We start from the raw sequence: 58874 nt of genomic DNA on the forward strand, positions 1-58874 counted from the left end.
TCCCTTATAGGTTATTATAAAATATTGAGTATAGTTCCCTGTGCTATATAGTAGGTCCTTGTTGGTTATCTATTTTATATATAGTAGTGTGTACATGTTAATCCCAAACTCCTAATTTATCCCTCCCCCGCTTTGGTAACCATAAGTTTGTTTTCCATGTCTGTGGGTCTATTTCTGTTTTGTAAATAAGTTCATTTGTATCTCTCTCTCTTTTTTTTTTTTTTTTTAGATTTCACATATAAGCGATATCACATGATATTTGTCTTTCTCTGTCTGTCTTACTTCATTTAGTATGATAGTCTCTAGGTCTATCCATGTTGCTGCAAATGGCATTATTTCATTCTTTTTTGTGGCTGAGTAATATTCTGTTGTATACATATATACCACATTTTCTTTATCCATTCACTTGTCGATGGACATTTAGGTTACTTCCATGTCTTGGCTATTGTAAATAGTGCTGCAGTGAACACTGAGGTGCATGTATCTTTTTGAATTATAGTTTTCGGGACTTCCCTGGTGGCACAGTGGTTAAGAATCCGCCTGCCAATGCAGGGGACACGGGTTCGAGCCCTGGTCTGGGAAGATCCCACGTGCCGCGGAGCAACTAAGCCCGTGCGCCACAACTACTGAGCCCGCACGCCACAACTACTGAAGCCCGTGCACCTAGAGCCCGTGCTCCACAAGAGAAGCCCTGCTCGCCACAACTAGAGAAAGCCTGCATGCAGCAACAAAGACCCAACGCAGCCAAAAATAAAATATAAATGAATTATAGTTTTCTCCGGCTATATGCCCAGGAGTCTGTTTATTGACTATTTTTTTCCTGGTCACATTTACCTGCTTCTTTGCATGTCAAGCAGTTTTTTTTACTGAGTGCTTGGTATTGTGAAATTTACATTGTTAAAGGCTGGATTTTGTTGTCTTCTTTAAAATGTCTTGGAGTTTGTTCTGGCAGGCAGTCAGGGTGTCGTTTGTTTGTTTGTTTGTGAATCAGCTTGATCCTTTTAAGGTTCCTTTTTTTAAGATTAGTTATAGCCTATCTTGAGTAGCCTCTCTCTATGGCTAGTTTTAGCCCTACTGCTGAGGTGCAAGTTCAACAGGAATTCTAGCTGGTCAAACTCAAACATCTCGGGGACTTCCCTGTGGCACAGTGGTTAGGAGTCTGCCTGCCAATGCAGGGGTCACAGGTTCGATCCCTGGTCTGGGAGGATCTGCAGAGCAACTAAGCCCACAAACCACAACTGCTGAGCCCGCCAGCCACAACTACTGAAGCCCGCGCGCCTAGAGCCCGTGGTCCGCAACAAGAGAAGCCACCACAACGAGAAGCCCGCGCACCGCAACAAAGAGTAGCCCCCGCTCGCCACAACTAGAGAAAGCCCGCGTGCAGCAAGGAAAATGCAACGCAGCCAAAAATAAATAAATAAATAAATAGAATTACCAAAAAAAAAAAAAAACCTCAAACATCTCCTAGTCCTCTGCTTACAGCTTTGGGAATTATTCAGTTTACAGCTACCCAGTAGTTCTTTGCCTGGCTACATGGAGTTTCATTCTATTCATTTGCAGCTTAGTATTCAGCAACAGACTTAAGCATCCTCTAAGCAGAATTCAGAGCTTTCTCTCTGGTAATTCCCTCCTCTTTATGATAAAACTAGCAACACTTTGCTAAATATTCGCTAAAATCTGAGTAATGAGTTTAGGGCTGTTAACTGTAAAATTTCAGCTTTGCTGTATGTTTGAAAATTTAATAGATGTTTGAAAATGATCAGATTACATACAGCAAATATAATAGCACCATGTATATAGGTATTTGTGAGGATTATACATCACCGTGAAATGGGTTCTAAGTCAGAAATGGCTGGAAAATGCTGGCCATCCCTGTAGCTAGGACAATAGGTTGAAAGAGCTTCTAGGTTAAAGTGGACCTTTGCCCCATTTTTACAAACATAATCCTTCAGATTCTCAGATGCTCCATTGCCATGTTTGTCTATGAAGCCTCAGTCTTGCAGGCTATATTGAATATCAGTATGCTGATTACTTCTGAAGCACAAGGCACTCATTTCTGGCATGGCTCACTTTCTGTGTATGACTGTTTACATATAGGTCTTTCTCATGTGCAACCAGAGATTGCAAACTAGCGAGCCAAAGCCAGCCCATAGATGTATTTTATTTGGCCTAATGCTTTCAAAAAGTTGGTTGTCCACATTTAAAAATTGGGAGATTTCACATAAAACAACTGATCTGGCAACAGTGGCTGTGCATTTCCACATAGCAACAGTTGACTGCAGTGAAAAGGCAATTTTCCAATGTCTGCAGGGCCTGCTTCCCTCAGTTATCACTCAGGTAGTTGTTTGCAACTCCTAGTCCTCCGCTGTCTAATATGATAACCACTAGCCACACAAGACTATTGAATATAAATTAATTCAAATTTAATTATAATTAAATAAAATTTAAAACTCAGTACCTCAGTCTCATTAGCCACATTAGCATATTGGACAATACAGAATAGAACTTTGCCATCATTGCACACTGTTCTATTGGAGAGTGCTGACCTAGCCTGTCTCCCCAGTTAGAACAGGCAACATTTTTCCTATCCCTTGGGCAACATACCTTATTAGTGATACTTCGGAGCCTCATCACTATTTACTGTTTTTATGGGGAAATATGCCATGTCCTAACACTAGACATAAGCTTATGGATGGCTCACAGCACTAGCTGTTGCTTTAAGTCTGAAACTGGCCTCTGTTCTACACGTTTGGGACTTACTGTGGTTTATTTTTAATAATTTCAAACTTTAACATTGATACATCATTGACATCTTTTAGACCCCATTTAAGTTTTAGCCAATTGTCTCAATAATCCTTAACAACAAAAGGATCCAGTTTAGAATCACATGTTGCATGTCTTGTCTCCTTCTATCTGAAATAGTTCTGCAGTCTTTGACTGTCATGCCCTCGACACAAGTTAAGGATTATTTTGTACAGTGAACAATTTTATAGAATGTCCCTCAATTTGATTTATCTTGGTTGGATTCATCTTATCTATTTCTCGCAGAAATCCCGGTGATGCTGTGTTCTTCCTATATTATTTGTCCCATTATTGGTGACGCCAGCTTTCATCTAAGCTGTCTGCGTGTCTTCTACAGTGTACTTTCTTCTTTTGTAATTAATATGTATCCCCTTCTCACCGAACTTTCAGTTGATTCATTTATTAGTATGGCTCATGGATTTGTTTTATTCAATGAGTTATAATCCAGTACTTTCATTATATATTTTGATGCTCAAATCGTCCCAGATTTGGCTATACTCTTGGTATGTCCCTATCATTCTTTGAGCACTTCCTTCTTTCTGGAACAAATGTTCAGGCTCATCTTATACTTTCCCCATCCCAGCCCTGGAATCACCCATTTCTCCAAGAAGCCCTGGTTCCTTTTACTGGAGAATGAAGCCCTCTTTGTGGGCCAAGGTAGGGAATGTATATATTCCCTACATACACAAATTGGCATCTGTATTTACTAAAATTGAAACCTGTATTTATTTAGTTCATACAAATAACACTGCAGGCTTCATTCTGGTTTTATCCTTTCCTATATTTGTAACTCCATTCTCTGCTAGCTCTCATTATCTTCAATATATTTACTTATTGGATCAATTCCCCGTGTATGTATGTAACAAATCTTCCATTTTCAGCACCGCCTAGCCAGGCGCTCTTTTCTCACCCTGCTTTGACTCCAGTACCCCTCTCCCCTCCCCCTTTAAAAAAAATTTTTTTTTTTTTAATAAATTTATTTTGGCTGCGTTCGGTCTTCATTGCTGCGCGCAGGCTTTCTCTAGTTGTGGCGAGCGGGGGCTACTCTCCGTTGCGGCGTGTGGGCTTCTCATTGCCGTGGTTTCTCTTGTTGCAGAGCATGGACTCCAGGCACATGGGCTTCAGCAGCTGTGGCACACAGGCCCTAGAGCACAGGCTCAGTAGTTGAGGCGCACGGGCTTAGTTGCTCCACGGCATGTGGGATCTTCCCGGACCAGGGCTCGAACCTGTGTCCCCTGCAGGTGGATTCTTAACCACTGCGCCACCAGGGAAGCCCCCCAAAAAATATTTTTAAAGAAAAGCAATCTTGGGGATTTCCCTGGTGGTCCAGTGGTTAAGACTCTGCGCTCCCAATGCAGGGGGCACAGGTTCAATCCCTGGTAGGGGAACAAAGATCCCACATGCCTCATGGTGCAGCCAAAAAATGAAATGAAATGAACCATCTATAGATTTCAAATAATAAAAGAGAAAAAGGGGAAAGGGAGGGGAGGGGAGGGGAGAAAGAAGGAAGGAAGAAAAGCAATCTTGTTGGACACTGAGACCAAAAACTGTCAAAAGACACTTTTGAGATAAAAGAAACGTTCATATGAACTGAGTATTTAATGATATTAAGCAATTACTGTTAATTTAAAGTGTGATAATGGCATCAAGGTAAAATTTTTAAGTCCTTGTCATTAAGAGAGATATACTTGTTTGCTAGGTAATGGGTACATGGGGGTTAATTATTATTCTGTCTATTCTTATGCTTGAAAATTTTAAATTAAAAAAAAAGGACAGAAGGCAAGATTGTTGATCACTGGACTTTATTAAGATGGAATCATTGATAATTACACAGAAGCTACCAGCCTAAGCCAAAAATCCTTGAGGTTCACATGAACTTAGTTACACAAATAAGAAACAAATGGCATGTTCCAAACCATAAGGAAATATCCCGAAGCCTGGGTGATGAAGGCTGGGGTGAACGAATCTGCACACTTACTTCAAGCTGTTAAAGAGTTTGTGGGCCACCTAGATGGGGGAAAGAAAAGGATGTCATCAACTCGCATCTCTAATGTCATGAGTTCCAAGGGCCTTCATAACCTGGAACAGTACTGCCTCTCCTCCCACCACTTGCCTTCTGACACCCCCCCACTCTTCGTGAGCCCTAGTGAACTCCTTTCAATTACCTGAATCCTAGCTCCCTTCTAACCAGAACTCTCTTTCATCTTTTAATTTTCCTTCAAAATCTAAACTTACATGTTACTTCCTGCAAGCTGTCTCTAACAAGCTCCTGTCCCTCCTGTTTTCCCCACATAAACTTATGCCTCCCGTATCACAGTGCTTATTAATTCAACAAATATTTATAAAACATCTACTATATGCCAGATACTGTTCTAGGTGCTGAGTGAGTCACAACAGTAAACAAGACAATATCGCTGTCTCCTCTGGAACTTAGAGAACAATGAGAAATATAATATATATATACTTCCTGTAGTGATAAATGCTATGAGGAAAATAAAATAGGGGCAGGGGGAGGGAATAGCAACTTTAAATAGAAGGGTCAGTAAAGGCCATCCTGAGGTTACATCCAAGAGATTTACCAGATTACTAACCGTTCTACTTCTGTCTCTGCTGGTTTATAACTCAGTGTAGAACGGGACTATGCTTGTCTCATTCCCAGATCTTAACCTAGTGTTGCCTCATAAAAGTATTTAAATAACATAACATTTACCATTTTAGCCATTTTAAATTATCCATTTCTGTGGCATTAAGTAATTCACATTGTTCTGCAACCATCAACTTCCAGAACTTTTTCATTTTTCCCAACTGAAACTCCGTACCCATTAAATAATAATTCCCATTTCCCCCTCCCTCCAACCCCTGGCAACTACTATTCAATTTTCTGTCTCAATCAATCTGACTACTCTAGATGCCTCATATAAATGGAATGGTATTTGTTCTTTTGTGTTTGGTTTATTTCACTTAGCATGTTTTCAAGGTTCACCCATGTTATAGCATGTGTCAGTTTCCTTCCATTTTAAGGCTCAATAGTATTCCATTATATGTGTATACCACATTTTGTTTATCCAGCCCACCAATGGACACTTGGGTTGCACCCACCTTTTGGCTATTGTGAATGCTATGAATATGAACATGTATGCACAAATATCTATTCAAGTCCCTGAACAGAGTCTCAATTCTTTTGGGTGTAAACCAAGAAGTGGAATTGCTGGATCATATGGTACTATGTTTAATTTTTTGAGTAAAGTACTTATTTCTTTTTATTGCCAAATAATATTCCTTTATATGGATAAATCACATTTTATATATCCATTTATCAGTTGTTTTGTTTCCAATTATGGCTATTACGAATAATGCTTCTATGAATATCTGTATATAAGTTTGTGTAGAGATGTTTTCATTTCTCTTGGGTATGTAACTATGAGTGGAATTGCCGGGTCATATGTTAACTCTAAGTTTAACCTTTTGAAGAACTGCCAGACTTTTCCATAGGGCTGTACCAATTTACATTCCCATAAGCAGTGTATAGGAGGCTTCCAGTTTCTCCACATCACCAACACATTTTTTTTCATGATATGGAGAATTGTATATAAATGTTCCCTCTTTCCACTAAAATCATGTTGAAAAAAAAAGTTGTATGAATAATTGTATATAAACCAGAGGATGGATAAAATATGAATATACATCAATGGAAAGGAATATAATGCCTCTTCATAATATTTTACATGTAAATGTGTTTATTATGATTTCATTTTTGTTTAAAAATCTGATAGTATTATACCAGAAAACGTGGTAATCTCTAGACAGTATGATTTCAGTTGGATTTTTGTCTTTATAAAAAAAATTTTCCAGGGAATTCCCTGGTAGTCCAGTGGTTAGGACTCCGTGCTTCCACTGCAGGGGGCACAGGTTCAATTCCTGGTCGGAGAACTAAGATTCTGCAAGCCATGTGGTGCAGCCAGAAAAAAAACCAAACAAAAAAAATTTTTTCCTTAACTATCACAATGTGTTTAATATGAGCCTGTGTATGAGTATGTGTACATGTACATTTGTGTGTTTGCATTGTATATTATAGAATTAAAACAAAATACCTAAATTGGGATTGCTGAAGCATAAATTATGAAAGTTGCCTGAGTGGAGATCATTAACTATTTTAATAGTTATTTAAACTATTAAACTATAAACTAGTGGGGAGTTGTTTATTGATTTATTGACCCCCTTCACCCATTTCTCCCTATCTTTTTGATTATAGCCATTCTTGTGGTATGAAGTGGTATCTCATTGTAGTTTTGATTTGCATTTCCCTAAGAGCTAATGGTGTTAAGCATCTTTTCATATGCTTATTAGCCACCCAATCAGTTTTTTTTTTTTTTTTAAACCATAAAAATATCCATTTATTTAATAGTTATCTAGTGTTTTTTACATGCCAGACATCTCAGTGGGTGATGGTTACACGAAAGTAAATAAGACACATTTTCTGTCTTTACTGAACATATGGTCAACTTGAAGAGAGAGATATATAAGCAGATATTTTTTAAGGTAATATGACAGATGCAATGATAAAGACTAATAATCAATCAGTTTTAACATAAACAATCATATTGAACTTTGCCTACCCTGTAATTTATTAAAATACCTTACTGTTATATTTAAGGGAGTCAAACACAAGTTTACTTAAAAAAAAAAAAACAAACAACTTTTGTACCAACTATTATGTACAAGACACACCGGAGGATATAAATTATTTTAAAGAGTAGCCTTTTGTACTTAAAAATACAAAATCCAGTTTCCCCACTGTTTAGCAGTATAAATTAGAACATCACTTCTCTTCTCTGAGCCTGTTTCAGCACTGTCCTGCCTCTAGGATGAAAAGGTGGTCAGCACCAAGTCTTCCCTGGCCACTGTAAGCTTTCCCCTTCCTGACCTTAGGCTGACTTACGCAGTGGTCCCTTGCATGCAAAAAGTCAAAGAGCTCCTCTGTGCAATCCTCTGTCTGTGACCTGGAGGATACACGCTCATCACAGAGCTGTAGCTGCTCCCGAGCCTTTACACATTTCTCCAGCTGCTCGCATTGCTCTCTCACTGTTGTTAGGGGATCCTGAATGAGAAACACACACACACAGAAAACCAAAATGGGGGTTTTAGGAAACCCACAAACCATAAGCTTTGATTAATACAACCACCAAACCAAGGTGCTGCCTCTGAATTACCGTGCAGAAGGCCAGCTGGCAGAGCCACACTGCCGCCAGAAATGGCAGAATGGGGTCTCCCATTCAATTCTGATGCTAAGTAGTAGGGGAAAGTTTCACATTCCTGCCTTCCAGGGTTGCCAGTATGCACTGAAAGCCTCAGTCCTATCTGAAAAACAAGGTGGTAAAGGAAACCTGGCCAAACTTGAAGTAGATCTATAGGAGGCCTTACTTGTTAACACAGCATTTTGGGATATGTAATGTCTGTGAATTTCAATTCCCCTCGTCTGACAACCAGGCCTATGCACCCCAGCTGCCCAGCTAGAAAGGCAATGTTACATGGAGAAGGACAATCTGAGAAAGGTTCCTTCTAGAATTTTTATTAAACCACAAATAGCATATGATCGAGTACCAGGCCTTCAAGATGCTACTCTGCTCCCTGATACCATGACTGGAGAAGCCCCAAACACAGAAAAGACTCAGCTTCCCAGGCCCACACGCCCCCCAAACACTGAACAGGAGGTATTAAAGGATTTTTCCACTCCCATTCTCTCTAAGGTGTCAAGAATCCTTAAATTGCCCTTAGAGTTTCATGAAACTCAAACTTTCTTTTACTGAGAAGGTTCCAAACCTGAGACAGCTCTTACCACTAATTCCTCCTCCTCCTCTTCTTCCTACAAAACGAAAACAAAATTAATGTCAGCAGCAATTTTATAACACATATATTCCCAATCATATTGATGTTGTAATCACTGAGGATAGACATTATTAATCTTTTTAAATTTTCTGTATTTTATGATGATTTGATGTTTTAGGAGACTTGCTAATCCTGGAGACAGCCCCTCCCAGGACTGGCTAATTTCTAGAGTTAGCAAACAACTTGCCTGGGGGCACGCATTTCATATGCAAACCAACCAATCCAAAACCCTTCTCACCAACCACCTTTCTCTAACTCTCCTACACTAAACCAATTATTGCCCCTGCACTAATCACATCAGGGCTAAGTGTCAAACAAACAGGGACCAGCCCAAAGCCCAGAGCCCACCACGAAATTATCCAATCTTAAACTTGCTAGAGCACACCTATCCTGCCTCACTCATTCCTTTTTCCTTCTGCTCCTGATTGATCCAAGCACTTCCCCATGTGGCCCTGGGTGGTATGGCCGGCCCCCTTCTCTTGGGAACTGTAAGTAATAAACTCTTCTTTCAAAAACAGTTGTCTCATCTTAGTTATGCTTTGAAGAAGGGTGATAAATATCATTCTAGACAGGGCCACTTATATAAACAACTTTTTACCAATTTAAATTATTTTTTAATAAATTATAAAGTAGTTTAAATTAAAAAAAAAAAAGTTGTCTCCATGCTTGTAACCTTACCCTACCTGATTAAAACAAGTCCTGGGTATATTTCAACAAGGACACACAATTTCACGTTCATCAGCAACAAACTTAAGTGTGCATAACACTCTAACGTTTATAAGCACTTTCATATCTGTAATGATTTGATTAATCACAACAGTCCCTTAAGGGGCTCCCAGTTTAGGAATAACAAACACTAATTAAACATTTTCTGATATAGATTCAAGCTGTCATATTAAAACTGCCATATCAATTTTAATGTATAGATTTTGCAAATACTATGCTATATTTAATACCTAACTGTATCTGTAGTGTATATGTAATATATTAATGCCCATTAAATGTTTTAATTTTTTCTGAAAAAAAAAAAAGATTCAAGCTGTCAGATGTTCATATGGAATCTGCATAACTTAAGTATTTTATTCTAAATTCTGGTAGGTCCCAGTATTACCAGAAATAGCTAAATTTAATCCTCACACCCCAAACCAAGTTAGGAAGAAAGCTAACATTCTTTTTTTTTTTTCTAGGCTCTGAACCTGAATTGGGAACATGAAAATGGCCAAACCTAAACTCTACTTTAGCCAAAGCTTAACTAAAGATAGTTTCGGTCGCTGCTTTTTGGCTTGCTGAGCTCCCAGGACACTAAGTAGACTACCAACATAAGTGCACCAAAGGTCTACACAACTCCATTCACAAGCTTGAAAACATCAGGCCCTACCTGTTACTCCTGATTCAGGTGCACAACCTTCCAAGAGGAGCAGTGTAAAAAAAATTCCCCTTGGGAGCAACAGCAATAGGCCTAAATCTGTGGCTTAGCATAGTCTGATCAGTAACTCAACCTGTCAAAAGTAAGGCATTTGCCTGACCGTGCATGCATGTGTCCACATTTGGGGGAAGGGAAAGAAAAGGCATACATACAGAAAAAAAGAACTAGCTCAGAGATCCTTCACTGTGTTTTCAAAATTCCAATACAATCTGCCCCATTCTCTACCATGACCTTCAGTGAAGGGACCAAAGCTCATCAAAGCTGCGAGTGAGGGGTAGGGCAGGTTCAACTGTAACCCAGGCTATTTATTCTTACAATTAGCAAAGGTGTCTTCTAAACATGAAGATGTTACTTAGGAGGTAAAATTCTAGTTTTCCATTAAACAAGGTTTCTTAACCTTGCTCTTAAAAAAAATTCATCCTGAATAAAGTTTTTCCAGAAAACTGAAATCACATTCTGCCTGAGTTAGAAACCGGAAATTAGCATCCTAGAAGCAAGACCTTTATATCCTTTCCCTATTAGCAATGCTACTACACCGATCATTTCATGTCTTTGATAATTTTGTGTCAAAAGTATCATGGCATGTTTTGGGAAAACAAATCCAAATACAAGTCTGAATATGGACTACTTCATGTAAAACTTCATGTCAATGAGAAAAACCAAGGTCACACTACATAAAAAGATTCAATCTCCAAGAGGAACAGGTTCTTCATAACAAACTTCAGTTTTCTTATTTTAAAATTGACTACTTGTTTACTTTCTTTTCCCTCATCTACTGCTGTGGTGAGCCCTACTTAACTTTCTGGTATACTTCCAGCTGAACTTCCTGAGGCTGGCTCTGTTTCTTTCTGGTCCTCTTTCTGATAATAAGGCTAGAAAAAATTATGGGATAAACTAGTTTCCAACTATTCTGAACGCACAGCTGTCGGGAAGTGACCAGAGAACAAAGAAAAGACAGGAAATGTGATGGGAAACAAAAAACTAGCTGGTTTCTGTAAAACTGTGTAACACTGTGGCTAAGTCTTGGCTCTGGAACCATGCTGCTTGGGTTCAATTCCTGGCTCCAATATTTACTAGCTGTGTGTTCTCAGACAAGATATTTAACCTCTCTATGCTTGTTTCCTCATCTGTAAAATGGCAACACTGAGAGTACCTAATACTTACCTCACAGGACTATTGTGTGGCTTAAATGATTTAGTACATACAAAGCACTTGGAATCGTTAAGCAGCCAATAAATTATTATTACATTGGCATTCTCAGTCAGGGAAAGAGCTCCCTCTTTTATCACAGAATTATACCGCACATCCCCACACTGTCCCCAAAGACACCCTCCCTCCCTCCACCCAAAGAAAAAGAAAACACGTTTTCACAGAAACTAGCGTTAAGGCCAGCTGCCCGGAACCTCCACAGAAGATATGGCAGGATTCCCGACCCGAGCTGAGGCGAGGGCTGGGTTGGTCCGCTTGCTCCCCAAACCCGACAAAACTAGGGGCTCTGAACACCTGACTGACTAAAAATACAGGCACTGCTTTTACAAAAGTTTAGTCCACACAGCATTTTCGCTCTCGTTAAACCTTCACCACATTTACAGAATGGGGAAGCCAAGGCCCAGAGAAAGCCTAGTCATCTACTTGCCCAAGGTCACTCGACGAACTCCAGGGAAGGGTAAGGGGAACCAGCTCTCCCGACCCTGCAAACTCTATGGGGGAAACGTTTTTTGGCGGGCTAGGTCCTGAGCCTCAGGGCTACGAAGAGGGTCGAGTCGCTCGCCTGGTCTTACCTCATTGGGATCTCCGGACCCGGCCAGCATCCTCTGCTCTTCCTCCAGCACCATGTCCGACTGCTGTTGTGGATTCAACACGAGCAGCAACAGCGGCACCTATTCACTTCAGGATCAAGAAGGACTTGTAAGGGTCACTCAACGGATATCCGGCGATCTGGCCGGAAGTGCGGCAGACTAGTCGTGGTCGCGAACACACGCTCCGATTGGCATGTACTACTGCTCAGAGGCAGGGAATAGGGGTAGCTGGTATTTGCACCAGGGGAGGATTTGCGAAGGAATTATCCCCTTAGTCACGCCAGACCCAAACATATTGACCCTTGGAATTTACTTGAAATATTGGCTTCTAAGAGACTTGGAAAGTATGCAGAAGTATTCGATGTTCCTTTAGCTCAATTCCCAGTCTTCCCCACATCGCTGATGGAACTGTCCTAACTGCTGACCTTTTCAAGATGGTGGCCCGCGAATGCTACTCTCGGGCTCGCGCACCTCCCCAAGATGGCGGCGCCCGAGGCCTGGCGCGCCCGGAGTTGCTGGTTCTGTGAGGTAGCGGCGGCAACGACCATGGAGGCCACGTCCCGGGAGGCGGCGCCAGCGAAGAGCTCGGCCTCGGGCCCCAGCGCTCCCCCCGCCCTGTTCGAGCTGTGCGGGCGGGCGGTGAGCGCCCATATGGGGGTTCTGGAAAGCGGGGTGTGGGGTAAGTCGCGGGGTGAGGGGCTACCTCTGGCAACGAGCGGAGACGGCCCAGCGGCCGGGGGGCGCGGGGGGCGAGGCCGGGAGGCCTGGAGCAAGGCCCAGCCCGGGGCACTGGAAGCCAGACCGTTGGGTTGGAGCATGAATTCCGTGACTGACAGGACTGGGTACAGTAAAGGCGGAGACCAAACCGGCAGGTGGACCCGCACCGCGGCCTGGCCGGGGGGCGCGGGGGGCGAGGGGGGCGAGGCCAGGAGGCCCGGTCTGGGGCGAAGCGGGCCGGGCAACAGAGGCAGGACTGACTAGCCGGGCTGTGGGCACCGAAGTGACACTCGGGCTGGGCCGGGCTGCGGAGTCTCGGATGTCGAACGGACGGTCAGGGATGGCCCGTCTGCTTGGGGGCGGGGGCCGAGGTTGCGAGGCCCGGACGGAGGCCAGGAGGCCAGGCCCGGGGCCACCTAACCAGACTGACGGCGCGGGGCCTCCGGCGTCTGCCTGACAGACCGCGGGGGCCGAGACTCCGGAGGCCAAGCCGCTGGGCGAGGGCAGCCAGTGGACTGGACTGGAGAGCGAGGTGATGGGGCTGCCGGAGAGGCCGAAAGGCTCGGGGCGCCGAGGCCTGTCTGACGGCCCGGGGCTGGAGGGAGCCAACAGACGGCCAGGGCCTCGGATGCCAAACTGACTGAGCGACGGACTGACGGGCAGGGCACGGAGCGCCGGAGGCCGCTCGGATTGGCCGGAGCGGCGAGGAAGGGCCAGAGAGCGGGTGAAGGGAGGCCGGGAGAGGATCAGCAATCGACGGAGGCGCGAATGACGGACAGGCGGGAAGGGCCACGGAGGCCCCAGGCGGGGCGACGGCCCGGGGATCCCGAACTGGGAGGGGGCGCGGCGCCGCTAGGAGGCCTGGGTCCGAGTGGAGTGAAAGGAGGCCCGGGCCTGAGAGCGGCCGAGACCGCCAGGCCCGGCCTGGGTTGAGGGCGCCCAGGCTGAGGAGCAGAGGCGGGCGGCCTAGGGCGCTGGGATGAGGGCCTGGGAGGGTGAACCGACTAGCCCGGCTGGGGTGCCTGGGAGTACGGCGGCGGGATGGGCCGAGTAACGGAGGAGGGAGGTCTGCAGGCGGATTGGCACGAGGAGGCCGGGCCGTGGGGTGGGTACCACTGGTCGCAGTCTGGCAGCTGAGGAGGAAAGCGCGGGTGGGCGACCTGGGCACCGACGGTGAGAGTGAAAGAGAAGAAAGTGAGAGCTCTGGGGGTAGGCCTGGCCGCACGGGGCGGAGGGAGGCCTTGGGCCTGACTGACTGCTGGTGTGAGGGGGTGGGGCCCGGAGGCCAGGGCTGAAGTTGGGTGAGGAGATGGCAGGCCAGGCCGAGGGCCCGGGGAGGGGGAGGGGGTGGCAGGAGAGGAGGCCCTGGGCCTCCGGGGTGGGGGGGGTGTCTAGAGTAGGCCTCAGGAATGGTGGTGGTGGTGTCTTTGCGAGGAGGAAGGCCCGTGTAAGGTCAGGAGTGGGGGCTTGATGTCCTGGGATGGGGGGTTTGGGTTACACGCGTGAGGAGGCCGATGTGGAGAAAAGGCTCTGGCGTTTGGGGGGTTGGGCCTCCAGGAATGAGCCCCAAAGCTGTGGAGTGGTTAAGGAGGTCCAGGGATGGAGGAAGGCTCTTGGTGGTGGTGGTGGTGGTGGTGGGGACCGATCCTGAATAGGCCCAAGTGCCTTGTCTGCGGGGGGCAGACTGTTAGAAGTCCTCAGGCCTAGTGAGGGGGAGGGGATTGTGGAGGCCCTGGACCAACAGCTAAAAAGAGTAGGGTCAGGCTGACTCATGGGCAATGGGAGAAAAGTCTCAGTGGATCTGTGCAGGAGGCTCAGAAAAATCCTGGGGAATGTGGAAGAAGGTACAGTGGATCTGGCTGTGTCAGCCTGGACCTTCCAGAATGCTAAACCTGGCTACGAGGACAGAGGACTGGGGGTGGAGGCCCGAAGTTGGGAAGGGGAAGCATTGAAGATGTGGGCTGGAAAGAAGCAAGGAAGAGCCTGGCTTAAGAAGAATGGAGAAAGGTACAGAGGAGTTTGTGAATAACGGGATGAGAATCCCTGTAGCTGTGAGAGGGGATGGCTAAACAGGGGAGCATTATGGACAGAGGAGGAAGAGCTCCTATGGGCCTAGCCCAGGTGGACAGTCACACAGAATCAAGCTAGGTCTCTTAGAAGGGCCAAGTAAGAGGCCTGCTAAGCAATGCTATTTTGGAGGAAGGTCTCAGTGTGGGCTAACAGCCAGGAAAGCCTTCCTGGAAGTAGTGCACTAGCATTTCTTTGTGTAGAGAGAGAGGAGGGGAAAATGAGTAAAGGCAGCAGGAAAGGATATAATGAGGAATAGAATAGGTATGTTATACCTTGAATGCCGGGATATGGAACTTGGACTTTATCTTGAATGCAGTAGAGTGACTACATTAGTATAATAGCATAGGGAATTAATGCTTTTCTTCAACAGGTACACTGAGTACCTACTATGTAGAAAGAATTGTACTAGGCTCTTGGATATCTAGACTCAGTTATTGCATAAGTAAAGATAAAAGGAGATCCTGGAATGTAAGTTTTGAAAGAATTTTCTCAAGTATCAAGATCTTAAGACTTGTTCTTGGCAGGACAGAGATGCTTTTGACAGGATAAGAATAATAATCTTAAGAGGTAGTTATTATTATCTCAATTTTAAAATTGAGGAAACTGAGGCTCAAAGACATTAATTTGTCCATGAATTCGTAATTAAGTGGTACAATCAGGATTTCACCCAGTTTTGTCCAATCTAGAGACTAAACCATTTAGCCACAATACTGTAATGCCTCTCAGATCTAGGGAAGTTAGCAAGAGCAAGTTTTGTTTTTAAGATATATTGAATTAAGAGTATAGAGCCTAATTATTTCTATTCTTCATAGGAAAGTGCTAGTTCAGGGTATAGTGGGAGCCCAAAGGATGGAAGTGGCCAGTTTGGAAGAGTGGGAAGGGAATTCAGGAAAGGCTTAATAAAGGGCATGTGATACGTGAAAGATGAGTAATTGATATGCTGAAAATGGCAAGAACATTCCCAGTGGAGAGAACAGCATGACAAAGGCACAGGCAGAAAGCAGGGAGTTAGGTAACTGAAAGAAGTAGTTTAGTATGGCTGAAGTGTAGGAGGCAAAGCAGGGAGCTGGAGAAGTTAGTAGGGCCCAGATTATGAAGGACTTTTTTTTTAATCACACATATTCAAAAGAACCTTTTAAATGCGGAATGGTCCATTAGACTTGGGCAGAAGTGAACTGCCAGCTCCTAAATGAGCCTATCAGCTTGCTTTGTGGGATTATCTCACCCTTGAAGACATGCATGCCCCTGAAATTCCAGCTGCCAACTAAGTGGCTGAAGATAAGTGGACCAGAGTTTGAATTAAACTTAGGTTAGCTTCTATAAGTTCCACTTTGTCAAGTGAGAAGTCTGCCCTTCTGTTTTCCTTTCCAGTAGGATAAATAATGCTTGCAACTCTGGGAGAAAAAAGTAAATTTTATGTTTGGTTTTTGTAGCCCTCCCAGGCCCAATACTTCAAAGCATCTTACCTCTGCTCAATATATATTACTTGGAGAGGATTGAGGAAACTGCCCTCAAGAAAGGTGAGTGTTTTTCTGTCTTTTTTTCAGTCACTGATTGTAAGCAAGGCACCATGATGTTCTTCAGGTAAATATTACACCTGATACCTGCATAGAACTTCATGCTTTTCAAAAAGTACCCTCACACCTATTTTCTTATCTGATTTCTCAATGTCCTGTGAAACACAAAACAAGTATGTGATCCCTATTATACTAATAAAAAAGAAACCAAAGGCACACAGCAATTAATAGCAAAGCCAAATAGAACCCAGATCTTTTGTGGGATCTTAGTTCCCCGACCAGGGATTGAACCCAGGCCCCGGCAGTGAAAACACCAAGTCCTAACCACTGGACAGCCAGGGAATTCCTGAACACAGATCTTTTTTTTTTTAAGTTATTTTTTTAAATTAATTTATTTATTTTTGGCTGCATTGGGTCTTCGTTGCTGCACACGGGCTTTCTCTAGTTGCGGTGCGCGGGCTTCTCATTGCAGTGGCTTCTCTTGTTACAGAGCACGGGCTCTAGGCACATGGGCTTCAGTAGTTGTAGCTCACAGGCTCAGTAGTTGTGGCTCGTGGGCTCTAGAGCGTAGACTCAGTAGTTGTGGCACACGGACTTAATTGCTCTGCACCATGTGGGATCTTCCCAGACCAGGGCTCGAACCCTGTGTCCCCTGCATTGGCAGGCGGATTCTTAACCACTGTGCCACCAGGGAAGCCCCAGATCTTTTTTTTTTTAAATAAGCTTCAGTTACAATGTTTTTTTTTTTAATTCATTTTTTATTTATTTTATTTATTTTTGGCTGCATTGAGTCTTAGTTGCAGCACGCGGGATTTTCGTTGAGGCACGTAGAATCTTTCATTGCGGTGCCCGGGCTTCTCTCTAGTTGTGGCGTGTGGGTTTTCTCTTCTCTAGTTGTGGCATGCAGGCTCCAGGGCGCATGGGCTCCATAGTTGTGGCGTGCAGGTTCCAGAGTGCGTGGGCTCTGTAGTTTGCAGCACGTGGGCCCTCTAGTTGAGGCGCGCGAGCTCAGTAGTTGTGGCACGTGGGCTTAGTTGCCCCACGGCATGTGGGACCTTAGTTCCCTGAACAGGGATCGAACCTGGGTCCCTTGCATTGTAAGGAGGATTCTTTACCACTGGAGCACCAGGGAAGTCCCGAAGCCAGATCTTTTGAATCTTAGTTTTTCTAATTTTTCAAGCTGCCTCCCAAACCCCTCATTGGACACATCTGTTAACAGCTAACATTCATCTAACTAACCCTGTTCCAAGCACTGTCTTAGGCACTTTACCTGGAGAAACTCATTTAATATTTTCAACAACTCTGTGAAATTGCTATTATTAACTACATTTTATAGATAAGGAAACTGAGGTACAGAAAAATTAAGTAACTTGCCCAGGGTTACACTGCTAGACTATGGTTTGCTGATATTTAAAGCCAGGCAGTCTGTCGTTAGAGCCAGTGCTCTTTACCACTCTGCCGTGTTGCTCCTGTGAACCTAGAAAAGGACATTAAAAGGCTGATGTACTTCACTCATGGAGACCAAGGGGCAGCCAAGTAAATGTGATATTTCTCTCTACAGGCCTCTCCACTCAGGCCATTTGGCGCCGACTATGGGATGAGCTGATGAAGACAAGGCCTTCCAGTTTGGAAGTAAGTTAAGGCACCAGGTAGAACTCTGGCCTGACTTTGCACAGTGAAAGCAGGAATAGCACACAAACACAAGCTGGGTACTGGTAAAGTGCAGGGGCAGGCATGGAATGAATTTGGGAAGAGGTCTCTGATGGCTTGTCACAAAGTTCTTTTCATTTGACATTTGTCACTGACTTGCTTGTTCACCATGTTTGCAGGTGACACAAAACAGGGAAAGGTAGTGATCACAATGGATGGCAGAACCTGGATTCAGGTCTTGACAGGGCTGGAGCAATGGTCAAACCTAACGACGAAATTTAGCAGAATAAACCAACTCTCCACTTGAGTCTAAAAATTCTAATTGCATGACCTCAGGGTAGTGGGTGGAGGGGTCTGGCTTAGCAGCAGCTAGTATAAAAAAGATTAAGAGGGTTTAGTCTACATTGTGCTGAAGCCACTCATATAATGACTGTATCCTGAGCTGTGTGAACTAATGTAACTATAATGTAGACTGAAAGACAAGGGGGATGATAGACCTGCTTGACTCTTCAGTGGTCAGGCTATCCCTGGAGTATGGAGAAAGAAGTCAAAGCCACATCATGTGAGTCACATTTGGAAGACTGGAGATGTTTTTCCTGAGAAAGAGAAGACTTGGGGAACATGAACTGTCTTGAAATATTTGAAAGAGGGATTAACAGACTTGTTCTGGGTGGAAGCTAAAGGAGGATAAATTTTTGCTAAACTGTAGAATTTTTAAACTCTAAGGTTATTGGTGATGAAACAAGCTAATTCCAGAGGTAATAAGCTTCCCATCACTAAGTGTTTAATAGAGTCTGGATAACCACCTGACACAAGGGTACTGTATCAATAGAAGTAGTTTGGCATTGTTGGAGATACTGGACAAGATGACTTTTAGGGGTCCTCTTAGCCCTTAGAATAATAAGATTCTATTATTCATTGGTTCATATATAACTCACTGGAGCTCTCATTTAAACAGAATTCCTTTTGCTGCTCCATAATTAGGTGACAGGACAGATTGAGTTCAATAAACATTTACTCAAACTTACCACGTACCACGTCTTATGCTGAATATTAGAGGTATAGACACAATCCCTAATCTTGAGGAACTATCAGTTTAGTGGGGAAATCTGCAAACAAATACATCATGTATGGTAGGGCAAGTGGTATGATCGAGTGTAGCGAGGAGGTTGAAGGAAAAGGGAGTAAGAAAGTCTTTCCTAGGAAGTAGTATTTGAACTGGGCTTTATATAGTGAATGAGGCCAAATGACAAGAGAACACGCTCTTATCAGAAATTGGAGATTTATTTTGTGGGGATATACTGGGTTCAGTAACATTCAGCTCCATTTCCACTTCCAGATCTAGATGCAACCCCTGGAGCTCAGCATAATGACATTGAGGCCCAATGAAATTATCAGGCATTATGTACAGGAGTTAGGCCTCATGAGGAAGAGAAGTGGACACAAGAATGTTGAGAAACGGCAACAGCTTCCTGCAACCTTTAAAGAAACATGAGATTCACTTTGTCACAGTGTCTCCCAAGTAGCATGGTTGACTAGCAGGTGATGGAGACTGTAATATCTTTCTCTTTGAGAAAGCTTTTTCCACCATTATCTCAAGCTTCCTGGGAAGGAATGTCTATTTGTTATCTGTTTCCTTGTCTCAGAGTATTTCAGAATATATAGGATGCCCCAGGCCTGGTGGCCTAACAGTCACCTACACACAAGTCCTGACTTGGAGCATATCCATTCCAGAGGGTGTCTGCTTCCACTTCCCACTTTTGCATAACAGTAACCTTCACTTCATTCATAATTCAAACAGTTATTGAGTGACTATTCAGTTCCAGGCACTACGCTAGGTTCTAGGTATACAGTGGTGAGCAAGATAGACAGAGCACCTGATTGCTCATAGAGCAATAGTATTTCAAACTGTGTAGTACTAGTGTATATGTTTATTAAGAGATCTGCAGAATAAAATAGATATTCTGGAGACAAAGCAATGGGGAAATGAAGGATTATTCAGTCAATGATTCTCTAGTAACTGGTTAACCATTTGGAAAAAATAAAGTTAGTGCCTCACTTTACAGTATACTCAATTTCTATATAGATTAAAGATTACATTGTAAAAAGTAAAAGCACAAAACAATTTTAAAAAAGAATAAAGGTGACTGGTTATCTAATCTCAGGGTGGAGAGTGCTAGTAAATAGGCAGGACCAAAAAAGAAAATATGGCCACATCTGGCCACATAAAATGCCAACACTATAAATACAATTTAAAAGGTATGTAAAAAAAAAACCACTATAAATACAATTTAAAAGGTACATAAAAGAATGTTTGCAACAATATTTGCAAAATAAAAGGATACAGAAGATAAGACAGAGGCGAACAGTAGAATAAAATGAATATAGATTTGGACAAGTTTCAAAATATACAAAAATCTCCAATAAAGTAAAAAATGTTCAATCTCATTAATAATTAAAAAAATGGGAAAGTAAAATTATACCTCTTAAATTAGTGAAGTCTTGTTTTAATTTGGTTTTGTTTTAAAAGATAATTCCAGGGATGGGTAGGACTTGCATTTTAATATGCTGTTGGTGGGAGCAGAAATGTTACAACTTTCTTGGTGGGCAATCTGGTGATAATTGTCAAGAGTCTTTAAAATATTCAAATTCTTCAACTAGAAATTTTAAGAAGTATATATCTTATGGTATATAAAATTGAGATACTCATGAAGATTTATTTCCAGATGTTCATTACAGCAAATTTAATATAAAAAGCTAGAAACAATTTAAGTATTCAATAATATAGAAATTATTAAATATAGTACATCCATATTTTCAAAGTATTAATAAAGTCATTCTAAAAATATTTAAATACGTGGTGGTAAAAATGTTTAATGATGTGGTGATATGTAATGTTTAAAAAAAAAGCCCAGCATTTGAAACTGTTCAGAATTGTCTGTGTTAAAAACACAAATACTTATAGCTCATCACATATACATATACACTCCAAAAAGTTGGTTTACACATGATTTTTGATTTGCTTCCTTATAGTTCCACAAACAATATTTCTGTTATCAGAAAAACAGTGGACGATATATAGTTTATGAGCATTTGCAGGCTCTAACAGTTTAGTACAAGAAAATATTTAGCTCTCCCTAGTTTGTACACATTTCTTCCTTCCCTACGAGTACCTGAGCTGCCAGCCCGTTGTGGATGGGCCAAGGACTAATTGTGTTGGTAAGCAAATGTCATGTCACCTCTTTGGTGGCGCCTCATTTCCCCTACTCTCCCCCAAAAGAAAGTATTTAAATCACTTTGCATTGTCTGAACTATAGTGTACGAGTCCACAAAATGAGTGGCTTGGACTAGATCTCTCAGGTATTTTTCAGCTTTTAAGTTTTAGCATAGAATCTTCTATAAGGTGGTAATGGAATAAAATGCAGTGAATTGATATCTGCTTATGCATTAATTCATGAGAAAGAAGCCATCGCAATAGTCGTCAACTAATTTTACATACTCATTTAATTTTCACAACAACTCTGTCATGTAGGTATAGTTATCTTCCTCAGTTTACAGATGATGAAACTGAGGCAGAACGAGGAAAAGTGACTTACCTAAGGTGACAGTTCATGAATGGCAGACCTGAGATTCAAGTTGAGGCAGTCTGCCTCTGGAGTGCATGCTCTTAATCACTATGTCATGCTGCTTTCACTGTGGTTATCACAGGTCTGGGGTGTTCCAATTTCAAATATTCTCTCCTATTGTCTTTGTAAACCAATAAAATGTCTGAAAAACCCAAGTATTTAGTTATCTAAAGTTCATATTCCACATGCCTTATAGTTGGAAACAGCCACAATATCTTGGTTCATGTTCACATCTTTGTCCATATTTTAGGCCCAGATCTCATGGTAACCATCTATTTCACTTGTGAAGTTGAAGCCTTGCTAGGGATACCTGCAAGTATTTTTCAAGGCTGTGTGGGCCAGCAAATGTGTGAAAAAAGTGCTAGAATGAGGCAGGATTAAAGGATTCAGGAATACCCTCTTTGCTTCCACTTAAGGCTGAGTAGAGATTTGGTTGCCAGGTATTTTTTCCTGCTGCCCTCAGGCCCCCACACTGCTGCTAGAGGGGCCTTTCTCACTTGTTGCTGCTATGCAGTTAGCTTAAACATGAAGTCGTTCCTAATTATTACCACAGCAGGGTCTTGGGGAATAGCTAGGGCAAAGGGAATGACACTTTTGCCTGAGAATAGGGGCCCACTTCCTGCCAAGAACCTCATATAAACTGAGGGTCAATCTGGTATGAGGGAATGCACGGAGGCAGGGTAGATACCAAAGGAAGTATCTTATTTTTAGCCTTTGGGAACCTCAGGCCCCACTACCTTCAGGCTGAATAAGCACCCTGCTTAACAGGCTCTGCCTCCATCCAGCCCATTTCACACTTCCCATGTGGGGTAATTATTATCATTAACAACAGAAGTTACATTTTGTATTTTACAGTTTACAAGGTGCTTTAAACTTGCACTGTCTCATTTGATCTTCACAACAAACCGGTGAAGCAGGTGATATTATCCACATTTTACAGATGAAGAAAGAGGTTTAAAGAGGTCCGGAGTATAGTGGCAGAGCTGGCACTTTTATCAAAGTCATCAGACTTTCTATGCACCTTAGGAGAGAATGGGGACTTAGAGAAATATCAATATTTGTCTCAATGTGTCCTTTTGGGGTAGGTAGCAGTAATTCCTAATCTCTGATATATACATCAGAATCATCCAGGGAAGGTTTAAAAAATAAAGATGCCTGGACCTTACCTCAGATGTAACATAATCACCAAGTCTGGGTACACGGTATATGAATTTTGGGAAAAAGCTCCACAGTAAATTCTGATGTATATCAAAGCTTAAAAATCACTTGTGTTCAGTTCTTCTAAATGTATCAGAATAGCCTGATGAAATCTCATACCCATCAAAGCAAAGTATTGCCTTGGAGAAAACTAAGACTTGCTGCCTCCTCTCCAGGAATTTCTAATCTGGTTGGGATGAGATGTGTATACAGGCAGAGACTCAACACCATGAGACATATCTACCAACGTCTAAGACCTGAGTAGTCAGTATCAGAGTTCCAACAAGAGAGGTAGGGGGAGGGGTAGAAAGTGGGGCAGACAGTCAATGAGACGAACAGCCTCAAAGAGCAAAATGTTGGTAGGTCCTTTCATGAAGTCTACTTGATCTGGCAATGGAGAGCATTTCTGGCAGAGGTAGGAAAGGAAAAAGAAGGCACGTTTGGGTCAGTGAGGTGACCAGTTTCGCCAGAGCAAAGCATTCATGAGCAAGATGTGGCAGATAAAGCTTCTCAGGTAGGCAGAGGCTATATTGTGGACAGCTTTCCCTGCCAGCCTGAGGAACTTCAAATGTGCTGCAGCACTGATCCCCTAAGCAGTGGGGAGACATTAGGGGTTTTAAAGGAGAATAATGTAATCAGAGAGTTTTGTTTTTTAATACAAAGATGAACCCAGTGGACTTGTGCAAAAGTTTGGGAAGGGGAACAAGCAGAGGAATCAGGAAGCTAATGAAGTAGCCAGGTGTTAGGTGATAAGGGTCTGAACAAAGGTGGTAGTGTCAAGAATGGAAAGTTAGGATCAGGTTCTAAAAACAAGTGTGGAAGAACTTACAGGGTTGAGTGTTTCACTTGGGAGGCACTATAGCAGTAGTCTCTGGAACCAAATTTCCTGGGTTCAAATCTTTTTTTTTTTTTTGGCTACGCCGTGCAGCTTGTGGGATCTTAGTTCCCCGACCAGGGATTGAACCTGGGCCCTCAGAAGTGAGAGCTCAGAGTCCTAACCACTGGATCACCAGGGAATTCCCTCCTGGGTTCAGATCCTAATCCTGCCCCTTAACTGTGTAACCACAGGCAATAACATTTGTGCCTTGGTTTTCTTACCTGTAAAATGGATCTAATAGTAATATATACCTCAAAGATGTGAGGATTAAATGAATTTGCATACATTATTTAGAACATTACCTGGCTCAGTAAACAGCTAGCTATTGGAAGGAAGGAAACTGGGTTCCATGGGTAGCACTTAGTATCACAGCTGTCTGGAATGTTCTCTGCTTTCAGAGTGTGACCTGTTGGCGAGCCAAGTTTATGGAGGCCTTTTTTTCCCATGTTCTACGTGGGACCATTGATGTGTCTTCTGACAGGCGTCTTTGTGACCAGCGCTTCTCACCTCTCCTGCATAGCTCCCGCCATGTCCGGCAGCTCACCATCTGCAACATGCTGCAGGGTGCAACTGAGCTGGTGGCTGAGCCCAACCGCAGGGTTCTGGAGACCCTGGCCAGTTCCCTGCACACCCTCAAGTTCCGCCACCTGCTGTTCTCTGATGTGGCTGCTCAGCAGTCACTTCGGCAGCTGTTGCATCAGCTTATTCACCATGGGGCTGTCAGCCAGGTGTCGCTGTACTCCTGGCCTGTACCTGAGTCAGCCCTTTTCATTCTTATCCTCACCATGAGTGCTGGCTTCTGGCAGCCAGGCCCTGGTGGCCCACCCTGCCGCCTCTGTGGAGAGGCCTCCCGAGGCCGGGCCCCATCCCGAGATGAAGGGTCCCTCCTGCTGGGCTCACGCCGGCCTCGCCGGGATGCTGCTGAGCGATGTGCTGCAGCCCTGATGGCCTCCCGGCGGAAGAGTGAAGCCAAGCAGACGGCCAGAGCTGCACCTGCCGCTCGGGTAACACGCCGGAGCACACAGGAGAGCCTGACAGCAGGCGGGACAGACCCTAAGAGGGAGCCGCTCCCTCCAGCCACTTCCCATGAGGCTCCTGGCACCAAACGCCCACCCTCTGCTCCAGCCACCACCTCCTCTGCCTCTGCTTCCTCTTCTTCCACATCCTCATCTAAACGGGCTCCAGCTAGCTCAGCCCCACAGCCTAAGCCCCTAAAGCGTTTTAAGCGAGCTGCAGGGAAGAAGGGTGCTCGCACCCGTCAGGGGTCTGGTGCTGAATCTGAAGACCTATATGACTTTGTTTTCATTGTGGCGGGTGAGAAAGAGGATGGGGAAGAGATGGAGATCGGGGAAGTGGCTTGTGGAGCATTGGATGGATCAGATCCCAGTTGCCTGGGGCTTCCAGCACTGGAGGCCTCCCAAAGATTCCGCAGCATTTCCACCTTGGAGCTCTTCACAGTTCCACTCTCCACAGAGGCGGCTCTGACACTGTGCCACCTGCTGAGCTCCTGGGTGTCTCTGGAGAGCCTCACACTCTCCTATAATGGTGAGTGCCCTGGAGGGGCAGGGGTTGGGTCTCCCAGCAGCACCAGCTGTGTGCCCAACCCTGTGGAGGGGAATAGGGGGTATGATCAGGAAGCTGGAGATGTGGCCCTACCCACCTCACGGGAGGCAGAAGGCACACACATGAAATAGTGGCAGACTGTCGGTGCTCGAGAAGATGAACACAAGGTCTACAGGCTTGATCTAGTTGGAAGCAGGGGTTCCTGAGGGACAGTGAGAATCTGAAGAATGAGTCTACCTTAGATATGGTAGGCAAACCAAGGACAGGTGGGAGAATATAGTGTATACAGGGCCAACCAGGGCTGAGGTTGGATCTCAGTAGTCATATCAAAGCAGCTATACAAAAAGGTGTGGGACACCTTTTTTAAAAAAAATCAGACCAGCAACCTGCAAAACAGCCCTCAGTTCTTTCCTATCTGGTTGTGCCCAGCTAGCCAAATTTCAGTTCTGGCTAAATCCAGCAATCTGCCTAGGTTGCTGAACACTGCTAGAGAAAGTCACACAACTGCAGATTGGTGCTACTATATACATTCATGGTCATCAACCTCATATGAACCCTGTTTGCAACATCAGCTCCATTCCTACCCTACCACTTCAAACCCTACTTTTCCTTTCAGCAGATGACCACCTACTTTACAGAGAAAATAGAAGCCATCACACATAACTCCTTCAACTTATTGTTAACCAACCTATAAACTCCTACACCTGCACTCTTCCTTTCTTCCTCCATCACAATGGGAGAAATGGCTGCCCTATCTAAGGCTAACTTCTGCCTGTGCTCTGGATACATACCCTCTTACCGCCTGAGGAAAGCACATTTTTCAAATGCCTTAATAAGAGCTAACTTTTATATACTGCCTACTATGCATCTGGCATATTTTAAATATTCTTTAACTAATTTAATCCTTACAATTCTGAGGTCAAGTGACTTGCCCAGGATAAGTTAGTAAATTGTAGAGCTAGAATTCAAAGCCAGGTAACCTGGCTCCAGAACTCATACTTATAAACCACTTAATGCTGCCTCTCTTCTCTCAATCAGGTATCCACCAAAAACTACCACCACCACCTCCATCTATTCCATTTATTAACTACTGTCCTATTCTTTCATGCCCTTCAGAGACAACCTTAAGAGTCATCTGTGCCCTCTTCTCTCACAGCCACTCCAGCCTTGCTTACACCCCATCTACTGCATTGAGGACCTCGAGGTGACCAAGGTCATCCTTGTTGCTAAGTCCAATATATACCTTTCAGTCCTCATCTTAAATTAATTCTCGGCATCATCTGCTATTAAGTATTGTCTTCTTCATGAAATAGTCTCATTTCTACTATGTCAAAATTTTCTGATTTTTTTTCTCCTCCCTTTCTGGACATTACTTCTCTCTTAATGTTCAGAGATCCTCAAAGCTCACCTACTTTACACATGCTTCCTGGACTTGGTTTCAAAGACCAACTATGCTGAAGACACCCCCATTTTATGACATTAGCCCAGATCTTCCTCCTAAACTCCAGACCTATTTATCCAACAACTAGATATCACAGGATTCATAAACCACACTCCCCAACCTGAATGCATCTTCTTCCTTCTAAACAGACCTTCCTTCTGTTCTCAATGACATCACAGATGATTCAGTTGCTCAAAAGAAACCTGGATTCTCTTACTCCACATATATTTGGTTACCAGGTTGTACAGTCTCTCAGATTCATTTATTTATCTCCACATCCTTAATTCAGACTACCATTACCTCTCACCTGGATTCATCATTTCAGCAGTTCCTCCTGACTCCACACACACCATACAACTAATTTTTTACACCACAACCCAAGCATTTTCAAAAGTGCAAATCTGTCAATCAACTAAAAATTCAATGGCTTGTTGTCACTGTATGTCTGTTTTACTTAGAGGGCCATTCATGTTCCTACCCTGCTTACCTCTATAGTTGAATCGTCAACACTTCCCTCCCTTATACTTTACACACCAGCCACATTGAGTATTTCTGTTCTTGGAACCTGCCACTCTTTCTCCTTCAGGTCTTGATATATGCCAAGTTCACTCTGCCAGTCACTCCTCCTCCTTTTAGCCTGTCTCTTTTATGTTCTTTAGGACTCAGCCAGAGAGAGTCTTTACTGATGAAAGCTAAACTGGGTGTTAAGTACCCATCCTTTTACTTCCACAGCATTCTACTTCCCCAGTTCCCATGATATGCTTTTGTTATCAGGCTGTATAGGCAGGAACAAGATCTGCTGCTCATGACTATCTAGCAAAAAAACATGCTTACCAGGTGCTTACCATGGGTAAGGTTTAGTTGAATGAATGAATCAAAAGGAGCCTGCTTAGTCCAAGGAGAGATAAAGGTGTGGCTTCCAAGGAATTATTTGCTCTGTGGCATTAAGCAACTGCCCTAACCTTTCTGGATCCTACTCCCTTCTGTGGGATGTTTTCTGCCCTATTCCCACCCAATGAATTTAAAAGTATTCCCTATTGGATCACTGTCACTCTCCTGCTTAGTTTTCAGATGTTCCCCATGACCTATAGGAAAAGTCCAGAGATCTCTGCTGCTGTCTGGGCCCATCATTCAGCTAGCAGCCACATGCTGTCCCACCACATCCTATCTTCTGTTTTGTGACTCTGCCCTGACTGATGTTTGAGGGCATGGCCCAGTAGAGGAGACATCAGTAAGCTGGTTACCTGAGGAAAAAGCAAGACAACGGATGAATAGTTGAGAATGATTTAAAATAATCTGATCCAAAGCTCAGATTTGGTAGTTATCAACAGAAATATTTGGAGTTGTCTCTGAATATTATCCCTACTGATACTCCCACATGACTGACCCAATCTCTTTCCTGCCATAGGCCTGGGCTCTAATATCTTCCGCCTGCTAGATAGCCTGCGGGCCCTGTCAAGCCAGGCTGGATGCCGCCTCCGTGCCCTGCATCTCAGTGACCTGTTCTCACCACTGCCCATCCTGGAGCTGACACGTGCCATTGTGCGAGCCCTGCCCCTCTTGCGGGTCCTCTCTATTCGTGTCGACCACCCTAGCCAGAGGGACAACCCTGCAGTACCAGGGAATGCAGGGCCCCCTAGCCACATAATTGGGGATGAGGAGATACCAGGTGAAGTACTATGCGCGTGTGTCTATCTCCACAGAAGTGTGCAGGTGTATTTGTGTGGGGACGCAAAAGATCTCTAATCCAGGCCTGTCACCACACATTCCTGGCTTATCTGTAATTTGTTGCCTTTAGAGCCTGTTCTTAAAGATAACCATGGGTTGGATAAATCCCAGACCAACACTAGCCCCGTAGGGAGTGACTATGGCAGATCTGTCTCCAGAAAGGGGTCTGAACCAAGAACAGACCTGACCGTTAGACTAGATTGGGTCCCCATGCTGTATGTTCCCTTAGTTCCCGCATGTCTCATATCCCACCATTCTGCATACTCTATTCGTGTCTGATTAGTTGTCTTCTTGGATTAAAAGCACCGTTAAGGACAAGGACTAAGTCGAATATTAGCATACTGCCTTGCATATAGTAGGCACTCAAGGACAAGTAGATGAATAAATGATTTTTCAGTGAATCCTTTAAGGACAGGATGGGACCTGCAATGGGAGTGAAGTAGCAAAGGCCAGCTGTAATCTTCTCTCCCTACCATATCCAGAAAACTGCCTGGAACAGCTGGAGATGGGATTTCCACGGGGAGCCCAGCCAGCCCCACTGCTGTGCTCTGTACTGAAGGCCTCAGGTTCTCTGCAGCAGCTGTCCCTGGATAGTGCCACCTTTGCCTCTCCCCAAGATTTTGGGCTTGTGTTGCAGACGCTCAAAGGTAGGACCCAGTTAGAATGGTAAAGGGAGAAAAGAAGGGGACTTTGCATTGTTGTTTGAGAACACTAAGATCCATGAACTTTCCTGATCCAGAGTACAACCTAGCTCTGAAGAGGCTGAGCTTCCACGACATGAATCTGGCTGACTGTCAGAGTGAGGTGCTGTTTTTGCTACAGAATCTGACTCTTCAAGGTAAGTTCTTCATCCAGAGCCTGGGGCATTTGTGGGTCCTCACTGCAGATCTGCCACAGTCTCACTGAGTGAGCAAGCCATTGTTCTTTTCTTGGCCTTATGTCAACTATAAAATGATCACAGAACCTGCATCACCTTCTTTCTAAAGGGTCCCCTACTCAACTCTTCCTATACTAAACATGGGAAATTACTCACTTGGAGAGTGCCTCACCTAAAAATTTTTCTTACCTTCCAGTGGCTGACAAATGATGGTGGTGGGAAGGGATAAATGTGCTGCCAGGCGCCCCCTCATAGACTTGTAGCTAATGCCCACCCCTGCATAGAAGGAAGTGTATGGAGAACCGTCTGTGCAGAGAGCCTCCCCTGTAGGCTCAATCTCTGGTTTGAATACTGACTTAGTTGCAGCCTTGCTTGGGGTTTTGGACAAATTATTTTCTCTTTCTGGGACTCTATGTAAAATGTTCTTACCCCTTGCTAAGGCCCTGGGGCCGGAGGGGCAGCACCAGTTCTCATGCTGCCATCAGAACTTATTCCACTTTCTCTTGACAGAGATTACCTTCTCCTTCTGCCGTCTGTTTGAGAAGCGCCCGGCCCAATTTCTGCCTGAGATGGTTGCTGCTATGAAGGGCAACTCCACACTGAAGGGCCTCCGGCTGCCGGGGAACCGCCTGGGTGGGGGCAGGGCCCTGAGGAGGGAGAGGGGGAAGGAGCCAGTCCTTTGACCTATAAACTCAGTGGGTGAAGGCATACACCTCTCCACTGGGAAGACGGGGGTTGGGATATAGTTGTGCTGGGGCTTTAGGAGTCTGGGCTTCTCCCCAGCCAGAACTGGGTTGGGATACCCTTGTTCCCTGTTCTTGGGTAGAGGTGATGAGTATTTCTCCCCTTCTCCCCAGGGAATGCTGGCCTACTGGCCCTGGCAGATGTATTCTCAGAAGATTCATCCTCCTCTCTGTGTCAGCTGGATATCAGGTACATGTGGGCGTGGGGAAGGTGAGGGGAGGGCAACGACAAGGGATGGAGCTGCAGGGACACAGACCAGGGATTAGTTGACTCCTGGGTGTCTAATCCTTCTCACCCCTACCAGTTCCAACTGCATCAAGCCAGATGGGCTTCTGGAGTTTGCCAAGCGGCTGGAGCGCTGGGGCCGTGGGGCCTTTGGTCACCTGCGCCTCTTCCAGAACTGGCTGGACCAGGATGCAGTCACAGCCAGGGAAGCCATCCGACGGCTCCGGGCCACCTGCCATGTGGTTAGCGACTCGTGGGACTCATCCCAAGCCTTCGCAGATTATGTCAGCACCATGTGATGGGCCCATGCCTCACAGGCCCATGCTCAGTACCATCAGCTTGCAGGGGCTGAGGCATGGGCTGCCCAGAACTCCCAACCACCAATTCTATCTTTCTCTTTCTGTCACCTTTTTTCTCTTTTTTCCTTTTTCCCTTGCACTGAGGTCTTGGAGGCCTTGATGGGGCCCAGCAAAGGCATTCCCACAACTGGGTTTAGAGCCTTTGGGCTCCTTACTCAGTACCCGGGGCCAGGAGGTCACAGTGGTCATTAATCACTGAGGACAGCCCCCACCCCCTTCCCTGCCCCGGGGTTCCTGCTTTCCCTCCTCAAGCAGTTACCCAGGCTTTAGTGAAGTGTAGGAGTGCCCACTACCAGGCCTCTCCTCTACTGGGCTCACCATGCTGCTCCCAGGCCTCAGTCCCTTTCATACCTTTATTCCTTTCTTTTTTTTAACCAAAAAAGTTTTTCTTATAAAATAAATTTTGGGCAAACATCATGCAGCCCTTCTTGATGATTTTTCTCTCAGAGAACAAAATTCAACAGTGCCCTATGGGGCGGGGAGCCCCCTTTCCCCAACTCCTTCCTCTAACAGCTACACACCAGACCAGCTGGTTATCAGTGGAGGCCCCGCTGCTCCTCATGGGAATGCTGGTGGAAGACGAAGGTGATGGCAGTGGAAGCAGCATCCCAGGCAGCCTGGAGTACCTCATCCTTAAGCCCCCGCTTATCAGTGCTATGGTTCCATTGAGCCAGGTCTGAGGTGCAGTCAGAACCATCAGGGGGTGGCCAGACCTGGTGGTTGTTGACACAGCGGCGGCAGCGCAACCTGCGGGAAGAAGACAGAGCTGTGGTTACTGTAGATCCCATCTCCATGCTGTGTAGGGTGTTCAGAGGTAATGGCCAGCAGGGGCACTCCACCCACCTGTCATGTGTGTCACTGAGGCTAGCCTCATCCAGGGTAAACAGCTCCTTCAACTCGCCTAGAGAGAAGTGCCGCTCCACATCCTGCTCCTCATCCACCACACAGCTGCTCAGTGCCTTCTTGTGGCTCTGACGCTGAAAGATCTTCTCCTCAATGGTTCCTGCCTGGTGGGGGTGGGGGTAGGGGTGGAGGCCAGGGCTAAGTCACCTCCAAACATAGGGGGCAGGAAAACCCAGGGGTTGAAACTATAGCCACCCAAGAGAAGGGGAGATGAATGAGAAGAGTCTTGCAGCAATACCTCTGTTCATCTAAGCCAGCGGTCTGCAACCTTTTTGGCACCAGGGACCGGTGGTTTTGTGGAAGACAATTTTTATACAGACTGGTGATGGGTGGGGGGTGGGGGTGGGGAATGGCTCAGGTGGTAACACGAGCAATGGGGAGCCCCAGATGAAGCTTTGCTCGCTTGCTGCTCACCTCCTGCTGTGCGGCCCAGTTCCTAACAGGCCGTGGACCAGTTCCAGTCCCCGGCCCAAGGGTTGGGGACCCCTGATCTAAGCCCATTTTCCCAGTCTATCTTTTGGGAATATGACTTGTGCATGTCTGCCCACCCAGGATATTATCTGTACCGATGGAGGATTCCAGGGCCTCACTAAATTTCTTCAGGGTGGGCTGAGGTTTGTCTGCAACAGCAGATCTCCACACCAAGTCCAAATCTCACTCCAGTAAATGTCATTTGGGTATCCTATGCCAGGCCCTGTGCTAATGCCAGGATACAAAAAAGAATCAAATATCCCTATTCTTAAACTCATAGACTACTGGGGGAGAGAGAGACATATACTTGGTACAATGATAGAAATCTGTATAGGATACCCAGGGACCCACAAGAGGGATGGTGGAATGGAATAATGTTGAAAAGCTTGAAAGTAAGGATTATCCTTGAGCTGAATCTTGAAAACTGAATAGATGGTTTACAAGGAAAGAGAAGGCATTCCACGTATAAGAACAAAATCAATAAGCCTGGCCTACTAGAGGACTGTGAGGAGTTTGGCCTGTCTAGAGGATGGTAGGAGTATAGTACGTAAGAGCTGGGACTGAGAAAGCCCCATACTGGAGAAACTTGGATGCCAGGCTAAAGAGCTTGGCCTTGTCTTGGAAGTGAAAAGCAAAATTAGAATTTTTGGAAAGCTCATTCCGGAAGTAGTTGTGAAGAATGGGTTATGATAAGACCAAAGGTAAAGAATTAGGAAGTCAGATGACTGTGATTTTAGTATGGGATGGAGAGGAAGGTTAGATTAAGGAATTTTGAGAAGGTAAAATCAATGGTATAATTAGAATCTGGTTAGGAGACAGAGAATGGTCCAGTAGGATGATACCCAGATTTGGGTTGGGTGGATAACAGAGCCATTAAATGACAAAATTCAGAAGGGGATACTCATAAGACATTTAAGTAGAAATACACAGTAGGTGATGGAAATATGGGTCTAGAACTCAGGTAAGAGATCTGGGCTAAAAAGTTACTTAGAGACTTGTCAATATAATGAGTGCATATAATCACAGCGGTAGGAAAACCAGAGTGGAGTTTCCAAAGAGAAAAGAATTTTAAGATTTGTAGCCAACAGTGTCAGATATACAAAGAAGAAAAATCAAGAGTCTCTTGTTTTAGCAATTAGGAAGCCAATACATCGAAAGCAGGTTCAGTGGCATAACTGGTGAGATGAGTGAATAGGAGATGAGATGAAGTAAATCTGTAGGCTTTGGAAAAATCTGACAGTGAATGAATGAAAAGTAACCCAAGGTAGTCACTGCAATAGGACAGAGGGTTGAGAAACTTGTTTTTAAGGTGAGAGCTACTTGACAACGTTTACAGACTTCAGGGGAATAAAGGAGAAACTGATCAACTAAGAAAGGAAAGGATAGGAAAGGGGTCTACAGCAGAGCTGGAATGATAAGCCTCGAACAGAGAGGAAGGAAATGATTTTCCCTTGAGAATGGAAGGGAAGAGCAGGTGTAAAGACTGACAGAAGAGAGGAAGTTAGGCAAGAGAATTCAAGCTTGGTAGCCTACATTTTCTCTGTGAAGTAGAAGACAAAGTCTCTCCAGAAAGAAGGAAAGACAGGGCCAGGTAGGAAGCTTGAGGAAAGTGGTGAAGGCTTGAAGTAGCTGGTGAAGGAAATGAGATATGGCCCTGCTCAAAATGGAGAATGAATCTGTGGTAGTGCCAATCTGTAAATGCAAGCTGTATCTGGCGCAGAAGCTGAAGCTGAGAACAGCTATAAGGATCCACATGGAGTAGGTATTAGGGGAAGAGTGGCTGAAAGGATGCACAATGAGGATCAGGCTGAATAGAAAGGGAAGCCAGACTTGGAGGAGCTGGGGCGGGGTTAACTAGGGACATGAGGTTGAAACAGATATAGGAGGTATGAGAAAGCTGGAAGGACAGGAAATGAGAGTAGAATGATAGGTATTAAAGTTCTGGGTACTGTGTAGTTTTGGTACTGTTACAAGTTCCATACTGTGGCCTTGGGAATAACGCGAGTAAAAAAATGAGGGGGAGGACTTCCCTGGTGGCGCAGTGGTTAAGAATCCGCCTGCCAATGCAGGGGACACGGGTTTGAGCCCTGGTCCGGGAAGATCCCACACGCCACGGAGCAACTAAGCCCGTGCGCTACAACTACTGAGCCTGAGCTCTAGAGCTCGCGAGCCACAACTACTGAGTCCGCATGCCTAGAGCTGAGCTCCGAAACAAGAGAAGCCACCGCAATGAGAAGCCTGTGTACCACAACGAAGAGCAGGCCCCCCTCACAGCAACTAGAGAAAGCCCATGAGCAGCAATGAAGACCCAACAACGAAGACGCAATGCAGCCAAAAATAAATAAATAAATTTATTATTTTTTTTAAAAAAAGGGACTTCCCTGGTGGTGCAGTGGTTGGGAATCTGCCTGCCAATGCAGGGGACACGGGTTCGAGCCTTGGTCCAGGAAGATCCCACATGCTGTGGAACAACTAAGCCTGTGCGCCACAATTACTGAGCCTGTGCTCTAGAGCCTGGGAGCCACAACTACTGAGCCCGCGTGCCACAACTACTGAAGCCCACGCACCTAGAGCTTGTGCTCCGCAACAAGAGAAGCCACTGCAATAAGAAGCCCGCGCAGCGCAACGCAACGAAGAGTAGCCCCCGCTCGACACAACTAGAGAAAGCCCGCGTGCAGCAACAAAGACCCAAGGCCGCCAAAAATAAATAAATAAAAAATAAAATTAAAAAAAAAAAGGGGGGGAGTTAAGGAGGTCATTAGAGATGAAGTCAAGGAAACGTGAAGGCCAGAGTGCTGGAAAATTGCAGGTCCTTGAAGTCAGCCAGGATGATAGCTGGATTTGGGGAAGAAATGAAGACTGAACTGGTGTCCAAAGTTATTGATGAATTAGGTAAACAGCAGAAGGTAGATGACTGTAGCAAGGAAGAAAAGAGGGTAGTCAAGACAACCTGAGCTTCAAAAGAGGTACTATAGGATGGATGGTCTGACTGATCACTGAGAACTTGGAGAATGCCAATACCACTTCTTAGCCCCGTGGGACATGGAGTATGAGAAGACTACAAGGCAAGTGGTACAGAAGAAATCAGGTGTTAAGAGAAAGCAAGTGTCCTGTGAAAAGGATGAGGCCACAGGGGAGTTTGTTAACTACTGCACAGGCATCCAGAGGGCATAGTAAGAAGGATCTGAGGAACAGGGTGGTGAGAGAGGGAAAGAAAAGAAGAATAAAGAGCTCCAGGCTAAGCCCATAGCCTGGCCACTGTTACGGGCAGAGGGGCCAAAGAGAGGCAATGAGAAACAAACCAAGGTGGTCCTGAAAGTCTTATTCCATGACCCACACCTACGCTGACCATTATCACCATCCTTACAGAGAGCAGGCGATAGATATAGCAGGTCTTCTTTTGACCATCACGCCAGACCCGGGCCATGGCTTGTTCATCATTGGCTGGGTTCCAGTCAGGATCAAACATGACCAGTCGGTTAGCCCCAATCAGATTGAGGCCACAGCCCCCAGCTTTGCTGCTCAGCATGAAGACAAAGTCAGGACTCTGGAAAGAGAAGGAGAAAAAGAACCACTTACAGCCCAAACTAAGAATCTTGCTCAGCCCAGCCAACTGTTCTCTCATGTGCAGACCAATTGTGAGGACCACCAGTTTGCCTACCTACCAGCCAATTTACCAGCCCACAAGGTCAGTTCCCAGTACAGCCATCAGCAACCAATCAGCCTAACCCTACCACACCCATCAGAAAAAAAAAAAGTCAAGAGAGACCTAAAGCAGAGCCCCTTTGTAGATTCTCTGTCAACCCTTAGTTCTGATGTTATTGCATTAGTGGTGTGGGGACAGGAGCTGTGCACTTACGGACGGATTGTTGAAGCGCTCCACAACCTTGGCTCGCTTCTTAATGGACATTGTGCCATCCAAGCGAACATATAAGTACCTGAAGGGGAATCCAAAGATCAAATCAAGAAGGAAGCAGAGTCCCCTTGGAGCCAGAGCTACTGAAGGGACTGAACCAACCATGCTTGAAGGCTGTTCATATACAGCCTGAAACCCTGAACTCCCAAAGGGAGTGGCAGGGAGCTAAGGGCTAGGACTGTCCTGTGGAGTACCAGAAGGACAAAGGACTATTCTGCTTGGAGATGGAGTTATGGCCATTGCAGCAATAAGGAAACAGACATCTTCTGGAAAGTCCCTCCTGCTCCCACATCTTGGTCCATACCCACCAATCAGAACACCTACTTTTCCTAGGGGTACAGTAGGAGAGGTACCCCTTTGACAGCTCTTCCCTACCTTCGGGCCCGGCAGAGTTTCTCAAAGAGGTCCAATGTCTGAGTGTAATTGGACACCAGCACTACTTTGTCACTGCTGCAACTTCGGGTCACGGCCAGAATGTAATCAAGGACCAGCATCTTACCTGGGGAGATCAACAACCATCAGCACCCAATGGGCCATCCCAATGGCCCAGGATTCTTACTCATGATATCCTGCCATGAGACAGAACAGATCTAGCACAAAGAGACAACCTCCCACCCCTCTTCCCAGAGGAGCCCAAAGACTGGTAGGAAAGGACTCACCTGACAGCTGAGGCTCTAGAGCCTTGGAGCTATAACCAGGGGGAAATACGTCCAAGGTACCTTCAAAGCCATCCTCTTCCTCCACACACTTGTCATAGATTAGAGCTGGATCTGAAAAAAACTCCAAAATGCCAGCTACATTGCTTTCAGAAGTTTCCACTTCAATGCTCGTTAGAACGCCCTCTAGAAGCCTACCCAGACCTTCCTCACCACCAGATTTGCTTGTTTCCAAATCCCAGTGTGTAGTCAGTGCCACCTGGGATCATGAATGGACAATTTTGCTCACTAGTGTGTTCTGTGTTCTCCCAACAAGAGGCGAGCTATACCAGACAGGGCAAAGTTTGTTATTTTTCCCCCTGTCCAATATTTTTTATGCATATGTGTGTGTGCACACACTCTCACGCACAGTCCTATATATTCCAAGCATCAAGCATGGGTCAGGCAAAGGATAAGCTAAATTTTCCAAAGCAAAGGGTCTGGTTTAGAGTATACAATACATGAGCTCATGCCTTGTGGAGGCACGGAATTACATGTGGCCTCTGTGAGGACTATGGACAAGTTTTAGTGAAGGTGGTTGAACTACCTTCCTTGCTCACTCTCACAGAGGACCCCAGCGCACGGATCCAACTCACGATTACATAGTTTCTTTAGTGAAGTGATGGAAGAAAGGGATGACACACTCATGTTGCCCTCACGCAACTCTTCTGCTGGCTTGGCCTGTCTCAAAAACCTCTTGTATAATTCAGTCTGAAGGGGTGTCAGCCTGAAAAAGAAAAAAAAAAAAAAGGAGCTGGGTCAGCAGGAAATGCTGGACCACACTTCTGCCCTCCAAGGACACACTGAGAGCCCAGCCATACCTCAGGGACTGAGCTTTTACCCACTCACTCCACACCCCTCAGTTGAGTTCAGTACCTACAACAAACCACCTGCTCGATCTTCACAGGCAGATATTTGGAAAGGATATCAGATGTCCTCCGTATCAGGCACCTGGGAGAACAAGATAAAAAGACAAGGGGCTGATAAAACTGCCACGCTAATACCAGAATAAAAGCTACCACCCAAAGGACCAAGACTGATTTTCTTTTGTAGTATCAAATGTCAGAAACCCATCAGCCCTATGGCAAAGATATCTATACCAGGGTCTCAGTCACGGGAACAGAGACCCTTTCAAACAGTCTAGCTCAGACAGACAACTCTCTCTTCCCCTTCAAAAGGTCAGCTGGGGCTTCCCTGGTGGCGCAGTGGTTGAGAATCTGCCTGCCAATGCAGGGGACACGGGTTCGAGCCCTGGTCTGGGAAGATCCCACGTGCCGCGGAGCAACTAGGCCTGTGAGCCACAACTACTGAGCCTGCGCATCTGGAGCCTGTGCTCCGCAACAAGAGAGGCCGCGATAGTGAGAGGCCCGCGCACCGCGATGAAGAGTGGCCCCCGCTCGCCGCAACTAGAGAAAGCCCTTGCACAGAAACGAAGACCCAACACAGCCAAAAATAAAATAAATAAATAAATAAATAAAAATTAAAAGAAAAAAAAAAAAAAAGGTCAGCTGCCTTTCAAGAGAAGGCAGAGGTCTCCTACTAAGCCTGGTGCTCTGACAGGGGAAGTAAGCTGTAAACCACTGAGCCCTTACGGGAGTTTCTGCTTGCGTTTGCCCAAATGCCTGCTGCCACACGGCCCAAGGTTCAATGAAAGTATGCCCATACTACCTGGCAGACCAGGAAGGACAGGATCAGGCACCTAAGCAGCAGCTCCTAAGAGCACACTGACTCTCCTTCCTGCCATCTTAACCAGGGAGGGGGGTGCCTGTTGGCAAAAGCAAGACTCTTCAGGAAGCAGATCATCAAGTATACATAACTACAACAGAGGACTCCAGAATGTACCTGCCACCTGAGCTATGTGGCCCCCCTGGAGAGAGCCTTGTCAGCCTGGGAACCATACCCATCCTTCAGATCTACTACCTGTCACAGAAAGCTATGGGACGTGGGAAGGGACGCCTGATGCTTTAGGTGTGAGACTGACTGAGAGGAAACTTCTGAAGTACTAACAATGCTCCAAGGGATATTTTGCTCAGGAAGTCTAGCAACAGAAAAAAGCTTCCTCAGCAGGATGCTAAGCGGCACCAAACCAGACCACAGGGCCCAAGGTCAGGGAGAAAGCAAGGAATCAGCCTGCAAGACCCCTTCATTTATTCAGTGACTACTGTCAGGGCACAATCCCACTCTCTTAGGGGAATCCCAGACCTCAAGGCCAAGGCCACAAAGGATTGGCTTTGGATGGCTAAGGAGGCAATTCTGATGACCTAATGTGGGGGGACCCAAAGGGAGGTACTACTGTCTAGCCCACCCCCCCATTACCTATTCACAATGCTGATGAGCTCCCGCAGTCGCTCCTCTCCTAGATGCCTATCTTCCTCACTGGCAGCTGCATCTCGACCCTTCAAAATTGGCAATTCAAAATGCTTCTTGAACTCCTGGGCAGTTCCTAAGCATAGGAGAAAAGGCATTAAAGAATATAGAAAAGTAATGACTTTCCCACTGCCAGTAACAGCAGACTACTTTGTCACAGACCAACATTCTATTGAGAACAACAAAGCTGAACAAATTATAGGCAATTTCTGTTTGAATGGATCAGAGAGCTACCAAAGCAGAAAAGACTTGAAAGGCCAAATAATAAGATAGCAAGTAGATCAAAACCCAAATATATAACTAATTACATTAAATGTAAATGGACCAAATAATCCAATTGTCAGACTGGATTTTTTTTTTTTTTTTAATAGCCCACCTATATACTGCTTTTAAGAGATGAAATAGCATGTACAATGAAGTACAAGACAGTCCTCAACTGGGACTTCCCTGGTGGTCCAGTGGTTAAGACTCCACGCTTCCACTGCAGAGGGCACAGGTCGGGGAACTAAGATCCCACATGCCATGCAGCGCAGCCAAAACAACAAAAAAAACCAAAAAACAAACAAAAAAAGACAGTCCTCAACTTATTATGATGGTTTGACTTATGAATTTTCGACTTTATGATTGTGTGGAAGCAATATGTATTCAGTAGAAACTATACTTCAAATTTTTTTAATTAATTAATTAATTAATTTATTTATTTATGGCTGTGTTGGGTCCTTGTTTCTGTGCGTGGGCTTTCTCTAGTTGTGGCAAGCGGGGGCCACTCTTCATCACGGCGCACGGGCCTCTCACCACCGCGGCCTCACTTGTTGCGGAGCACAGGCTCCAGACGCGCAGGCTCAGTAACTGTGGCTCATGGGCCCAGCTGCTCTGCGGCATGTGGGATCTTCCCAGACCAGGGCTCGAACCCGTGTCCCCTGCATTGGCAGGCAGACTCTCAACCACTGCGCCACCAGGGAAGCCCTATACTTCAAATTTTTAATTTTGATCTTTTCCCAAGCTAGCAATATGAAATACCATACTCTCTCGATGATATTGGGCAGCAACAGCGAGCCACAGCTCCCAGTCAGCCACGTGATCATGAGGGTTAACAACCGATATACTTATAACCATTCTATGCCCATACAATCATTCTGTGTCTTTCACTTACAGTATAGTATTCAATAAATTACATGAGATATTCAGCACTTTTTATAAAATAGGCTTTGTGTGAAATGCTTTTACCCAACTGTAGGCTAATTTAAGTGTTCTGAGCACATTTCAGGTAGGCTAGGCTAAGTTATGATGTTTGACATTAAATGCTTTTTTTCCTTAAAGGTGTATAATTATTTTACATGCCACATACCACTTTATTTTATGATTTTTTTTTGGTTGGGGTGCTGTGCCACATGGCATGCAGGATCTTAGTTCCCCGACCAGGGATCAAACCTGCACCCCTGCAGTAGAAGCGTGGAGTCTTAACCACTGGACCACCAGGGAACTCCCTTAAATGCATTTTTGACTTAAAATATTTTCAACTTACAATGGGTTTAGCGGCACAGAACACCATCATAAGTTGAGGAAGAGCTGTACTGATACATGCTACAGTATGGATGAACCTTCAAAACATTATGCTAAGTATAAGAAGCCAAACACAAAAGGTCCCATATTATATGATTCCATTTATAGGAAATATTCAGAACAGGCAAGTCCATAGAGACAGAAAGCAGATTGGTAGTTGATAGGGGTTGGGGTAAGTGAGGATAGGGAGCAACTGTTTAATGAGTATAGGGTTTTGTTTTGGCCAGGAATGTAAAAGGTCAGGTACCTCACAAAAGAGGATCTCCAAACGGCCAATGAACATATTAAAAGGTGTTCAACTTTTTTTTTTAAACAATCTTTTTTTTTTTTTTTAAATATTATTTATTTATTTGGCTGCGCCAGATCTTAGCTGTGGCACGCAGGATCTTCATTGCCACGTGCAGGATCTTTAGTTGCGGCATGTGGACTCTTAGCTGCTGTACACATGTGGGATCTAGTTCCCTGACCAAGGATCGAACCCAGGCCCCCTGCACTGCGAGCGCAGAGTCTTAAACACTGGACCACCAGGGAAGGCCCAAAGGCGTTTGAGTTTTATTCAACATTAAATAAATGCAATGAAATATCACTAAACACCCACCCAGAATGACTAAAATTTTTTTTAAAATGTGTTCTAAAGATAAATATTGGTGATGCTATAAAGCAGAGGCCAGCAAACTATAACCGTGGGCCAGCCACCTGTTTCTATAAATAGTTTTATTAGAACACATCCATGCTCATTCATTTACATTTTATGGCTGCTTTCATAGTGCAATAGCAGAGCTGAGTAGCTGTGACAGAGACAGTATGGCCTACGAGCCTAAAATAACTATCTAGCCTTTTTTTTTTGGCCACACTGTGCAGCATGCGGGATCTTAGTTCCCCGAGCAAGGATCAAACCTATGCCCTCTGCATTGGGAGCACAGAGTCTTAACCACTGGACCGCCAGGGAAGCCCACTATCTACCCTTTTAAGAAAAAATTTGCTGGCCCCTGATGTAGAGACACTGGAATTTTCATATACTGCCGGTACAATCACTCTGGAAAACTGGAGTATCTACTAGGGTTAAACACATGCATAACATATGACCCAGCAATTCCACTCTTATGACAGAGGAACGCATACTATGCTCAGGTACAAAAATGTACAAGAACGTTCACAGGATCATTATTCAAAATAATAAAAAACTGGAAACAATTCAATTGTCTATCAACAGTAGAACCAATAAATTCTGATATATTCATAAAATGGAATAGTATACTAAAGTGAAAAACAAACTACTGCTATAGGCAACAACATGCATGAATCTCATACACATAATATTGAACAAAAGAATCCAGATGCAAAGGAAAATATGCTATATGATTCTTTAAAGTTCAAAAATGGGCACTAATAAACCCTTCCACAGATATCTATGTGTAAGAATTGCCCAAGCTATGGTTGCCAGGGGCTGGGGGGAGTGGGAAATGGGGAATTGCTGCTTAATGGGTAGAGTTTCACTTTTGCAAGATGAAAAAAGTTCTGGAGATGGTTGGTGGTGATGGTTGCACAACAATGTGAACGTACTTAATGACACTAAGTTGCACACTAAAAAAGGGTTAAAAACAAAACAAAACTGCCCAATACAGAGTCTGCTCTGAGGCCAAAGCTCTTGAGAGGCAGCTAGGATGTGATGAGCAAAAATGCCTGGGGATAGTAGTTCCATCCCCAGCTCATAGAGACAATGCCCTGCGTAGCCCCTGCCACCTCTGCAGTGGAAAAAAAGACCAGAGTGGGCCTTGCTGAGTTGCTCAGCAGAGCCAAGGTCTCCCAATGGCTTTGCTACTCCTTGACATGAGAAGTCTTCCTAGAAGACTGCCTAGTGACCCACATATAACTAGTGGTCTCTCCTCTCTCTCCTCAGCTAGCGTTACAATCCCAAGGCTAAGGCAAGGCTCCTCTCCAGTATATCAGACAAGGCCAAGATTCTTACCCAGGATTCCCGAATTAACAAAATGTACCAAGCTGAAATACTCAAGGAGATCATTCTGGATGGGAGTCCCAGAGATGAGGACCCGTCGGCTGGTGTTCAAGCTGTCCAGGGCCTGGTAAGTCTGATTCTCAGAGTTCTTGAGCCTGTGTCCCTGCAAGGAAATTAATTCTCACTTAGGCATGGGCACAATGTGGCCTCCCTAACAGTAGCAAAATCTTGTATAGACAGGCAAAGAGGAATCATGAGCATTACAGGTCCTGAGGCCTTGGGAACTGGGCAGGGGGCAGCAAAAGCGAGAGTTTACCCACTCTCTTGGGGAGAAATGCCAGGCTCAAGAGACAGACCATCAGCTTCTAGACCAATGCTATATCCATAAAGCATGGATTCTCTATTTCTTCCCCTCCTCTTCCCTGCCCCAACCTCCAGAGCCATAGTAGCCTGCCTATCCTCTTCAGAGATCATTCAGACATGTTAGAGACCCGTGCTTTCAGGGAATCCTCCCTCTGCACTAGCCCAACCATCCCAGAACCTCCTGAGCCAGATGCCTTCTGTATTAGTCTCCCAGCTATCACTGCTAAGGGGACTTGGTCCAGGCTCCTCCTCTCCTCTTTCCACAGAATCCAGCCAGCTCAGAAATCTAAAGAAAGAGCCTCTCTCTGCCTCTCTTTGCATCTCTTCCCCAATCCTTATATCACCCACCCCAATACACACCTGTTACTTCTCTCTTTTAAGCCTTTTTCAACAAAACGGTAAAGGACCCTATCAACTTTCCTCTCTCCCCAAGAATCACACGGGCAAGGTCAGGCCTGCGCCTTTTCTACCCACAGCCCCTTTCAGCCCCACACTGGGCAGGGCACACAAAACACAACCACCAGTGAAAGAATGAACAAATAAGCCAGCCTTTCACAGTGCAATTAAACACAGACCTTCCACTGACTCTCCCATCTGTGGGATCAAGTCCAAGCTCGTTAGCTTAGTACTTCTCAGTAAGGACCCAGCTGACTTCTTTGACACTCTCCACAGCTTGTCACAGTCCAGGAAACTATAACTCACCACTCCTAATGCTGGATCTCCTTAGGTCTCATTGCCCATGCCATTCCTCTGCCCACAATTCGCTTCCACAGGCAAATTCCTCAGATGTCACCTCCTATGCAAAGCCTTCCTCAATGACCCCAGGCTGTTGGGGTCTCTCACCTCTGGCTCTTATGGCACTCTGTACATAACAGCTGTGCACTAAATCCTTTTAATGTGCCAGGCACTATACTAAGCACTTTACCTATATTCTCTTCTAAAACCCAGATAACAATCAGATGAGAGGAAATTACAATACCCTTTTAGAGAAAATGAGGTTCAGAGAGGTGAACAGTTATCCAAAATCATGCTGGTATCAAGTAGCAGAACTGAGATTTGAACTCAGGTGTGTGAGATTCTGAAGTCAGGGCACTATATTACTCTGCCTCTCATCTACTGCTATATATACTAATCACATTCGATTGTACTTTATCTCCTCACCAAGGCAGGAACTTTTAAAGGCAGAGGCCACGTCAGATTTGCCTTTGTAACAGTGCACAGGACAGAGCCCCACACAGAACACTGCTTAGTGAATGCTTGCTGAAGAATGAATGAATAAGCAACATTGCTATTGAAGAATCAGACAGACACCCATAGAATTTTAATTTTAAAAAAAAATGACTGGATGTTGTATACCTAAAATGAAAACATTATATGTCAATTATATCTGTTTTTAAAAAAAATTTTAAAGACATCCTAAACAAAGAAAATAAACTTAAAAGTGACTGGAGGATCCAAGCAACAGCCCTGAAACAAAAGGCTAAGACTTCTGAGCTGAAGAGGGAAATAAGACTTGAAACTTGTGAAGAAATTACCCAAAAGGCCCTGGGGAAATGGGCATCCATTGGATCCCTCTAAACAATTGGATCCCTCTAAACTGAAGCTCCCTGACGGCTGGCAATCATGAGATCCCCAGGGCCTGACACGTAACAGGTACTTAATAACTCAATTAATGAACTGAACTGATGCACTACCCCTGTGGGTCTCTGTGAAAGGGAAAGCCAACCCCAGCTCCTGTGGGACCTTCCTGGCTCCAGACCCGGCTCCTGCCACCATCGGCCACGGATTTAAAACCCAAATGCCGGCATCTCAGCAAATCAAATGTTTGGCCAGATGAAAAGTTGTCAGAGTTCTTATTTATACGCTGCTGCTGAACTTCTGTTCTGGCAGAATTCTCAGCTTATCCTTTTAAAAGCAAAAAATGATACCAAGATTAAATACCACCACTTGTCTCTCTGAAACATGAGCCCCATAAGTAGATTCTTGTTTTTAATGCATTTCCCAGCATCTGACTTGCTTTGTGTTCTAGCACTTGTAAAGGAACATACATGGGTCCAGATGAGGCATACAGGGGCAGTCCTTCCATAACCAAGCCAAGCTTCTCCCTACACCAAGCTTTGGTTACAACCAAGGCATTAAGAGAGAAGAAAGAGCCAGGACTTAAAATCTCAGACCTGGATTCAAGTCCCAGCACTTCTCTGAGCTTCAGTCTCCACATCTCCAAAACTGAGATGATGATGATGATGATGTCAGTCCCTCCCCTGTTCATACACCTTACAAAATGCTTCCCTATATCCTCTTTCTTGATCTGTATCATGTCCCTTTCAGGTAGACCATGTGCTATCTACTCTATAGTCTCAGAGCAGTCTCATCTGCAGTCATGCTTACAAGTGGCAAAGCCAACGCTGATCCCAAGTGTTCTGACTTGCCCTGTCTAACTCAGATTACAATGTGGATCAAGATTTTGTACAGTTATTATGCTATTATTACGTTATTATTTCTGTGTTCCAGAGAAAAGCATCAGCTGGAAGGAAGCTGGGAACATGAAAGCCTGGGGCAGAACCTTCTCTTTCCCAGATCCAAACAGGACAAACTTCTCCTAGAGTAGGCTGACTATCTTTCAGGACTTTGGCTTCCTCAGGTCTCTGACAATTAACACACTGCTGACAAATAAAAGGTAGAAAAAAAGAAAAAAAACATAAATAAATAAAAGGTAGAAGAGCAGAAGGGAGGGCCAGGACCCTGCAGTGTGGCAAGAGGCAGCCTGGTCCCTCATGCCAGTCAGCTCAGAAAACAGGAGAGGATGAGGAAGAAACGAAACACTATAGAGGAGAAGAAAATCTAGATGCCCCCCAGTCCTCAAGGGCTCAACAGCCTGCCTTCCCTTCCCTTCCCCAATGCCCTGGCCTCTAGACCAGGCTCCTGGCACAGTCCCCCTCCATGGTGATGAAGCAAATGCCAGGGTCCTGGGCAGTGGCCACGTGCATACCCCATCTCAATCTGCTAAATCCCTTACTCCTACCAGGGAATGGCCCATCAGGGTATCAGAAGTTGGCAGACATGCCAGACTCTTCATAAGGACAAGAGCTCAACTGGGAAACAGCTCACTACTAGCAAGTATGGTACCCCAAAGTAAGCTTTTCTTCTCTGTCCTCTCCCAAAAGACCCTCAGATACAGGGTAATCTATAGTCCCCAGAGCACATTCAAGCCTGCCAATCAGTTGACAGATGGGGCCAAGTCTTTCAGCCACCTCTACACTAAAGTCCCAGGGGTGTGCAAAGTGACCTTACTTTCCCCAAGATGTAAACAATGGCAGCAGGCTCAGGGTAGCCAAGCCCCCTAAAGACGTGGGGAATTCTTTATACTGGGAAGCTCCCAGCCACCCTCACTGCTTTCCAAGTAGTTGCATCCCTACCACCCTTCATGCACAGTGCTGGAAAAGGCCAGAGAGTAACAACTGCTGTATTTTCCTTAGTCCCAGAGAGTCAACACAGACTCACAAGGTGTATGGACTATCCACACTGGACTTTCCTATCTCCGTGCTTCTGTTCACATGGGTCCTCTCAACCTAGAATAAAAACCAAAGCTGAGGGGACTGCCCTGGTGGTCCAGTGGTAAAGAATCCGCTTTCCAATGCAGGGGACGTGCGTTGGATTCTTGGTCGGGGAACTAGGTTCCCAAAAGCCGCAGGGCAAATAGGCCCGCACACCACAACTACTGAGCTCATGCACCTCAACTAGAGAGCCTGTGCGCCGCAAACTACAGAGCCCACGCACTCTGGAACCTGCATGCCACAACTAGAGGAGAGAAAACCCGCACGCCACAATTAGAGAGAAGCCCACACGCCACAACGAAAGATCCCACATGCCTCAACGAAGATCCTGCGTGCTGCAACCAAAAAAATTAATTAATTAAATAAATAAGTACATACGTACATAATAAATTAAGGGACTTCCCTGGTGGCGCAGTGGTTAAGAATCTGCCCAGCGATGCAGAGGACACAGGTTAGAGCCCTGGTCCGGGAAGATCCCACGTGCCACGGAGCAACTAAGCCCATGAGCCACAACTACTGAGCCTGCGCTCTAGAGCCCACGAGCCACAACTACTGAGCCTGTGTGCTGCAACTACTGAAGCCCGCGCGCCTAGAGCCTGTGCTCAATGAGAAGCCACCACAAGGAGAAGCCCACGCACCGCAACGAAGAGTAGCCCCCACTCACCACAGCTAGAGAAAGCCCACACACAGCAACGAAGACCCTACGCAGCCAATCAATCAATCAATCAATAAATGGCCCTGTGTGAGATAGATAAATAAGGGACTTCCCTGGCGGTCCAGTGGTTAAGACTCTGTGCTTCCACTACAGTGGGCATGGGTTCGAGCCCTGGTCAGGGAACTAGATCCCACATGCCATGTGGCGCACCCAAAAAATAAAAATAAAACAGAATTTAAAATAATTAATTATTTTTAAAGGTGAATTATTTTTAAAAAACCAACAACAACAAAAAACAAAACAAAAACAAAAAAACACCTTGAGCTGACATGTACCAAGGTCTTATGACATACCAGGCACTGTGATAAAAGCTTTCCTTCATTTAATCCTCACAATAATCCCATTAGGCAGATGTTATCACCCCATTTTATTGACACAGAAAAAGAGGCTTGGGTGGTTAAGTAACTTACCACTTACTCTGATAAGTGGCAGAGCCAGGATTTGAACAAAGATCTCTCTGACCCTAGAACCTGTTCCCCTGAACACTGTACCATGTCTCTCCACCCATCCAAATCCCTCCCACCCTTCAAAGTCCTTTGGTCTAGGAAAACTGTCTAGAGGCAACAAAACCAATCAGCCCACAGCACCTCACTCTCCTTGGCATTCCAAGCTCTGCTTAACCCCTCTTTCGGCAAATTGGTACCACGGGCTCTCCCTCCCATTTGCCTCCTTCAAGGCAGTATGTTCTGTCCTCTGCATCCCCCAGTAACCGGCACAGCCCTTGGATGGCAGTTCTCAGTGAGAAGACATCGACAGACTTTCTCCTACCACCCAGACAGCTGAGTGTCAAGTACCTCATCACATATGACCAGTCCAACACTCCCTCTCCGGAGGACTCCGACATGAAGGCGGAAAGTCTCATAGGAAATGATGAGGATGGGAGAAGGCACTCTGGCTCCACGCTGGTTCATAAATCCTTCTACGACAAAAAAGGTGTCAAGGGAACAAATCTGAGAATATCATAAAGAAAAAGCCAGTTTGACGATTCTTTAATTTAGCCTGGAAATAACTATTTCAACTCTTTCCACGGGAATTCTACTTTCTGCCACCCCCTCCCTGACCTCAACCCTGGCCATCAGTGAGGATACACTTAAGACAGGAGCAGGTTGTATGGAGAAGTGCGGCCATGTTTGTTAAGGCTCCTACCCAGCTTTTGGTCTATCTCGTCCTTAGAGCCTCCGTCGATGGCTAGAGGTTGGATCCTCCCTCCAAGCCATTTCCCAACTTCATTGTACCAGTTCTTCACTAGGCTGGAGGGCGACACCACCACTGCCTTGTCAATTTCTGGCTTGCATTCTGGACTCTGGCGCAAAAGCGTCCACATCAATGTGATGCATTGCAGCGTCTTGCCCAGGCCCATCTCATCAGCCATGATGCAGCCATGGCTACCAGGGATGCGCCGACTGGTGACACACTCCCACAGGAACTTCACTCCCTGGGGAATAACAGCACTCAGCCCACTTTGGCATCCACACTGCTGCTGCCCCAGGGATGACAGCCCCTCAGGTGCAGCCCCTACCCTAGCCCAAACTCACCCCCCCACCCCCATTTACCTCTCTCTGATGAGGCCTCAAGACCTTACTGAGAATAGGATCAACGACCACATGGACAGGGAGTTTTTCCCTGAGAAAACACAACAAAGAAAACACGGAGTTCAGACACGGGCAAGGGCACACCCTCAGAAAGTTGTGTCCTGTTGATTCAGAGGCAGCTGCCTAAGAGAGGACCTCCTTGGCCTGGTGCAATCAAACCATAGCAAATTCCTCTCCAGGGTGAGAAAGTTAGGAGACGGAGATGGGTTCCCTATACCATCACCTTAACCCTCCCTGTGCCCCTGAGTGAGCCTGGTAGGAATGGATGAGGAAACCCCACCAACTGGACATGTCCACATGTTCTTCCCCAGGCACACTCCTTCCCCACCTACTCACTCTGGATGGTACAGTAGTCATGACAGCACTCTGAAAACATATGCAGGTCCCAAGGTGAAATCACACCAAAATGCCCTCTGCCCTCCAGGTTTGTGCACTTAGAGGACCAGAACTGCTCAAGAAATACCAGTGCACATACTTGTCAAGCTTCAGCTGGTCGTGGGCGCTCAGCGAGGGAGGCTCGTACAGAACCAAGGCACCTTCTTCCAGAGGGTCATGGAGGGCCCGGCGGACCCCAGCCCTTTTGAGGCCCAATGCCCGAGAGCCCAGAGGACCTAGAAACCAACAATTTGTCACCTAAGCCTCTAAGCTGAGGAGCTCCAGCAGGCCCAGCTCAAATGCCTATCCTTCATATAAACTTTTCCCCCTTTTTTTTTCCATATGACCCCCTCTCCCAAAAACCTCTCCAAAGGCAGTTTGGGCAGCTCTGCCTGACCATTACCCCAGTCTGCCTCAGATCAGAGTTTTCCCCATATGACTTCTCCCATTCAACTACAAACTTCTGGGGGGCCAGGTCTCGTTCATCTTACAACAAATCAATCCTGGAAAGGTCTGAAACCCTAGGAGCTTTTCAAGACTGAGAGGTCTTGAGAGTTCGCCTCCTCCCTCCCAGGCCCCAGTTTTAGCACAATTCTATGCCCTACATAAGGCAGGGGGAAACCCTATAGAACCTAGGCCTCTGACAGAGCCAACCTCATAAAGGAAATGCTACTGAACTCACTTGGACTGAATGTAGCCTGGGTCCATCAGCCACCCTGGCCCACCAGGAGCTTCCTGAACACTGACATATTCCCACCAAGAAGATGAGGGGCAGTTAGTCTTGGTAGCCTTTGCTGAAGCTGTCAAACACAGACTTCACGCAGGCCCCAGGAAGGTCACCCCATACATAGTCACCACTGGACTGGCATCTTTAATTCCAAGGTAAGCTTGTACTTACAAAAGCAGAGGTTTTAATCTATTCAGGCATATTCACACGTGACTAATTTAAGAAATAGAAAAGTCTCCATTTTTACCTTGATAATTTGGAATGGGGATTTTGAAAGGCTTTGACAAAATGCTTCGAATAAATGCTTCCTAAAAAGAGAAGAAACAGGGATTCAGGACTGATTGGAGATGTTATGGGATAATATTTTTACAAATGCAGTCTAAAATGCCTGTTTAAGCATCGTAATACATTCAGAGCATTGTATTTTGATTACGTTTCATTCAGATGCATCTAGAACAGAAGGAGATGTGCTCCATATTAGATTATTAGGTTTTGTACAATGGTTTTTACCTTTGAGGCTTTGCATAACGTTCCACAAATCCCCAGGGACAAGAGAGTGCCAAAGCAAATACCTAGCCTTGGTCAACCACAAGGCTCAGAGCCTTTAGCTCATGAAAGACCATGCCAAGTAAGGACACCTAACTATTCCCTAGGCTGCAGCGCCCTAAGAAGAAAGCACCACAAACTCAACCAATCCCAGTACTAACAGAACTCCAATGTCTGGATTCAACCACTGTCCTACAGGGTTACATCTTTCCAAGCATAGCGCACATTTCCTTTTTTGTCATATCAGTTCTGCCTACTGCATCCAATTTCCATATCAACTCTCACATCAGCCTCCTTGGGAACTAAACAGCCCTTCAAAGAGTAGTGGTGGCAGGAGTAAAAGGAGTGATAGTATTAGTAAAATAATGTTAACAACAGCAAAAGTGACAACAATAATGATGATTAACAATGTATGCCAGATGCAGTGCTAAGCCCTCGCATTCATGTTACCATTTAATCCTCATTAACAGTCCTATGAGGTCCATATATTACTGGCATCCCCATTTTACAGAGGAGCAAATTGAGGCTGAGTCGTTTCCCAAGTCACACAGCCATGACATTTGCAGGACTTTCCTGATTCCAGGCCCTTACTTGTAACTACTGGGCAATATGGCTTCCTAATCCAACCTGTTTGAGTATAGCCATGTGGATCAGCCCAGAGTCAGCAGCTTCCTGCCATGGGAAGGCACAAGAGAGGGAAAAACATGAGAAAGAGGACATGAGAGAGAGGGGAAGCCAATCACCAAGAAAAAGCAAGGGACAAGGGTGACAGGAAGTCTCTGTGCCATCACTTCGGCCTGGAATCAGCACTGGGCTACGGGGCTGGGGCAGGAGGAGGCAGGGGAGTCCACAATGCCAACTCCTGAGCTAACTGAAAACTCCCATCAAAGTTCTGATCTATATGCACCTGAGCCCTCAGGGAATTACAATAGCCTGTAAACCTCAACAAAATAAGAGCTAGAACCCAAGAGAGCAAGGTAAAAACAAGAGCAGAAACCCTAAAGGTAGTCTTAGTGGAATACATTAGTGGAAAAAGAAGTAATGAAAAATACTCCCTTCTAGCAATAAGGTATTTTAATAGGGAAAAAAGCAAGCCTGTCTTGCCCTGAAATTCTTACCTTTTTATTCTGACTCACTTCTATACAGATTATAAATTAAATTCTAGAAACTCAATGTACTTTAAATAGGAAAAATGTAATGAATATATTTGGCAATCTATTGGAAGACAGAAAAGGAATGTGGAGAACTGAACTTCATCACCACACTAAATAACACGACAAGCCCAGGGTTGGAGAAAGGCCCAAATTCTTTATTTGCATATTTCTTTGCAGCTGAATAAAATCTTTTGACTATGTTTAATTACCATAGCAATGATGAGAAACTCATATATAGAACATGCTAACAAAAAGCTACCTTTAAGTCAAAGGAGAGGAAAAGGAAGGAAATGGACTCTAATTTCTTTCCTAACTTGGCGTCAATTCTGCTTTTAATTCTGAAACTATTATTTTCAAGACTGTCAATATAAGAGGCTAGTATTGAAGCTCTAAGTAGCCAAGAATTTATGCTCCAAATTTAAAAAGACTTTCAGTAAAACCCAGGAGCCACAAGTTCTGCAGGTAGAAGTGCAGGCTCGTGCAACTACTGTGGAAGAAGGTGAGGACCCATGGCCAAAAACGTCTGAGGGCAGAGCCTGCAAGACTTGCAATGGCCAGCCTCCAAGAATCTGGTCTGGTAGTAGTACTCACTAGACTCTGACAGAGGCAGAGGAGAAAGCATGCTCTCACTTTATTTAGTTACTGAAAATTCATACCACCCTTTCCTTCTGATGATAGAAGAGGGAGAAGAACATCCCTCCCCCCACCCAAGGTCAAAGCTTCCCTCTTCCACAGAGAGTCACTCTATCAGGTCTGCCTGATCTCTCCTGTTGTCTCAACTTCTCCCTCTCTACTAGCTCTTTCTCACCAGCATTTAAAACATGCTTAACTCTCTCCTATCTCAAAAACAAAAAGTCCTTTGACTTCTTATCTCCTCCCCTTCAAACTTCTAGAAAGAGTAGTCTGTCTCCCCTTCCTTATCTCTCACTCCTCCTATCTATCTTCTGCCCCTTCCACTCTTCTGAAGTGATTCTGGCCAAGGTCACCAATGGCCTACAAGACCTTAACTCCAAGGGGTATGTTTCTACCCTATCTTACCAGACAAAGCTGGCCACTCCTTCCTCTCAAATATTCTCTGCTTTTGACTTCCATGACACCACTCTCCCACTATTTTGCCTTTCTGGGACCTCATGCTCAGTGCCCTAGTGCACTCTTCTTCCTCTACCCAATCCCTTTAAAAGTCAGTGTTCCTCAGGGCTCAGCCCTAAGCTCTTCTAACTGTACATTCACATGGACACTCCAATACACTTTGTAGGTGTCAAACAAACTCTATGCCAATCACCCCAAACCTATTTCCACTCCATAACTCCCTCCTAGGTACCACACCCACATCTGCAAACCCAGACATCCTACAGGACTTAAAACTGATTGTGTCTAAGGCTAAAGTCTTCATCTCCAGAGCTGCACTGACTTTTGTGGTCCTGAAGCATTTTTGCCTTTGGGGACCCTTCCTCCACAGCTTTCAAACAGGCTGTTCCCTCTATCTAGAACACTTCCTGTTTTCTTCACCTGGCAAACTCCTCGCATCCTTCAGAACTCAACCTAATCAGCATGTCCCTCAGATTCGGGTCTCCACCAGCCTCCAGACTGTTAGGCCCCCTGTTTGCATACTCCCACCACATCCGCACTTATGTCATATAGTTCTAGAGGACAATAAAATGAATCCCGAATGAAAACAGTCCCGGAGGACTACACACCACTTTTTAAAGCTCAAGAAAACGATTAAACAATGTATTACTTAGTGAATTATATATATATGGTAAAACTATCACAAAAAGCAAGGGATGATGAATATAATTCAGGATAGTGGCTACCTCTGGGAATGAGAAAAGGGATTATGAATTTGATGATGTTCTAGTCCCGGATGGTGGGTTCACAGGTGTTTATTTTGTTTTATATTTTATATACATTATACATATATGTTTTCATATTCATCAAATATTATGTAAAAATGTTTTTAAGCATTTGCTGAATGCACAAATAACTAACCTCCACTACACGTTCCCATCAACATACTCCCATTTTTCCTTCAAAATGTCCCTGTAAAGGAAAAACACGATCCTGTGTCTCCTCTACTCCCAATACTACACTTCTTCTGACACCAGATATGTGGGTTTTCCATACATGAAGCAAATCTTCGGCTCCGCGTGGGTGCCCTACAGCTTAATTCCAACACTATCTTCCAGGAGAAAGCATCAGATCCTAAAGGGTTCAGTCCCACGTTGACTGCCTTCCCCACTGCCTCAGATGCAAATCTCAATTCCAGGTGGTTACCTGTGCTTCTGACGACAAGCTATAAATCAAATGTTCCCACAACCCCCTCCTTGGGTTCGATTAATTCGCTAGGTGGCTCACAGAACTCAGATACAGTTTACTTACTAGATTACTGATTTATCACAAAGTATATTAAAAGATATGAATGAATAGCCAGATGAAGAGACACACAGAGGGAGGTCTGGAAGGGTGGTGAACACAGGAGCTTCTGTCCCAGGGGAGTTTCGGGTGTGCCCCTTCCAGACTTCCTGCTTACCAAGTCACCAACCAGGAAGTTCTCCAAACCCTCCCATACCTTTTAGGTTTGTAAAGAGTAGGACCGATTAAACATTGGCCATTGGTAGTTTGGTTCCCCGGGCAACCAGCCCCAAAGTTAAGTGCTTTACAAAGTCATCTCATTAGCAAATTCAGGTGTGGCTGAAAGGGGTTTGTTAGGAATAACAGAAGACACTTTTATCACTCTTATCACATTCCAAGGGTTTTTGGAGCTCAGTGTCACTCTGTCCCTCAGAAAGTTTGGAGGAAAAAGCTTTGGATGGAGCTAGGCAGATCTGACAACTCTGTAACTTTGAGCAAATTACTTAACTTCTCTGAGACTCAGCTTCCTCATCTTAAAAAATGAGAGTTACATGAGATAATGCACAGAACCTGCCACTTGATGATTACCTTTGATTTTACTAGAGGATACACATGAAAGCTGTAGGACTCTGGTACTTCTTAGAAGCTATATGCAGAGTCAGAGACAGTTCTCTGACAGGTTCCAACACCCTGCCATAGCCTTCACTCTCCTGCACCCTCTTGTCCTCAGCAATCTGAACCACCTGAGATCTGGTGCCCAAGTAGCTATAAACAAGGGGAATTCCAAGTCAGGCACACAATCTCTAAGGAAAGAGGTCAGGCCTTTTCCAGGCCCCAGGAGCTGTGGGCAGGCCCAAAGTCCCCACTAAAGCATCTGCTGGCTACTGTGTGAGAACCGAGGGAGCCTCCCTAGACAAAACAGGGCACACACAGACATTGGCAGGTTGCAGTTAGGGCTTACATGTTGACTGCTGTCCAGACACGGTGGTCGATTCGTTAGTTGAGTCAAAGGTTTCCGAAAAGGAGACAGGAAACACTCCTGGCTCTGGGTCTCACTGCTGGATTTCCGTTTCTTAGGAGTCTAGGAGAGAGAATTGGGGAAGGTGAAGTCTGGAAGATACAGAGTTCACCACAATGGCAACTAACATTTAAAATGCTTATTAAGTGCCAGGCACTGTGCTAAACTCTTCACATGTACAATATTATCGTGTATCATCTTCACAGTAATCCTAAAATACACGTTTATATCCTGATTTAACAGGTGAGAAAACTGGAGCTTAATGAGGTTAAAGAACTTGCCTAATCTGAGGGGCACTGGAAGAGGTAAATGAAGTGGGCCTGCGAAGGGCAAGTCCATCAGTAGCACAGAGTCATGCTGCCCGCAAATCTTCACTCTAAAAGCCCCAAGGAATACTGAGTGACCCTTTGCTTCCCTCCCTGAGTTTAGCAATGGAGGGCAAGAGTACAGCTGCTCCCAACTCCCAGGCCTCTGAGACCACTCTCAACCATCCACACCATGGCAGTGAGAACACCAGCACTGAAAGCATTTTCTGGAGCAACCAGTAGCAGACAGCACCAAGTACTGCCCCAAGTTCAAGTCTGAGACCCATGTAAGTGGCAAGGGGCAGCCAATGTGTCTCCCTCACAGGTAGAGGAGCCGCCTGCACACCAGCAGTACAACTACAGAGTAAGCCCCACTGAGCCATCAGGCAAGAACCCACTTGTACCAGATTGCCAAGGTATTTGAAGCTACAAGGCATACCTGAAACAGAAACACCAGGCCCCTTCCGCTCTCTCTACAGGCTTTTACTCACTCACTAACCCCGCCCAAAACTGCCTTTCAGAAGTTCCTTAGCTATCTCTTCCTCCAAAGTTCCAGTGGCCAAACATTGCTTCTTGAATTGCTCTCTCTGAAGTACATACTACATCTTCCTACTGATTTTGGTTACATAGGTCCTGCCCACAGCCAGCCCCAGAAAGCCTCCAAGGCAGAGCCCAGTCCAAAGTCGAACATAGTGCCCTTGAGTATTTGCAGGGACTGGAGGGGCATTACCCCTCCAATCTAGGCCCAAGTGAGCTCAGACTCTAAGGTAGGCCCAGTACACTCTACTGTTCTGTGACATTGGGCAGGTGACAAAGAGCAAAAGAGCGGGCTGCTAGTTGCTGTTGGGGACCCCCCCCCCTTTTTTTTCCAAGGGAGCCAAAGGGCCCAACCCAATCAGCTCTTTGCTTTGGAATGCCCCTTCCTAACCAGGAAAATTGAGGCATATTAGCTTCTAATGAGCACCTTGAGGACAAAGATTTTATTTATGTGGTTCAATGCCTGACACATAGTAAGCACTCACTGAAGTTTACTGAAAGAGTCTTCTGGAGGTGACGGGGTTCACTCCATGTAACCCCAGAAACCAGGTCTAGGGTTCCTTTCTGCCTCAACAGCTTGCACCCCCACCTCCCCTATCCCCTTGAGGGCAGAGGGCTCACCACTGCTCCAGGCCGCCAGTCTTCCTCATCACAGGGTCCGCCTTCCGGTTTTCTCTTGGCCAGCTGACTGGGAGCTAAGCTCCTCCTCTGTAAGGAGAGGACGGAAAGTGAGCCCATTAGACACCGCCATAGGGCTAGCCACAGCCTCCCCTAGGCCCATATTTACCATTCTGGGCCCAGGAACATAAAATGTCAAGTACCCATCAGCCAAAGGTCAAAGGCACCCAACAGCTGAGAACGCAGAACCAGCCTGGTAAAGAGCGGGCTGCTACATTACTGAGAGCATGGGCTAATTAAAGAGGGAGCATGGATGGAGGGAATACAGCCAGGGGCTGAGGTTTGGGCCCAAACTGTGAAAGTGTCGGTCTCCAGTTAGCCGAGGCAGCCGAGGCGGAAGAGAAGGCAAAAAAGGAAATACCCAAGCAGAAATGAGTAGAGGTCTGGGATGGGGCAAAGAGGCAAGGTAGGCTGCCAGACTGAGTAGAGTGGAGTCGAGATAATGGTCCCAGGTGGACGTGAAGGCAGGGGGTAGCTGCGGGGGGGAAAGGGTAATCACAGGCCAGGAGAGAGGCTACGGTGAAAATTCGAGGCCTGGGGAGGGCGAGTCCGGAGAAGGAGTGCGGATGCCGGACTGAGGGAGGCCGAGCAGGGGTCCAGGCAGGACAAGTAGAAGACCCGGCCTTGGGAGGGTAATCCCAGGCGAGGCTGGAAAGAGCAGCAAGGCTGAACCTCAGCCCAAGCACTCCGCCTCAACCTTCCTCTTCCCAAAGCGCGCGTTAACAGCCGCCAGGACTCCCGGGACCCGCCAGGCCCGGTCAATCGAACCTCCCGCGGTGCCGCCACCGCACCATCCATTGGCTGCGTTCGATGACTTCGGCGCTCGCGACCCAAGGACGGGGGCAGGCCTAGCGCTGTGGTCGCTGAGAGGCCTGGACTCTGGAGCTGGGTAGGCTAAACGGACGAGCGAGGAGGAGGGACTTAAGAGGTAGGGCGGGGCCTGCAGTGGCGGGAGCCGTTGGGCGAAGTGGGCGGGGCGACGGCGCCCGCAGGGTGTTTGCACCCGCGGGCTGGACTCCGGCTCCGGTCCACTGCCGTTTGCGGGAGGCTGGTGAGCTTCCCGGACGGCAGCTGAAGTGACAGTTTACCTCCGACGGGGCCGCGGAGGACCTGCCCCTGTGTGCGGAAGGCTGAGAAAGGAGGCACGTGTGTGTGCGTGTGTGTGTGTGTCTGTGTGTGTGTGTGTGTGTGTTTGTGCCGGACCTGGAGAGGAGGTCGAGGTTGGAGTCAGATGTCGCTCCTCCCGGCCCTCTCCTTCCCACCTCCCCCGCCGGGGGTGGAGGGAGTTTTTCCGCCTGGACTCCCTACTACGTGGTCGGCTAAGGCAGGGAAAGCCCCCAGGGGACGTGAATTTAAGGTCTGGGGTGTCTTGGAGGAAGCTACCTTCCTTTCCTAGGGAAAACCGTGTTGGTGGTAGTGTGGTTTTGGAGTCAGGCCTAATCCTATACACTCAGTCTACCTGTAGACTCAGTCTCTCAAAACGTCAATTACTTCATACCGAAAATGTACATTATATTAGTACTTTGGCTATTCTGAGAATTAAATTAATGTGCTTAAAATTCTCAGTATAATGCCAGGCACAACCCAGGTGCTCACTAATAATAGTAAGGGTATACACATAGCATTTACTGCCAGGCACTTCTAAGCTTCTTAGTTATAATAATTCATTTAATGCTCACAACGGTAAGGTAGGTTTATTATTGTCCCTGTGGGCTAAAAATCATTCACAACCAAAAAGTTGAGAGTTATGTTTTATTTGGCGGGAATTTTTAGGACTTCAAGCCCAGGAGGCAGCATCTCAAGTAACCCTGAGAGAACTGCTCTGAGGAGGCGAGGGGGGAGCTAGGATGCATAGGAGTTTTGCAACAAAGGGCAGGTAGTCTGGAACATCAAAAGATTACTACTAATAAAAGAAAACCAGAAATCGCAAGTTAAGGAATTTAGTGCTTTTCTATGTATGGGAAGATGTAGGATTCTGGGCTCAGTGAAGTCATTCCTTTGATATGCACCTTAGCTATCTGGGGCCAGTATCCTGTGCTTTCACATCCTGAGTTTCCTCAGGGCTCACCTTAGGGAGGGGCTGCAGTCTGAAGGCTGCTAGATGGCAAGTATTCTTTGTTTCCTTCCTGAGTTCCCTCAGGGCTCACCCCCTTCGGTGTTGGCTGCATGGCTGCAATCGCTGATGACTGTGACACCCTTTGTTTACTGATATGGCAGGCAATATTCCATTTATCATCCCTATTTTACAGATGAAGAAATGCTCAGAGACACTAATCTAAGGTCACACACCTAGTGAGAATACCCAGGATCTGAATTTAGAGTCCCTGTTCTTAGTCACCATGGTATGGTAAGGAGGGGCTGAGCCAAGTTTTGTGGGGACTGAAGCTTTTGTAAGTACTTATTGAGACCTTCTAAAATTAGGTACACATTAAAATTAGGTACACATTAATATTTATTTAGAATGAGATTTTTAAAATTACAGAATCTTGGAAATTTAGGTCCCTTTCTTCTGAAACCTCTAGGCAATTTATCAGAAAGTCTTCCTGTTGCAATCTGGCTTCTCCCCAATTAGAACACTGATT

The 58874-nt window shown here is 45.6% G+C and overlaps 3 protein-coding genes across 4 annotated transcripts; 1 reads left to right on the plus strand and 2 right to left on the minus strand.

Moving 5' to 3' along the window:
• Positions 1–4587: 4587 nt before the first annotated feature.
• LOC133088618 (cytochrome b-c1 complex subunit 6, mitochondrial) lies at positions 4588–12037 on the minus strand. 2 transcript variants are annotated; one of them, XM_061186634.1, is made up of 4 exons: positions 11896–12037; positions 8639–8665; positions 7727–7900; positions 4588–4809 (listed from the first exon to the last, which is right to left on the minus strand). In XM_061186634.1, the coding sequence occupies exons 1-4, from the start codon at positions 11947–11949 to the stop codon at positions 4777–4779; spliced, it is 288 nt and encodes a 95-aa protein (XP_061042617.1). In that variant the 5' UTR covers positions 11950–12037; the 3' UTR covers positions 4588–4776. The 2 variants fall into 2 exon arrangements, with proteins under 2 accessions (XP_061042617.1, XP_061042618.1); XM_061186635.1 differs by having other exon boundaries at positions 7742–7900; positions 11896–12033.
• Positions 12038–12356: 319 nt separating this feature from the next.
• LRRC41 (leucine rich repeat containing 41) lies at positions 12357–30609 on the plus strand. Its single transcript, XM_061184269.1, has 10 exons — positions 12357–12592; positions 16134–16220; positions 17779–17849; positions 23966–25112; positions 27980–28240; positions 28782–28946; positions 29039–29137; positions 29687–29809; positions 30034–30109; positions 30225–30609. The coding sequence occupies exons 1-10, from the start codon at positions 12394–12396 to the stop codon at positions 30442–30444; spliced, it is 2448 nt and encodes an 815-aa protein (XP_061040252.1). The 5' UTR covers positions 12357–12393; the 3' UTR covers positions 30445–30609.
• A 240-nt stretch (positions 30610–30849) lies between these two features.
• Positions 30850–56988, minus strand: RAD54L (RAD54 like). Its single transcript, XM_061184270.1, has 18 exons — positions 56402–56988; positions 56236–56322; positions 54716–54835; positions 49950–50010; positions 49076–49211; positions 48562–48631; positions 48155–48443; positions 47803–47927; positions 42389–42539; positions 38806–38932; positions 37366–37440; positions 37086–37216; positions 36454–36564; positions 36170–36293; positions 35738–35816; positions 35246–35425; positions 31348–31511; positions 30850–31251 (listed from the first exon to the last, which is right to left on the minus strand). Exons 1-18 carry the CDS (start codon positions 56402–56404, stop codon positions 31041–31043), a joined length of 2244 nt encoding a protein of 747 aa, XP_061040253.1. The 5' UTR covers positions 56405–56988; the 3' UTR covers positions 30850–31040.
• Positions 56989–58874: the final 1886 nt, after the last annotated feature.

The sequence above is a fragment of the Eubalaena glacialis genome, chromosome 3 (assembly GCF_028564815.1).
Source record: "Eubalaena glacialis isolate mEubGla1 chromosome 3, mEubGla1.1.hap2.+ XY, whole genome shotgun sequence".
In the NCBI taxonomy this organism is placed as follows: Eukaryota; Metazoa; Chordata; class Mammalia; order Artiodactyla; family Balaenidae; genus Eubalaena; species Eubalaena glacialis.

Bases quoted from the DNA above. Each gene is read 5' to 3' on its own strand.
- LRRC41 (XM_061184269.1), top strand. From the start codon at position 12,394: ATGGCGGCGCCCGAGGCCTGGCGCGCCCGGAGTTGCTGGTTCTGTGAG. The intron at 28,947-29,038 runs GTAGGACCCAGT...TTCCTGATCCAG, and splicing joins TGTGTTGCAGACGCTCAAAG to AGTACAACCTAGCTCTGAAG. The intron at 29,810-30,033 runs GTGGGGGCAGGG...CCTTCTCCCCAG, and splicing joins GCTGCCGGGGAACCGCCTGG to GGAATGCTGGCCTACTGGCC.
- RAD54L (XM_061184270.1), bottom strand. The intron at 50,011-54,715 runs GTAAGCCCTAAC...TTCTCTTTTTAG, and splicing joins GTCTGGACAGCAGTCAACAT to GAAGCATTTATTCGAAGCAT. The intron at 37,441-38,805 runs GTAATGGGGGGG...TTGTTCTCCCAG, and splicing joins CTCATCAGCATTGTGAATAG to GTGCCTGATACGGAGGACAT.
- LOC133088618 (XM_061186634.1), bottom strand. From the start codon at position 11,949: ATGGTGCTGGAGGAAGAGCAGAGGATGCTGGCCGGGTCCGGAGATCCC. The intron at 7,901-8,638 runs GTAAGAGCTGTC...TTTCTCATTCAG, and splicing joins AGGAGGAGGAGGAATTAGTG to GATCCCCTAACAACAGTGAG. The intron at 4,810-7,726 runs GTCAGGAAGGGG...TCCCCCATCTAG, and splicing joins ACTGCGTAAGTCAGCCTAAG to GTGGCCCACAAACTCTTTAA.